The sequence below is a fragment of the Alnus glutinosa genome, chromosome 4 (genome assembly GCF_958979055.1).
Source record: "Alnus glutinosa chromosome 4, dhAlnGlut1.1, whole genome shotgun sequence".
NCBI classification, from domain to species: domain Eukaryota; kingdom Viridiplantae; phylum Streptophyta; class Magnoliopsida; order Fagales; family Betulaceae; genus Alnus; species Alnus glutinosa.
The window spans coordinates 9,628,074-9,690,840 of record NC_084889.1 but is presented as its reverse complement, the minus strand read 5'-3'; the positions used below and the strand labels follow the sequence as shown (position 1 = coordinate 9,690,840).

The 62,767-nt window shown below is 38.0% G+C and overlaps 4 protein-coding genes across 9 annotated transcripts; all 4 read left to right on the top strand.

Moving 5' to 3' along the window:
• Positions 1-2,124: 2,124 nt before the first annotated feature.
• On the top strand, positions 2,125-15,824 carry LOC133866422 (laccase-15-like). Of its 3 annotated transcripts, XM_062302942.1 has the most exons (7): positions 2,125-2,305; positions 2,550-2,701; positions 13,069-13,313; positions 13,807-13,932; positions 14,067-14,667; positions 14,924-15,282; positions 15,416-15,824. In XM_062302942.1, the coding sequence occupies exons 1-7, from the start codon at positions 2,192-2,194 to the stop codon at positions 15,577-15,579; spliced, it is 1,761 nt and encodes a 586-aa protein (XP_062158926.1). In that variant the 5' UTR covers positions 2,125-2,191; the 3' UTR covers positions 15,580-15,824. The 3 variants fall into 3 exon arrangements, with proteins under 3 accessions (XP_062158926.1, XP_062158925.1, XP_062158927.1); XM_062302941.1 differs by lacking the exons at positions 2,125-2,305; positions 2,550-2,701 and adding an exon at positions 3,273-4,304 and having other exon boundaries at positions 13,029-13,313; XM_062302943.1 differs by lacking the exons at positions 2,125-2,305; positions 2,550-2,701 and adding an exon at positions 12,010-12,166.
• Positions 15,825-22,014: 6,190 nt separating this feature from the next.
• LOC133867057 (NAC domain-containing protein 19-like) lies at positions 22,015-34,337 on the top strand. The gene is made up of 4 exons (XM_062303732.1): positions 22,015-22,621; positions 32,438-32,713; positions 33,556-33,904; positions 33,992-34,337. The coding sequence occupies exons 1-3, from the start codon at positions 22,145-22,147 to the stop codon at positions 33,670-33,672; spliced, it is 870 nt and encodes a 289-aa protein (XP_062159716.1). The 5' UTR covers positions 22,015-22,144; the 3' UTR covers positions 33,673-33,904; positions 33,992-34,337.
• Positions 34,338-37,625: 3,288 nt separating this feature from the next.
• Positions 37,626-44,635, top strand: LOC133865568 (probable E3 ubiquitin-protein ligase RHG1A). 4 transcript variants are annotated; one of them, XM_062301988.1, is made up of 6 exons: positions 37,626-37,780; positions 39,902-41,681; positions 43,418-43,471; positions 43,661-43,759; positions 43,847-43,987; positions 44,071-44,635. In XM_062301988.1, exons 2-6 carry the CDS (start codon positions 39,990-39,992, stop codon positions 44,200-44,202), a joined length of 2,118 nt encoding a protein of 705 aa, XP_062157972.1. In that variant the 5' UTR covers positions 37,626-37,780; positions 39,902-39,989; the 3' UTR covers positions 44,203-44,635. The 4 variants fall into 4 exon arrangements, with proteins under 4 accessions (XP_062157972.1, XP_062157973.1, XP_062157971.1 ...); XM_062301989.1 differs by lacking the exon at positions 37,626-37,780 and adding an exon at positions 37,895-38,266 and having other exon boundaries at positions 43,421-43,471; XM_062301987.1 differs by lacking the exon at positions 37,626-37,780 and adding an exon at positions 37,899-38,233.
• Positions 44,636-48,417: 3,782 nt separating this feature from the next.
• LOC133866109 (uncharacterized) lies at positions 48,418-61,106 on the top strand. Its single transcript, XM_062302663.1, has 14 exons — positions 48,418-48,876; positions 49,096-49,194; positions 49,296-49,361; positions 49,453-49,518; positions 52,338-52,630; positions 53,764-53,957; positions 55,665-55,739; positions 57,749-58,523; positions 58,821-58,925; positions 59,427-59,549; positions 59,642-59,812; positions 59,916-60,045; positions 60,147-60,356; positions 60,666-61,106. The coding sequence occupies exons 1-14, from the start codon at positions 48,433-48,435 to the stop codon at positions 60,813-60,815; spliced, it is 2,901 nt and encodes a 966-aa protein (XP_062158647.1). The 5' UTR covers positions 48,418-48,432; the 3' UTR covers positions 60,816-61,106.
• The last annotated feature ends 1,661 nt before the right edge of the window (positions 61,107-62,767 follow it).

Sequence of the window (62,767 nt, the reverse complement as noted above, 5' to 3'; positions counted from 1 at the left end):
TTTTTTTCCTTTTTTTTTTTCTTTTTTTTTTTTTTTTTTTCTAAAAAATAAAAACAAAAACCGATTTGCCAAACTGACTCAAAGCTTATAACTTATACCATTCACTACGCATATTCTACCCCCATCGTAACCCTGACCTTGAATGTTTGCGTTTGTACACTGATCATTTGTTGGCTGCTCAACCTTTCTCGGATGATAATTAGGTTACGATATATAGCTGTTAGTAGCTAGCTAGGATTTGTTGAAGAATCTCAGTTGCGCATCACAGCTAATTAGTTGAGAACTTTAGGTTGAAACCGTCAGAAACAAATATATATATATATTTCCCTGTGCATTATTGGCCTCGGCTTTTATCACTCTTCTCGATCTTCACAAAAACCAAGCTTGTCCAGGATCCAAAAAACAATTCATGGCCGGGTTCAATGTCTCTGGTTAATTAATTAATTCGATCAGAGCCATTATTAATTATGGTGAGGGCTCATGGCTGGGTGGATGAAATAAAATTAATATTAAATAACATAAAATAGTTATAAAATGGTATTTGTCACTGTGTCATATATATATATATATATATATATATATATATATATATATATATATATATATATATATATATATATATATATATATATATATATATATATTTAGTTATCTTAAAATCATTATATATATATTTGTTATTTTTTAACCTATCTTTTATTAATCATGTGAGTGAAATTATTATACAACTATTGAACATATATGCACCTAAGTATAAAACTACTGAAAAGTTTTTGCCTATTTAACAATTTTCGTCATCCTAAAACCATTAAAAATGTTCTAAATTTTTTATTGATGATGTAATATTATTATTTTTAGTGCAATATTTAACAAAAAAAAAAATTTTCTCACTAATATTGCTCATTATTGTTATTGGAATATTTGAGAAGATCTTTTAGTTTCCAACTTAACTAGTATTTCCAATTCTCAAGCTTATAATATAATTTTCATTAACTACATTATAATTTAATTTCAAAAATAATTTTACTCGTACCATACCAATTGTCACAATTTTAACACTCTTCAAATGTCACTTGTCTAGATTTTAGACACCCTAACTATAGCCTATATTTTTATTTTTTTTCTCAAGCTTTCTGTTATTATATACATTATAGAGAAAGCTCAATTCTTCCTCAATTTTAAATATATGTGACCAAATTAAAAGCCCAATTCATTTTTAAATATATCATTTGTCACAATTTTAGCTAACTCTTAAGGATTCAACTATATATATAATAACCCATTCTATTCATCACTCATAGTAACTACTACCTTCCATCATATTCCTTTCTCGATTTCGAGGTTGTAACGAGAATGAATGACACATATCTCTCTTTTTACTTTTAAAGCTAATGCACATGCATTGCACAACATATATATATATAAGAATTGCTTCCAATTAAACGATCTTTATTAACAAATCTTAAAAAGGATGGAGGTGCATGGCTGCATGTGGCACTGAAGTTCTCCAGTCAATTACAGCTATCTCCTCCGCCAGCGAGCCATTGATCACCAGACTAGTGAAAAGATTGTTCTTGAGCTCAACACATGCATTCTTTTTTCTTTGTTCCTTTGTTTTTTTTTTTACTTCTTTTCCTTGGGGTGGAATGAAAGAATACGTTGTTGACTTCATTGGAACCGATTTAGTTTTGCCGGCCGCTCAACCTTTATCAGTTGACGATTAGGTTAAGATCAAGCACAAAGGCTCTCGGTAGGATTAATTTGTTGAAGAATCTCAGTTGCGCATCACAGCCCGTGAGTAATGAGTTGAGAACTTTAGGTTGAAACCGGTCGTTCGTCAAAGAAGAAAAATCTTGTGGCCTCGATCGGCTTTAATTAATCACGTACACTCCGATCCTCACAAAATTCAAACTTTTCCAGGACGTCAAACAATTGATCATTTTTTCAATGCGGTGTTCAGACATACATTTATAATATAAAATAATGGTTAATACCCACACCTCAATAAATTTATAATATAAAATAATGTGGATGTTGACTTGGAAGAATTATGTGCATCACCTGTAACATCATTTGACAATTAACACCGACCGAAGTGATCTCAATTTATTTATAGAGGTCTCAAAAGTAAAGAAGAATCACGTTCGAAATATAGAGTAGTACTGCCTTTAAGGGTGAGGAGGGTCAAAAAATGATGAACTCCAAGAACATGCATATGATGTTAGCAGAGTTTCTGGGCATTATGCTTCTTCTTGGACAGTCTTTTTGCATGGTTCAAGGCGATGTCCATTTCTATGACTTTGTTGTAAGTCCTTAATCTCTACCACTTTCCTAGCCTGTAGAAGTGTGCAATCATCGTTGGTTATATGGGTTTTTTCTTTTGTTCATCGTGTTGTTTCAGATGCTCGATCTATAATGGGTGTTTAATGGAAACATTAGCTTCCTATTTAAGCTGTCTCGGAGCTTAATATATGTCTATGTATATATATTGTAAATATTATAATTATAATAAAACAGCATCATGATATGTTCTTTTTCTTGTTTTGTAGCTTAGGGAGAAAAACTTCACGAGGCTGTGTAACACGAAGAGCATGCTAGTTGTGAATGACAGTTTTCCAGGGCCAGTAATCCAGGTTCACAAAGGGGATACGGTGCATGTTAATGTCCACAACCAAGGATACTATGGGGTCACTATTCACTGGTAATATTGAAATATTAATTAAATTTTTTTTTTATTAGCTTAAATTTTTAGAATAAGTAGTGATTCAATATGAAATTAGAATAAGTACTAGTGATTCTGAATAAAAGTTTTATTGGGTTCACAACAAAACACCGGTCGTTAGTGTCATTTATTTTAATGTCCTTTTATAAAAATGATGGTAACATCTTTATTTGGCGTCCTTTTAGTTAAGCCTCGTAAATTTAGCGTCTTTTATACATATATATATATATATATATATATATATATATATAAACGACGCCAATTTATGTCATTTGTTTAAAAATATCATAAAGTTGGGAAAAATTACAACATTGTCACATAAACGGCATCAAAACTTGTCACTTTTTATGGAAAGGACGTGTTTTTTCATATTTTAGCATAATTTAATGCAAAGGACGATAACCAAATTTTTTTCCTTTTTTTTTTTAAATTTTTTTTTCAAAGGATCTTGTAATATTAATAAAAATCTGACAAAATAAGCTTAGAATTTACAAGTTTCGACAGACATGGTAAGACTCAAACCAAACTTGGTTTTGCTGATGAGAGACAGCAAACTTTTCTAGCGTGTGAGCAACTTGTTTCCCTCTCGTCTAACATCCCTAATGTCCTAGGACATAAAACCCATTAGAAGTCTTCTAGCTTCCACAATAAAATTACGTTTCCCGGCACCGTCATCATTTCCACCTAACGCAGCAATAATCTCCAGAGCATCTCCCTCTAATATCATAGATTGCATGCCCAAGAAGCGACCGAATTCAGCTGCTTGTTGTGCACCATATGCTTCTGCAATAACGGGATCCGATATGTAGCGCTGAACAGAGCATAAGGAAGCAAGAACCTTCCCCTCAGAATCTCGAGCTATTAACCCCACCCCTATTAATTTCTACGTGCGGTCCAGAGCAGAGCCCCATTTCAGCTTAATGGTTGTAGGAGGTGGTTGGGACCACTGAACTGGCGGAGGAGGTGGTATTTGTTGTTCACCCGGAGAAGCTTGAACGAGAATTTTTCAATACTCTTCAAGAGCTTCTACTGTGCTTTTCATCGAACAGTTGGGGGGTACAAACTCTCCTTCAAACACTTGTCGATTCCGCCTAAACCAGATCCGTTGAGCAACCATTGCTATCAGTTCAACATCTCCCTTCTCCATTCTAGAGCTCAGACTCCCAAATAAAGTCAGGAAATCGACTTCCATGACATTACTTTTGTGAATTCAAGTGGGGCACTCGGTCCAGACAGCTTTGGGCAGCAGCAGAATTCCAGATGGCATGGGTGGTGGATTCGACTTCCTTCCCACACACGGGACAAAGGGGATCATCCACAACGCGACGCCTGCGTAAATTTTCCTTGGTAGGAAATATTTTGTTGCATAGAAGCTTCCAAATGGGAGTGTTTGAAGATAGAGCTGAACAGCTACCTCGACTACAAGCTTGGCGGTCAACCTCAAGATGGTATGCACTGTGTACAATGAACTGCCCTGTTGTGGTGCCAGCTCAAATCAACCTATCATGCATCACCCGAGGACTGACGGAAATGTTGCAGATGTGGTCAACTAATTCTGCAGGAAAGACTTGCTCTATAAGAGGTATATTCCACCAATTGGTCTCAAAATTTATAATATCACAAAATCTTGCATCTTGATGTATGCCCTATATTGGAGATTGGATCATATGTGAATGTGTTGTTGGAATCCATTTATCTCCCCTTATTTTGACTTGTGAACCATCACCAATCCACCACATTAGACCATCCCGAAGTAAAGGTTTTGCATTCCATATGCTTCTCCATGCATAGGAAGGTCTAGAACCTAGAGAAGAGCCCAAGAACTCCCCCTCTAGATAATATTTCTCCTGAAACACCTTCGCTACCAGTGTCTCTGGAAATTTAGTTAATCTCCAACCTTGCTTAGCAAGAAGGGCAGTGTTGAAGCTAACCAAATCCTGGTACCCCAAGCCCCCGGCCAATTTATTCCTCCCTAAACCACTCCAAGCCATCCAAGGAATTTTGGCCTGATTTTCCTTATGCCCCCATTAAAACTTTCCTATCGTCGAATTAATCTCACAGCATAGAGTCTTCGGGAGTCAAAAGACACTCATAGTGTACTAGCTTGAATAACCGATTTTAGGAGAATTTCCTTCCCGGCATGAGATAAGAACTTCTCCTTCCATTCATTGATACGCTTCCATATTCTACCTTTGATACCATTGAATGTAGAGACTCTAGATCTTCCAATTAGAGCAGGGAGACCAAGGTACTTTTTCGTACTGAGATCTGGGCTAACACCTGTACCTTGTACTATATTGCCCCTATCTTCTGCTCGATTATTTCGGCTGAAAAATAGAGCAATTTTCTCCCAATTTAGCTGTTGCCCGATGCCTCCTCATATTTGCCAAGGAAAATATGGATATACTCCCATTCCCTAAGATTAATTAGCACGGTAGAAAAGGAGACTATCGTCCACAAATAGGAGGTGTGAATTCTAGTTCCTCCTCTAGAAAAAGGGATCCCCATGATAGCCCCTTCCCTCGAGGAACACTGCAACATAGAGCTCATTGCCTCCGCACATAGGATAAAGAAATAAGGTGAAAAAGGATCACCTTGACGGATATGCAGGAAGGAACAATGTTTCCATGAGGCTGCCCATTTATGAGAAGGGAATATGTAACTGTCCGGATGCAAGACATAAGAAGATTGACCCATCTGTTGGCAAAATCGAGCTTCCTCATCATGGCCTCTAAGAAATCCCATTCAAGCCTATCATAGGCCTTGCTCATATCGAGCTTCATAGCCATAAATCCCTCCCTCCCCTTCAACCATGTGTCCATGGTGTGTAGGGTTTCGAATGCCACTAGAATATTATCAGTTATAAGTCTCCTCGGGATGAAGGCACTTTGTTCTTGAGAAATGATGTGAGGCAGCACATGTTTAAGTAGGTTTGCGAGCACCTTGGAGATAATTTTGTAGAGCACGTTGCATAACTGATAGGCCGGTATTCAATCACTCAGGTAGGGGCAGCGACCTTAGGTATTTTACAAATGTTTGTGGAGTTTAATGCAGAATCAAAAGGCCCCCCAATAAGAACATGTAGTGCAACCCTGGTCACATCCGTGCCCACAATCCCCCAAGACTTTTGGTAAAAACCGGTTGAATACCCATCCGGTCCCGCGATTTGAGAGGATGCATTTGAAAGAGTGCAGCCCGGACCTCCCCCTCTGTAAAAGGCCGGAGCAGCCTATGGTTCATAGTTGTACTTGAGGTTCCAAGGAACCCAAACATTCGGCAATTTCTGTGGGTCTTTGATAAGTAAACAACAACTTAGAAAATGTTTGCTAACCTCTTTTTTTTTTTCCTCCAAACCCGTCCATCTGCATCAGTAATACTCCGGATAGTATTTGTCTTACATCTATGGTTTGCCCATGAGTGGAAGAACTATGTGTTTCAATCCTCGTGTAAATACCAATTTTTCTTAGCACGTTGCTTCCACCGCATGTCCTCCCTCGCTAAGATTTCATCAATCTCACCTTGTAGTGTTTTAATAGCTGCATCAAGACCGGGACTGGCCTTACTTTGAAGATCAAGGAACTGTTGTTTTTTCTTCTTTAGAATGTCCTCCGCCTGCCCAAACTTTTTTTTACTCCACCAAGAAAGTTTCTGTTGACAACTAGAAAAGCGCTATTTTACTGCCCTTATAGGTTCCGCCCCAATGCTTTTAGTTGCCCAAGCGTTTTGAACAATTCCTTGATATTCATCATCCTTTATCCATGCAGCTTCAAATTTAAAGCCCCGTCTATATGAATGACTCTCTTTCGATTGCTCAGTGAAATAGACAAGAATGGGGTTGTGATCCAATGAACAGACTGCTAAGATTGGTGCTGTCACGTATGGGAAAAGGATGCACCATTCACAGTTAGCCACTGCCCTATCCAATCTCTCCTGAGTAAAAGAATCATCAGTACAACGATATATTGCTCCATGTAAAACATGGTCCAATGTAACCCAAATCTGAAAAGTGACAATCCTCCAAAGCTCGCCGAAACCTTTCCATCTGAGAGTCACGTTGGTGGCAACCCCATGCTTCTCCATTTTCTCCACAATCACATTAAAATCCCCGACACAACGCCGAGGCAATGGTTGGAAAGTTTTTAGATGTTTTAGCAGAGCCCAAGATTCGTCCCTTCGAGCACTATTGGGCTGTCCATAGAAACCAGTGAATCGCCATTGAGCATTCCAATCACTATCCTTCACCACCGCATTAATATGAAGCCAGGAATAATTAAAGATATCTAGAGGTTGAGTATATGTCCATAACAATGCGAGACCTTTGCTCCTGCCCATCGGTTCAACAACAAAAAGACTTTCAAAGCCAAGACAGCTTCGCACATGCTCCATATATTTTGTAGAACACAGTGTCTCCATAAGAAACACTATGCTAGGCTTCTTTTCCTTCACCAATTGGTGGAGGTCCCGAACTGTCCGAGGGTTGCCAAGTCCTCAGCAGTTCCAACTTAAGAGATTCATTGTGGCCGGCAGGGCTATTCGACAGCCTCTGCCAATGCCAAAGAATCAGTAACCATTGCGTCCATCTTGCCTTTCTTCCTCCCCGTACCATGACTGTTCGGATTGAGAGAGTTGGAATGAGAGTAGTTACGCTTACCCTCTGAACCCGATGAAGGAACCATCACCGAAGCCCCTCTGGTCTTTCTTTTCTAGGTGCGGGTGGATCTGGGTGGTGCTTCATTCCGAACTTTAGCACCAGGGGTTGAAGTGTGCATGGTAGAGGAGCCATGCAGAATAGTAGATGATGCTGACACTTCCAATTTGGGCTTATCAACCTTGTTGAATCGGGAAGGGGTAGGAGCCTTTAAGATAAGCCCAGATGCACATGTGCCCATAGAGGGAGAGAGCATGTGGCCACTGCATGCAGAGACGTGGGTGATATTCACATTGCCCTTCCCAGTTGGGACTGATGTATTCTCCTTAAAAGTAGCGACTCAACCAAAATCCTCATGGACATAGCAATCCAATAAGGCCTCAGATTTGTCTAACTTATCCCCCATTAAACATCCCACCTTTTCCGCAATTTGAGAAAACCCAAGATTACCTGCCATGATAGCCCCACTTGGTTGGCTTGCCATATCTGAAGCAGAGGTTATACCATGTTGCTGAATTTGTGGAGCAGCTTTAGGGGCCCGATTGTAACTGCCATGTTTGTTGTTCCCACTGTCATCGGAGCCCGCACCAACCACTAAAGTGCCGGATTCCTCAGGTCTCGCGTCTGCAAACTTGGGGCCCACCATCGGACTTCTGTCCCTTGATAATGAAGATAATCAGCCCTCAACCAGGCACCCCACTATTTGACCGAAACCTCTCCATTCAACCGGAAACCACCACTGCCCTTGCGTATATTCTGCCAATTGAAGATCCTACCACAAGAATAGCAATATTGAGGGAGTTTTTCATATTTGATTGAGACCCAAATGGATTTGCCATTGATGAGAAGTACACGGCCTCGTTCCAAAGGTTTGGTGGGATCAAGATAGACTCTAACTCGTAAACACCTCCCCAATCGATTCTGACACTCATGACATCCACTTCGTCAACTTTCCCTAACGTGCCTCCAATATGTAGCCCTACCTCCTTATTCATACACGTAAGAGGCATGTCATGCACTTGCACCCAAAAAAGGGCCTTGGTAAAATCCATTTGTAGCGGAGGAGTGCTATCCTCCACCTCCTTAAGAGCCAAAACACACCGATCAAAGAGACCATCCTTAACTCGACGTTTATCGGACTCGTCAGCAAATTCCAATAGCCAGATGTTCTCATAGATTTTGAAAATTAAATAGACTTCTAATTTTAACAAGTGTGTGTGAACAGTGTGCAACAAAATATTAAATGCGGAATTAAAGGAGACAAATATGTTGTTGACGAAGTGGAAACTCAATTAAGAGAAAAATCACTCCGGGACAGCCAAACCCAAGATATCCACTATTCAGAAGACAAAGCTAGTTACAAAGTAGTAGCACTAACATACCCCTGATGCAGTGGTCATACCTTGCACTATAACATGTATCCTAACACTAACGCCTCCCAACCAGGTCTCCTACCTGAAGGGGTCTTCAATGGAATCTTTTACCTTAGGGCCAACCCTAAGATAGACTTCATAGCTGATCAAATCACACACTAGCAAAAGTTAGAGAGCTAGCAGATCTTCAATATCTCCCTAAACACCATCTCTAAGCTGTAAGGAATTCACTATTGAATTCTGTACAAAATGCATGCCTAGAGCCTCTTATTTATAGGCTTTAGAAGCCCTAATTCTAGTCAGAATCGGAGTCTCTGGCACGCGAGTCCAGGCGGCAGACTTGGGCATCTAGACGGGCAACTGTTTCCGTGTCTGAAAAGCAATTCTGAAAAATTCTTGAATTTTGGCGAGCCGTCCGGACGCAACTATCTTTCCGTCCGGAAGATGGGCTGTCCGGACATTTCTATTGGCCGTCTAGACCATCAATTTACAGCATTTTTTGTTAGTTTTCCAATGACACCGATTTCATCCCAATCCGATATTTGAGTAGAAAGTTATGATCAAAATACTGGAGGGTGTCTGGACGGTGTTGCCCTAGCGTCCGGACGGTTGCACTTCCGCTGCACGTAATTTCCATAATAAGGTCTGAGCGTCCGGACCCTGAAGGCTGATGTCCGGACGGTTGAACTGGTGCACGTAATTTTCATATATGATGCTTGATCGTCCGGACCATGAAGACTAACGTCCGGACAGTTGAACTTTGTATGCACGACTTGCCTTATGGAAGACATCATCCGGACAGGATCACACATCGTCTGGACGGTTTCAGCCGTCTTCCTATAACTGTGTCTTGAGGCAGAAAACCTAATGCTTGTCAAACACTGAATGGCGTCCGGACGGTATAGCCACGTCGTCTGAACGGATTCACTAGAACACTGGGATCTTCTTCGAACTCTGAAGAGCATCCGGACGATTTGCCATTACGTCCGGACAGATGCAAACTTGAATTGTTCGAAGCTTCTAGACACTGATGGGCGCCCGAACGGAAAGTTCTCGTCGTCCGGACGGATGTTGCTGACTGACGAGCGTTCGAACGGAATACCACGTCGTCCGGACGGATGCAAGGGAACTGAACTGACTGATTTGAATTCTACACAGTCTTCTTGAAGCTCATAACTGAAGTGTAGGCTCTGAATAAAACAGCATCCCTGTGAAAACAGCAACATTACATAGAAGTGATTTTGTCCAACAGAATGCAACCAACACAAAAAGTAACAGATTTCTTTGAAGTTCACTGACTCCAATGTCTTCCACAATCGGGACATCATGGCCTAGAATGCATCTTTCTGGACCCTTTGTTTAGACAGCAACCTTCTGATGAGACACCGCCCACTTTTCAACCGAAGATCAATAGTGTCATCCTCAGTGATAGTTATGCCAAGTTTTTCACCATCCGTTAATGTCATAGAGTCACCAGGATTCTCGATCAAGTCTTCCATTGAAAACTCCACCTCACACCAAAAAACCTTAAAGAAACAACTCAAGACTCCCAGCCGTAAAACAAAAGGAGACAAAAAAAAACTTCTCAACTCTAAGGTTTTCGTAGAGAGAAAAACCTAGAGAGAGGCAACTGGGTAGGCTTGTTCTTTGTTTATTAAACAATGAAACACAAAATTTTATTTTTTACATCCCGCCTAAACTTAAATGAAATGCCCCTTCACCATTTCCTAAATTACTCTGACATTTTCTCATTCCAGATTTCACATGTTATTTCCTCTGACATTTATGCTTCATTTGTTTCGACGTAAAATGGTTTCCTTTGTAAAATATTTTCAACGAAATCGTTTTTCAGAAAAAATAATTTCGCTCAAAATATTTTTCAGCGTTCGGCTCATACAAAAAAAAAAAATCATCAACAACATAAAATGGAATCCGGCAACCGCCACCAAAATCCGGCGACGCCTGGCCGCCGCCGTCGAAATCTGGCCTAGTTTGGCCAAAATCTGGCAACGTCGCCGGATTCTAGCAAAAAAATTTAGATTCGGCCAAACTGGTCGGAATCTGGCTGTACAGGTCGGAATCTGGTTCGCTAAAATCCGGCGACCATTGCTGGAATATCCTAGTGTCCCCGGATTCCGGCAATTGAATAACAAAGTTCGGGGATCTTCAGCAGTAGAGTTGGGCTACCAATAAACTCCAATGCCCAGCGGTGACGTATTCTCACAAACGTGCGTGCAAGAATGAAGAGTTTAAATTGAGAAAACGATTTGCAGTTTTGAAAACTGTAAATCGCTTTTCAAAAATTAAAGAGGCTTTTACGGTCAAACTAAAAATGATTTTCATTGACCATTATTTTCGTCCTCATCAAACACCGAAAAATGCTGAAAACATTTATAAGCGACTCATCTTCCCAAATATCACGCACCATTCCCCACATTCACACTTCCCCATTTCCCAAGCTTCTCATCTTCTCTACTTAGAAAAAAAAATATAAAAAAATAAAATAAAATAAAATTTACACAAATCCCCCCCCCCCCCAAAAAAAAAAAACTATCAATTGTACCAATGTCCTTTCTCAAACTACCAAAAAATATCAATGTCCCCCTAAGATCAATAAAAAGACAAAAATGACCCTAAATATTTTTGAATAAGACAAAAATGTCATTATCAATTTGAAAAAAAAAAAAATATGTGTGTGTGTATATATATATATATATTTTTTTAAAAAAAAAAAAGAAATTAAAGAAAAAACGAATTTTATTTTTTAAAAAAATTAAAATTAAAAAAACCTGAAAATTAAAAAAATTAAAAAAAAAACTGAAAATTAAAAAAACAAAAAAATAGTTTTTTAATTTTTTATTTTATAACTTTTTGTTATTTTATATATTTTTTAATAATTTTTTTAAAAAACAGTTTTTAATTTTTTATTTTATAACTTTTTGTTATTTTATATATTTTTTAATAATTTTTTTTAAAAAAAAAATTAATAATTTTATGAAGGGTATTTTGGTCATTAGAGGAAACATGGACATTTTTTGGTTGTTTAGAGGGGACATTGACACAAGGGAAATGATATTTGCACTTCTTGTGCACAACAACTACATTCACACAAGACACACTAGACTCCACCCCAATGTGTCTTGTGTGAGTGTAGTTGTTGTGAGGGTGATGTGTAAGTATCATTGGGGGATCCATTGACTATGAAGTAGCAGTTTGAGGGGATTATGTATACTTTTTCCAAGAATTAATAATAATAATTTTTACCTTCTCTCTCTTCACGCATCATTCTCCACATTCACCACGACCTATGGAATGGCGCTAGATAACGTCGTGAGTGTCGCCCTCCAACGCCCCCGTCCATTATCTTCTCCGGCCTCCCAACTTCCCGTTGCCGCCTTCCATGCTCCGATCTACCACGAACGAGTAAGCGCTTGTATCTGGATCACACTCATAGACATGTGGCATGTTGTTGTCTCTCATTTGTTGTTGAGAAAAAAGAAGGAAAATTCAGGTGGTTGTTGGTATTAGCGTTCGAGTGGGAAAGGTGGGATCCCGGTTCTAGGTTTTCTTCTCTTTTTTATTTTGTTATTTTTCTTTTCTTTTCTTTTCCTTTTGCTTGCTGCTGGTCTGGTACGGTTCTAGAAATTTGTAAGGCTCTCTGATCTATAGCGTTAACAAGTTTTTGGCTTTTACTTGATTATCCTATTTTCAGTTTATAAAAGTAAATAAATAAATTATCTCGTTTCCAGAGTTTAATCATGTTGTTTTAGGTGAATTTTTCTTTAGATCACAGTTTTTAGCACTTGTATTGGGGTTTTGTTTGTTGTTTGGTTGCTGAGAAAATACCAGCAACCATAAATCAGTAGACGTTGTTTAAATACTGATTCATGTCGTTTTTACAGTAGCACCGTCACCTGATTGACGTCGTTACTATAGCAAGACATAATCTCTTGTCCTTTAGAAGAAAAGGGATGTCAAAAAAAATTCCCTGCCCTAGGGTACGCGACCTACGACAAATGACGTGAATTATTTTTTTATTTTTTTGTAGTGGTTGTTTGTTAATGTCTTTAACTTGAGAATAGAAAATAAAGTTGTTAACAAATATTGCCAAATTGTTCTAGATTCTCTCTTTTGTTTTATGTTCTCAAAAATAAAATATTTATAGACAATCCAAAACACAAAAAACCTCAAAATTATTTTAATTTTTATGTCCCCTCAAAACACCTCCTAACACACACCTTGGTTTTTGGCTATGTCTAACATTTTGTCGTGGTTCACAAGAAAGACATTAATTCTATCTTCTGGGTATCACAATGCCACTATAGGCACGGTGTGAAGCAACCAAGAAATCCATGGTCAGATGGTCCGGAATACATCACACAGTGTCCCATTCAACCTGGATCAAACTTCACGTATGAGGTTATATTTTCTAATGAGGAAGGAACCCTTTGGTGGCATGCTCATAGCGATTGGACACGAGCCACTGTTCATGGTGCCATAGTTGTGTTGCCGCCTATTGGATCCACCTATCCATTTGCCAACCCGGACGAAGAAAATATCCTTGTGCTCGGTATGCAAATATGTATTTTTCTGTTCATGGGGTGAATTAAAGTTTGTGACTAAACTAAAAAAAAAAAGAGATAATTTTCTGACCAACCATTTTTTACGTGTCAGGAAGCCTGACACATCACTAAATTTTATTGACGTGTGTCCAACGTTAAGAATAAGGGTGTCAAAACTGGGATTTTTTGATGTGCCAATGTTTGACACGTCAGAAATTTGTGACGTGGTAAACACTAGCACATCAAAAATGATTTTTTGACATTTATTTTTACCACGTCAGAAATTTCTAGCGTGGCAAATTTTGCCACTGCAATCTTGCAGACAAAAAGTGATTTTAAATCAAATTGAAAAAAAAAAATATATGTATCGTTTTGAAGTGCATTTTTAAAAAATTGTGATTTGAAAATGTAGGAAAACCTACTCTTTCAAATCACAAGCAAAAAGCGTTTTTTAAAATGCATTTTTTTAAAAGCTTAACTGCGATTTTACCAAACATGCAGCGGCCTGGTACACTGGAGATTTGAAGGAGTTGGTGGATGAGGCCTTGATAACCGGTAATGACTTGCCCATGTCCGATGCTTATACAATAAATGGCGAGCCAGGAGATTTTTGTCCTTGCTCCAAGGGTATGGCTTTAATTAGCTTTTGATTTGGCAGCTTAAGCAGGACATCGTAGATCATTTTCATAGATTGTGTTGCCAACCAAAATTGTATTATTTTCATCTTTCAAATTAACTAATGGACGATCTTAATATTGCAGCAACGACGTACCATTGGATGGTTGATTACAGCAAAACCTATCTTCTCCGTTTAGTCAATGTTGTGATGAATGCAGAACTCTTCTTTGCAGTTGCTGGACACAGTCTCACAATTGTTGGGATGGATGGACATTATGTCAAACCGATTTCCACGGATTACATCATGATAAGCCCGGGACAAACAATGGATGTCTTACTCACAGCAAACCAGTCTCTTGGCCTTTATTATATTGCTGCTAGACATTACTCAAGCGAAGACCCTTCCGTTACCGCATTTGACTACGTCAATACAACTGCAGTTTTACAATATAGAGGCAATTATACTATCCCAACATCTCCTGACTTTCCCAGTACACTTCCTTCTTATTTGGACTTCATCGCTGCCCTGAACTTCACCAATCGTATAAGGAGCTTGGCGAACAAAGACTACCCAGTAAATGTGCCCCTGAACATAACTGAGAGAATGTATATTACAGTTTCCATGAATTCTCTATATTGTCCAACCTGTACAGGAGGGCTTGATGATGCAATAATAGCTACAAGCATGAATAACATAAGTTGGGTCAATCCAAGTACTACTGACGTGCTACACGCCTACTACAGGTTGTTCCCCATTTCTCAAATAGTGTTATTAGTAATGCTATATAGTATATTTTTATACGATTATCGTACATGTACAACTGGAATGACTTGGTAGTGAAAATCGGCATTTAGATCAACAATGGCTTACAAAAAAATAAAAATAAAATCTAGGGTTAATTTTAACTTTCACATTAACCCAAATACTAAATATAGCATTTTTCCCGTATAATTGTAAAGATGTATGTTGTTATCAAATAGAAACCTTTTGAGCATGCAGGAATATCAGTGGGGTTTACACCACAGACTTCCCGGACTATCCGCCTTCATACTATAACTTTACGGGTGATGAATTTTCGGAAAACATTGATTTAACAGTGCAAGGGAGCAAGGTGAAGGTGTTGAACTATGGCGAGGCAGTGGAGATAGTTTTTCAAGGGACTAACGTGCTAAAGGGCTCGATGAATCATCCGATGCATTTGCATGGATATAGCTTCTATGTAGTCGGAACAGGTTTTAATAACTTTGATAATGAGACAGATCCAAAAGGGTTTAATTTGGTTGATCCTCCAGAAGTGAATACCTTTGGAGTTCCTAAGAAGGGATGGCTTGCCATCAGATTTGTTGCAAATAATCCAGGTATTTCTATTGATGGTCATATACGTATGCAATATCAATTAGATCAAGCATTTAGAATTTGATGAAACTAAACATTAAAAATGTTGTCGGTATCAATCGTATAGGCGCTAACACATCAAATGATCTTCCGCAGGTGTGTGGTTTTGGCATTGTCATTTTGATCGACATCTGAGTTGGGGTATGAATACTGTATTTATAGTAAAGAATGGGGGCACTACTGAGACAAGCATCCGCCAGCCCCCTGTTTACATGCCTTCTTGTAAAAGTTCCGTTAAGATCTTGGATGCGAAACAATGATGGGTTGGATGAGGAAGTGATGCGGAAGGAAAGAATACTTGATTCGGTCAAGTAGTTTTATTAGTTAATTGGGTTATTAGTTTTAAGTTATGCTTTATTTAATTTTTAGGAGTGAAGGGAATTCAATAAATGGGTGTGTTCCCCCTATGTTTTAGTTGTGTGAGTCTATTTAAGCATGCTTTATACTTCTATAAAGACATATTTGATGGAATAAAATTAAGAGAAAGTGATTTTCTCTTTCCTTCTCCCCTCTTCTCTCTCCAACTTCTTATCTCTTCTATCTCTTTCCTGGCTTCTCTTTTTCTAGCTTGTTCCTTCTCTATTTTCTCTCCTCTCTTAGGCCTAATTTCACATTATATTGTTGTAATCAATGTTTGTCTCGCATCAAATTTGTATTAGAGCCTAACCTGATTGCTTCCCATAACAATCGTGCTACCTAACTGAGCCAACACCATGACCACCACCATTTTAACAAAACCACTATCTACCATACCAAGCCTCTTCCTTGCCGGCCAAATCAAACCTTAAATTCCTTAGAGTTCCAAACAACCAATTCCGATCCACCAAGAATACAACAACGAGAGCTTCAAATGAGGTTGCATGTGGACGTACGTACTCTTTGTAGGAGAGGATGAGTGTTGTCATGTTGCAAATCCATATGTAGAGTGAGTAATTACTTAGCCATATCACTGAGAGGAAGGAGCTTTTTATTTTTTACAAAAGGTGTAACACCTCGTTCTAAACTAGGGTTAAGAAAATCGTAATGAGGGTTTAGAGAGTAAATAGGAACAAGAAAAGATGGAGAGATTAGGTTGTTGTATATTAGATTTTATAGATTTAATGACGTATATGTTGTTAGGTCATTTAAAATTTTAAATGACGTAGCACTATGTACACTGCTAAATGCAATAAAACAAAATTTGAACCATAAAATGAATTTTCTCTTTATTTTTTTTTTTTTCACCTTATTTTTTCATTTGAAATTTAATTATTCACGCCAAGATCACATTTCACTATTTGTAGAAGTTCGAGATCAATTTGGCTACAATTTGAAATATAGGGACTAAGTAGCAATCGACCCAAAATATGAGGGGGGAACTATAATTTACTCTATAAATATATCTATGAGTTGATGAATGTTTTTGTTGGTGCGCCATTCCTAAATCAACATATCAAATAGTAGGACTGTGTACGTGATTAGCGGTTATTAACAGTTAATAACCGCTAACCGCATACCCTTAATATATATATCTAGTGAAACAACTTCATTTTGATGTTTAATACCAAAATGATGTCATTTTGGTATATGGTTTCATACCCAACCCATTTTTACTTTATACCATTTTTTGTGTTGACAAACAATGAATCTCATCGTAACTTTTAATAAGAGGTTAAGCATGCAATAATAATAGGTTAAATACTCAGCCAACCATACCCATGTAATACTCATGCATGATTCAACACATGTAATAACCCAACCTTTAATCAGGATTAAGTATGTCCCAATCGAGTTAGGAGTGTGTTAAGTTGGATTTCAAGTGTCAAATTTGGATTTTGGACTTTTGATTGGGAATTTTTTGACGAAGATAGCGTGAAGTCTTCCGCTGCATGTGTACTCTCTATTGAGGGTTCAACGTTCCCCTGTGTTTCCATCTCGTCCGGATGGAAATGGGGTGACGCGCCTTGGAATCAATTACCCTATATGTTTTTAAATCCGCATGATATGCTAAATCATGAAAACTATAGCTTAGTAATAATATAAAAGGTTAATATTATTACAAGAACAAAATCAGGCTTAGAGGTTACTTCTTTTGAATATGAAGTCTATAAAAGGTTAATATTATTACAAGAACAAAATCAGGCTTAGAGGTTACTTCTTTTGAATATGAAGTCTCACAAGAGTCACCTTCTCTCTCTCTCTCTCTCTCCAAAGTTTTGTTGTGAAAGAATGACGCAAATAGTGTTTTTGGTTGTAAGGGGGCTTTTATAGTCTCATGCATGCTCAAAAGAGTTGAAGTGGCTAAAAATTAGATGCTACCAGAATTCTTCGATCATTCGAGGTTGGACATCGAATGATGATCGATGAAAGTTTTCGTTGATCGCTCGAAAAAACCTCAACTTATTTTAAAACATTTGTTTTGTAAATATTTTTAATCGTTAACTTTGGTGTTGTGATAATTTTGTTACATATCTTTTCTTCGTGATTAAAACCAAGGGTCTCAATTATGTAAATTATCATTACCATATATATATATATATATATATATATATATATATATATATATATATATATATATATATATATATATATATATATATATATATATATATATATTAGGGGTATTAGATATGTCCCAAGGGATGCGCAAGCCTCACCGTAAGAGGGTTATGGGTACGGATAGGCCATATGGAAGATGATTAGGACTATGTAACACATGTAATATTATGTGTTATTATTATAATAGATCGGTATGATTTTCTACCTTATTTACTTGTTGGAAATCATGTTGGTGATAGTGTGTGCGATTCACATATGTTTTCTTAAACATTGATTTCACTGCATACTGACATGTTTCACGCATGACTACTCACTAAGTCCTAGACTTACATTTTAGTTTTTCACCTGTAAAAAAAAACCCTATTTTACAGTTGACTCTTGCATAAACTATGGTGAAACCGGACCCCTTCATGAGGTTGACAATGGATGATTTGGTTAAGTTGACCTTTGGGCCAAACCTTGAGTTAGTAGCCTATATAGAGGACCGTGGCAGGGAGGATGGCATAATGCCTTTGGCTGTTGTGTACTAGCTTTCCACCTTCCTTGAGGATTATCTTAAATATTTATGGCTTTATTATTTTGTAAACTTATCATGTATCCGTGACATTCTAGACTTGGATTGTATTATTTTTATGGCATAGCCAATTTATTCGGTCTATAGTTCTACTAATGGTAGACTTGATGATAATTTTTAGGGTTAAATATCTTATTGGTACATGTGATAAGAGTTAGAATCAAATGGCCGCCTCGGTTTTAAAAACTATCACAAGTGATATTTGTCGTTAATCGAAATACTCACTTGGTACTTTCGTACAGGTTACATTCATTTTTTTATTTTTATTTTACGGCAATCTACATCACCCCCTTAAAATGATGACGCATGTCCTGGTTGCCTCGTATTTTAGCCAAATCAAAATATTATCCTACGCGATCATATATATATCACAGGTTTTAATGCCATGGGAGGTTATCATAACACTTGGGTTATTTACAAGTTAAATAATTCTTCGGTCACCACAGGTAATCTCAGAGCAATTTTGGCTATGCAGACTCAATCACTTAGTTAGAAAAACCTTAGGCAACGATCAATACCAGAGCATAAGATATATAGGCAAGGATAGAGTATTATTTAGGATAAGATAAGGAAAAAATATAAAAAAAGCCCCCTCAACTAATAACCAATTTTAAAATAGCCTTATGAATTTTCAAGTGTGCTAAAGTAATCCATCAAACTATCACTGTGTTTCAAAAATGCTATTTTTATTTTATTTTATTTCTATAATACCCTTATTCTCTTAAAAAATAAAATAATAAATTAAAAAAATAAACTAATCTATTTTTTTAAACAAAAAAAAAAAAGATGATAAATGCAAAATCAGTCCACGTGCTTGGCTTAAATTTCAAATCACTCCTTACAGAATAAAAAATAATTCAAAATATCTGACAGATTATGTTAGTATCAACGTCAACACCAATAAAATTATGACATGTGTCATTCTTACTAAAAAAACTATAAATATATTAAAAAAAAACATATACATTTATAAAACTAAAAAAAGAAAGAAAAAAAGGATAAGGGTGGCTGCTTATTGGGCAGCCACCCCTAGAGGTGGCAGGGGGAGTTTAGGGAGCTCACCGTCACTTCCAGCCACCTCTGGGGTGGTTCTCAGGCCACCCCTTGATTTGGCTGGGGGTGGCGCGCAGCCACCCCATGAGCTGAGGTTGGCCCAAAAGCCACTTCAACCTAGATCAAGGGGTGGGTGGCCCGAAGACCACCCCCTGCCACCTCAAGCCACCCCCAAAGGGATGGCTGCCAAGTAGCCACCCCTATCATTTTTTTCTTTTTTCTTTTTATTATTTTTTTAAATATATTTTTTTATTTTTATTATTTTTTATAAATGTATAGTTTTAATATTTATATTTTTTTTATTAAGAGTGACATGTGTCGTCATTTTATTAGCACTGACGTGTCATTTAACGAAATCTATCAATTGTTTTAACGAAATTTAATTATATGGGCTAAATTGTTATTTTGCCATACCTGATGGACCTCTAAATTCACTTTAATACGACATGGAGAGATTTTGCATTTATCCATAATTTTAATATTTTAATATTTTTTTATTAAAAGTGAAGCTTGTCATAATTTTCTGATGCTGACGTGGACACTAAAAGAATCTATCAAGTGTTTTGACAGAATTTGATTACAGGGATTGAATTGTTATTTTGGCATACCCTAAGAAATTCTGAATTATTTTTTATACCGCAGGGATTGATTTGTAATTTAGACTAACTATAAGGACTATATATTTTTTCATTTATGCGAATATATATATATATATATACCGCAAGGATTTATTTGTAATTTAGGTTAATTATAGGGACTATTTTTTCATTTATGCGAATATATATATATATATATACCCCTTTGGTTTTTTTTTTCAAAAAAAAAAAAAGTTTTTTTATTAATTTTTTATTTTTGTTTTTAAGAAAATAAGGGTATTATTGGAATATAATAAAAATAATATTTTTGGAACATGGTGAAAGTTTGATGGGTCACTTTAGTACACTTGAAATTAACTAAAGTAATTAACTAGCTTAGAGTGTTACTCGTAGTGCTTAATTAACTTATAATTAACTAGAATTATTGCATACTAACACATATCAGAGAAAAATATAGCGAAAACCGAAAAATATTTTATCTAAGCTGAAAGACTTGGAGCCTATTTGGCAAAGCTTTTTCCACTATTCATATTTGCCTTTTTTGCCCATCAACCTACAGTAAACAAGGACACTAAAGTCAAAAAAGACACTGCAAAGTCTGTAACTCTCTTATTTTAATATTTTTTTAAACCCATCCATCTGAAACGCATTCGTTGAGATGGAAGACGAAGTGCCTTTCCCTCCTAGGAGTTTCTTTCATTGTTGTCGTCGACGACCGAAGACGAGGAGTCGCAGTCGCTGTGGCATTCATCGGGTAAGGCCGGGTGCACGGGCGGTACTAGTGCCCACCACAGGGGGGGCCACTACCTCCACCCCCGGCCTGGGGGGCCCACCATCGCCACTCATGGCCCAACGAAGGACTCCACCGTGCTACTCATACTACTTGTCGTTGGCCTCGCCGCATGTCGCTGAACCGAAACTCTCCCCTCGTCTCAGACCCAAAACTCGGCCATTTGAGCAGCGGTCACCGGAAAATTGATCTTCGCCGTGGCCCCCGCAGCCACAACGTTGCAGCGTCGTAGGGTAGTTTTGCGTTCTCCGCCGAGTCTAACGTCCCGAGCCAGACCCTGGTTTTCTTCCACCGATCTACGATCTCGGCTGCGTATTGGCCACACGCCTCTGGTTTCTTCTACAATAAACGTAGGTTTGAAATGGACGATGTTAAAAAATTATAAAAATAAGAGGGATTGCAGGGCCTTTTTGACTTTAACGTCCTTGATTACTGTAGCTTGATGGGCAAAAAAGGCAAATACAAATAGTGGCAAAAGCTTTGCCAAACAAGCTCATGATTTCTTGCCACGTAGGTTAATTGGTGAAAAGTTGTGTTTTTAGTTGGCAAGGAATTATATCTCTACGTTTACAATTTTTATACAATTATTGTACAACTCTAACAACTTTTTTTAAAAAAATAAAAATAAAAAATCAACCACTGAATATGTAGGACCCACATGTTAGAAAACAGATCCAATGGTTAGTTTGAAAAAAAAAAATATTAAAGTTGTACAAAAATTACGTCAAGAGTTGTACAACAATCATTTTTCGAATTACTATATTAAAAATGTAGATAAGAATTGTATGTATTTTAGATACATGTTAATTCATTAGAGTGGATTGAATAAATTTATTTTTTAAGAAAAAACTGTTGTGCTAATATCGTTATCATCCTCACATCAATATTATCAAATCTAACGGCTAAAATTGTGGTACTATGATTTTACAATGTGGCGGGGATACAAATAGTTTCTCCCAGTCAACCTTTTACCATCACACAGCCAATGAAAACTTGACTTATTCCTCTTTCTCTTCCTCTTAGACGTCAGTCAACCTTTTACATGTTGCCACGTAGCCTCGATATCGTGCGCGTCCATCATAGCGCACACATTAACGGCGTGGAAATAAGGAGGACGTGCACTTTAGTACCAAGCTAATATCACACAAACACACTCTCTCGTTGAGGTAGCTTCAGGGGCACGCTTCCTTGTGCCCTCTACAAAAACCTCATCACCCCGCTCTTTCTGATTCTGCTCCCCAATCGAACCCTATGAACCTCCCTCCCATCCTTTCATGGGAGACCCTCAGGACCCCAGAGCGACGTCGTTTTCCCTCCCACCTGGTTGGCAATTCTACCCCTCCCACCAACAGCTTCTCTGCCACTACCTGACCAACAAGAACAGTAACGCTAACAGTAAACCACACACCGATGACAGTGTCAACGGCTACGACTTGATCAGAGAACTGGAGCTCTATAACTACGACCCGTTCGAGTTACCGGACACGGCGTGCTTTTCGTATGGTTCCGGAGGAAGGAAGAGGCACTGGTACTGTTACACGGTTAGGGTTGCGAAGGAGAGGAAGGGGGGGAAGAGGAGGACGATGAGTGGGTACTGGAGAAGAGGAACGGTGAGGGACGTGGTGGGTTCCGGAGGAAAGGCGGTGGTGGGGACCAGGACGAGCTTCGGATTTTATCTGGGGAATTCGCCAAAGAGCGCGGTGAGGACCGACTGGGTCATGTATGAGTATGCCCTGCTTGATCATCTTAAGGTACCTGACCAACATTCTCGTGTCTCTGTGTCTGTTGCCTGTTGCAATTCTATGTGAATTAGCGTATAATGTTGATTGTTTTTGTATTTGGGTATGAAATGAGCTATTGAACTTTTAGGCTTATGTTGGGAATAGTATCGTTGAATTGGTTAATTGATGGGTACTTTAGTCAAAGAATGCTGGAATGGTTAATTGATGGGTACTTAAGTCAAAGAATGCAGGAATGGTTAAATTTCCATTTCCATTTGTAGTCTAATTCTGCAAAGGGTCATGGGTGTTGAACAGAAATGTTCTTTAATTTAGATGATGTATATGCTCCAATTGACCAAATGGTATTTTTTATTTGAAGTGTGCGTCTAAATCCTTCAACGTTGCAGAGTCAAATGCAAGAAAATTCATTTGTCGTAAATAATGCTCGATTGAGTGTTTGTTGTGATATGTAGTCATGAGGTGTGAAATATCAGGGGTTTATTCTGTAAGCTTTGGTTATAGAAAAGTGCCTGGCGAAAACCCAAGAGGTTATTCTCATGTTGTGAAGTGCTTTTTATAAGCAAATGTACTTATTGGAAGTGCCTGGCTTAGACAAGTGCCACTTTTCCCTCGTTAACCAAAGACAGCTATACTTGTGAGTAAGATCAAGATATATACCATTGTTGCTTTCTTTACAGGCCAAATTTGCTTCCTAATTGTTTATGAAAAACATAGCTTCGGTTAGATGCTCTCAAAATCATGAAACGGTTTATGATGGATAATTTAGACACTTGGATATCAATGAGGGAGAACTGGTTAATGACTTATTTAGGCATTTATTTTTTTTTTAGTCAAAAAAGTTGTAGAAAATCAAAAGAAAGGGGAGAATATGTTTCATGGAAAAGGAAGTTTGTTTCAGAAAAACAGGAAATGGCAGAAGAAAATCAAAAGAAGAAAGAGACGTTGAAGGTAAGAAGAAAGAGATGTTTTAGGTGGAGTGTGCTTATGGAGAAGAGAGACGTTGCAGAGACAAGAGATGGCCTTGGGAAGACAAATGGCAGGTGGCGTGATGGCGTTTACAGGAAAGAGGGAAAGTCAATATGGGGAAGCATGGAATGAGTTGTAAATGTGGGGAGACGAGAGAGAAGCAAGAAGATTCAAGAACACGCAGGATTAGGGCTACGTGTCAGTTGGTTAACGGCTGAGATCATGTGGTAGCTTGGGATTATCAATTAGCACATGAGTGCTTATGTGGAAGGAAGTTAAGTGGGTTGGGCTTAGTTGGACTCATATTAAGTTGGGATTTGGGGTAATCGAATGGGTTAGATTAGTTAGAGTAGTTCTGGCTGAATTTGGGTATAAATTGTTTTGTCTTTCAGTTGGATTGTAATCTGAATCTTTGAGTCATTTGCAGTTTGCTATGGCGGTTGGGCCATCCTCAACATAGCCCGATCAATCACAGTTTTATTCATCAATTCAACCTGTTCGTTTCCATTCTTTCAACATTCCATCCAAATACATTTACATAGAGAAAATCAACTCCTAGATATAGAAAGAAAAATAGAGAAATGTTACAAAAGTGGTATTAGAGCAACAATCCTAGAGTAGCAAGGGCAGACGAAACCAGATTCAATTAACTTGCAGAAAATGTTTTTGCATTGAGGAAGCAACAAGAGTAGTAGCGAAAAAACAACATAGCAACATGATTGAAGATTTGATGCTATCATGGAGCAGTTAAATGGGTTAGCAGCAAGTGGGTAACAATTAATCAAAAACTCAATCAACCGATTTGCAGTTTCTGAGTCATTGGAGGGGGGGGGGGGGGGGGGGGATGTTATCCAAAATGTTGAAAAAGAGATATCCTTTGGTGCACAAAGGACAGAATTCACGGGGGAAAGAAATGCAAGAAAAGAACATAATGGAGAAGAACATGACAACATATACACAAGGGCAGTACATATTGAATTTCCTAAGTTTGATGGGTATGATCCCTCGGGTTGGTTGTATAAATTCAATTAGAGGGTGGCCGAAAAGGGTTAATCCTTCTCCCCAAGGGGCATGAAGGGCGGGGTTGGAGTCGTGTTGCAGGGGAGTTGACCAAGATGGTGGATTTTCTTGAACCCACAAGAGGTACTGCGGTTACAGTCGAATCTACTCCGGTAGAGAAGAAGCTTGGGTCGAGGACATGGTCAGCGGTGGGTGGGGGGTGTGCTGTCGTACGTGTAAGTGGTTCAGAATTTGGGGAAGAGCGCTGGTCTGGTGTCTTTTTCGGCTAAGTTTGCTGGCCCTGGTCTGATGGGTATTGAACAAGCGTTTGATGGGAACCTATGGGGCAATTTTTTTGATCCTCTTCTAGGGTGCGCTCGAGGCTCAGCGGAAGGTGCCATTGGGGTTGTAGTCTTTGGGGAAGAATGTTGTTTTGGCGTGTCCGACTCCCTCAAAGCTGAGAATGTTGGAGTGTCTGCTGCTCTTTCTAGAAAGAGGAAGAAGCAGCTTCCTTTTTGGGTTCGAAAAGTCGACTTACAGAGTTGTGTTCTCATGTGGAGCGAGCTGCTCGTTTTTTCTTGGGCAGGCTGGAGGACCTAGGTTGCCTCCCTGTAGTGGGCCTTCTCACAAGAGGTTAGGTTGGGCTTGCATGCAGCCTAAGAAGGGGAAAGGTAGGGTTATTCTTTTTAAGTCCAAATCAGTCTCAGGCTTGAAGTCTTGCTTGAAGATGGGCTTTGCGGATTCGAAGCCCTAGCCCAATTTTGGCTGCACCGAATCTAAGAGGGTAGGCCGGTTCTGGGTCTCCCTGTGGGTGGTGGAGGCACGGTTTCCTCAGGTTAGACTGTTGACTCTTCTCTGATGGTCCTGTCCTCGCCATCTTTGGGTCAAGTTGGTTCTGACAATGGTTATGTTTCGGTTTCGACGGTGGTTTTTACTACCTGGGTTCTGGCAGTGGGACTTGACAGGTATGACCTCACTGTCTAACGTCAGTCGTTGCCTGCAAATGTGGTGTTGTTTGGCATCTTGAGTCTTCTCTGGCGTGTTCAGACCTTGTTGTTTGTAGGCTCGTGCCGGTTTCAGCAGTGATAGCAGCCTGCATTGTCTGTTTCTAAAGCTCTTTTGTGCGACCAGCAGCTTGGGTCCTCTTCGGTGAAGTTTGATGGCGGGGATCAGCCTCCTTTGCCGTTTGTGACAGAGGTCGATACCGGGTTGCCGAATCTGGGTTCTGTTTGGAAGCCTGGCCAGTTTGCCTCGCTGGGGCTAGCTCCATCTCTGGCCCTCGTTGGGAGTGGTCCAATGTTCTTGGGTGTTTCTTGTGACTGCTATTCAGGTGCGGATGCATTAGGTGAAAGGCTGCGTTGTTCTTTCCCTGTGATGTCGGAGTATGGGGTGCTTGTTTATCCATCGGAATCCAAGTCAGTGTTTAGGTACTCCCTAAAGCCCTAAGGAGCAGAATGGATGAGCATTTGCTTGCCGAAGCTTTGGCGGCAATCAGTGCTCCCTTGTCTCCTTTTCCGTTGTTTGGGGCCATTGCCAAGCCCATGTCAGCACTTGCGCTTGCGCCTTTTCAAGATGAGGTCAGTCAGCCTCTTGTTCAATTTGGCTTCCTTCTCCCTAGTGGTGCGGTCCTTCCTCTATCAGAAGTGGGTGGGTCTCCTCTCTCTGAGGTCCAGTCTATGTTTGGGTGCCCTCCTCTGTTGTCTTCCTCAGAGGTGGGTGAATCTTCGAGAGGAGGTGATTTCAAAGTGGTTCTCTCGGGACCGCGATTGATGTTAGTTTATGTTTGCAAACTCTAGGGGTCTCCCACGAGGGGAATGTGAATGGCTTTTTGGACTTAATGGCTCAAGTTGATGAGCAACAGTGCCAAGAGGCTTTAGTCTCCATTTCTAAGTTCAAAGGGAGTCGTGAGGTGAAAAACTAGAGTGTGCTCGATTAATTATGATGCCATGGGTTTTGGTTCTAATCGGGGCAAGGTAAGAGGACCTTTGCTGTGATGTAATGGTCTCTGAGTTTTGTTTTTGTAGGTTGATTATGTTAGGGTGTTTGGGTTTCCTCCTGTTTTTGGGTTTTGCAGGAGTTTTTCATTTCATCTGTCTTTTTTTTGCTTTGGTGTCCTTTTTGTATACTTCCTGTATGCTTAGGGGAGCATTTACGCTTTTTATAAACTTCTTTGCTTACCTATCAAAAAAATAAAGTCAATCAGTTCTTTACTTTTCATAGAACCCCACTCTAACGTAGGGTTTTGCTTCTCTCTTTTCATATGAAAGGCAAAGCATTAATATGGGCTTTGTTTGGCAAATGCTTGTACAGAAGAGAGTAGTGGGTTGTTAATTTTGGAATTAGTAAAAAGTGATGATGTGATATAAACTAAAAAGAATTTGTATAGAAAAGTGAAAAAATTTTGTATTATAGTGAATTTTTTTATTTGAATAGTAACAAAAAATTATTGATGTAATACAAAAAGTGGAAAAAGTGGAAATATTTTGATGTTAATTGTTATTGGAAAATATGAAAAAGTGAGAAAAAGTACCTGAATAGTACTTAAGCACTACTCTGTCCATGGCATGCCTTTGCCAAACAAGGCCCATGGTTTCAAGACTTGGAGGACTCTGGTTCTTTGACAAGTTGGGAGGCTTTTACTAAAGCCCTATTGGTCAAGATTTGGGCCTTGTTCTTATGATGACCCAATGGAGGTTTTGACTAGACTAAGACAACAATCTAGGTGGAAGAATATAAATGTAAATTTGAAGCACTATCAAATAGGTTGAGAGGTCTTTCAGAAGCCTATAAACTTAGTTGTTTCTTGAGTGTCCTAAAGGAAGAAATTAAGCTACCTGTGAGGATGTTTAATTCTATTTCCTTGTTGGTAGCCTATGGGCTAGGAAAAATACAAGAGGAGCATGTTTTGAATGGTAGGACAAACTAGAGATCACCTAATGTGACTATGCCTAACATGGAAACTTTTAACGGTGTTGCACCTAATGTGAACCAGTCATCTAGTGGGCCTTTGAAAGCCACGGTTCCTGTGCAGAAAATTAGTCCAGCCCAAATGGAAGAAAGAAGAAAGAAATGATTGTGCTATTATTGTGATTTCAAGTGGAATCTAGAGCAGTATTGTAGGTCTCCTAAGTTGTTTTTGATAAAAAGTGTGGAGTTGGAGTTCCTTGGAGAAGAAGATTATGGATAGCAGTGTGAAACTGAAAATCAAGTGGGTGATTTAATGGAATTTAGTTACAGTGAGGCAAACCTAAAAATTTTCTTGCATGCCATTACTGGCAGTGGGCATCCTAAAACTATGAGGATAGTTGGAAAGGTGGGAAATCCAAGGTTAGTGATCCTAATACCCACAATTTTTTGGACCCATCCATTGCGAGGAGGGCACAATTATTGTTGTACAAAGAGAAGAAAGTAAGGTTGAAGGTAGCTAATAGGGAACAAGTGAAGGGAAGTGTTATGGGGTTAAGGTAGAAGTGCATGAATTTTCCTTTGTGACAGAAGTTTACGTCATTGTATTGGCTGGTTGTGACATCGTTTTAGGCATACAATGGTTAGTCACTCTTAGTTTTATCCTATGGAACTATAAGGATTTGACCATGGAATTTACCCTTGTTAAGAAAACCATTATCCTACAAGGATTATCTTCATTAAAACTGTTAGAAGAGACATAATTTCTTTTATCTAACAGTGAGGAGAAAAAAGGGTTAGTGTTGCAATTATTGAAGACTATAGAAGGATCTTTGCTGAATATGGAAGCACAGGAAATAAAGGAGTTATTGGGAGAGTTTGAAGACATTTTTGAGGAGCCAAAGGGGCTGCCTCCTAGCAGGTCGCATGACAATAATATTGTACTCAAATCTGAAGCTAAACCAGTGTGTAAGACCATACAGATATCCCTATTTTCTAAAAGAAATTGAAAAACTTGTCTGGGAGTTGCTTGAGACCAAGGTCATTGCACCAAGTCAAAGCCCCTTCTCATTTCCTGTATTGCCCGTTCACAAAGCTGATGGATCTTGGGGAATGTGTGTGGATTACCGTGCTTTGAATAATTAGACTATTAGGACAAGTATCCTATTCCAATCATAGATGAGTTGGTGGATGAGCTACATGGTCTAAGATTTACTCTAAGTTAGATTTGAGATTGGGATACCATCAAATTAGAGTAAAACCTGAAGATGTTCCTAAAACTGGATATTATGAGTTCTTAGTCATGCCCTTTGGGTTGACTAATGCACCATCAACTTTCCAGAGTTTGATGAATGACATCTTTAGACCCTTTTTAAGGAAGTTTATTTTGGTGTTTTTGATGCAGAATTTAAAAGAGCATTTGATGCACTTAAAGGTGACATTGGAAGTTCTGAGACAACACCAGTTATATGCAAAAAGGCGTAAATGAAGATTTGGCTGTTTTGAAATTCACTACTTAGGTCATCTCATTTCAGCTGAAGGGGTTGAGGCTGATGATATGAAGCTCAAGGCTATGGTAGAATGGCCTTTTCCTAAGAATTTGAAGGCTCTAAGGGGTTTCCTAGGGCTTACAGGTTATTATAGGAAGTTTGTAAAAGGATATGGCACTATTGCAACAGCCTTAACAAATATGTTGAAGAAGAATGCCTTTAGTTTGGAATGAAGAGTCTAAAAGAACTTTTAAGAGTAAAGAGGGCAGTTTCAAACCCTCCTGCTTTAGCCTTGCCAGACTTCTCACAACCTTTCTTAATAGAATGTGATGCATTAGGCAAATGAATTGGAGCAATACTAATGCCAAACCACAAGCCTATAGCATTCTATAGTCAAGCTTTGAAAGGGAGAATTCTTTTTTTATGTTTACCTATGAGAAGGAGCTTATAGTACTAGTGTCAGCAGTGACGAAATGGAGGCCTTATTTGTCAGGGCATCCTTTTAAGGATAAGAATGATCACCAGAGTTTAAAGTTCCTTTTGGAACAGAAGATTGGGATACCAATGCAGCAGAGATGGGCCTCAAAGTTGATGGGCTATGATTTTGTAGAATAATACAAAAAGGGCAAGACAACAAGGTTGCTGATGCTCTTTCAAGAGGGATGAAAACAGTGAGTAGGATATCACACTTTCAGTGATTTCCTACCAAACTTTGGAGTGGTTGGATGAACTGAAGCACAGTTATATTACTAAGCCTTTGTTACAAGAGTTAGTGCAGCAGATCAAGTAAGGAAAGTTGAAGAACCCTAAATTTACCTTACGGGATGGCATCCCATTGTACAAACAGAAAATGTACATAGGAATGACCCTTAAGGAAAAATTGTTGCACTATGTGCATGCCAGCCCTTTAGCAGGCCATGCAAGTTATAATAAAACCTTGCATAGTGCTAGAAGGGATTTTTACTGGCTTGAAATGAAATCAGATATAAAAAAGTTCATAAGAAAATGTGACATTTTTCAAAGGGTAAAAGCTGAGAATATTTCTTCTGCAGGTTTGTTACAACCTTTACCTATTCCAGATAGGGCATGGGTCAACATTTCAATGGATTTCATAGAAGGCCTACCAGTTTCACATGGACAGAGAGTTATTTGGGTAGTGGTGGATAGATTAACAAAGTGTGCACTCTTTATGTCTCTAGCACATCCATATACAGTAGCAACATTAGCTCAAATAGTTATCAAAAATATATTCAAACTCCATGGCATGCCTAGCTCTATAACAGACAGAGACAGCTTTCACAAGCAAATTTTGGAAAGAAATATTCAAAGTGCAGGGTGTGCTCTTGGCAATTAGCACAACATATTATCCACAAATAGACGATCAATTAGAAGCATTTAATAAATGTGTCAAGAATTATCTCAGGTGCATGGTGTGTGATAAACCCAAAGAATGGGTCCATTGGCTACTATTAGTAGAATATTGCTACAACACTTAATTTCATCACTCAACCAAAATAACACCATTTGAAGCCATGTATGGCTACTTAACTCAATGTCTTACCTACATGCTGGGTACTACTCAAATTGCTGCAGTAGAAGAGCAACTGAAGTCCAGAGACAAGTTGGTGCGACTTTGGAAAGAAAACCTGCATAAAAGTCAAAATTGCATGAAGAAATACGCCGATCTACGGAGGACTGAACGAAATTTAGAAGTAGTTGGGTATACTTATGATTGCAATCGTACTGGCAGATGTCTGTAGCTACAAGAAGGAATTTGAAATTATCATCTCGGTTTTATGGTCCATTTCGCTTCATAGAGAAGATTGGTGTAGTGGCATTGTAACATTCCGGTCCCATATTGGGAAGATAAATAACCTACATAGTATGAGTGGTTTATAAAAGATACTCATGAGTGTTAAGCTCAACGTCGCTTACTTACTAAGTGAAACTGGGCTTTATAAGTAATTTTAAGGAAGCTCCAAGTTTACTAGTACTTTTGGGGTGATAGTGCAAAAGTGGCTAACACTTTTCCATGGGTCGTTTCAAATGGTATCAGAGTCATCTAGTAACGCTGGCCATGTGATAATGGAGTACTGAATGACGTGACCCCGACAAGGACGTCAGGGGTTTAAGGAGGGAGTTTTAACACCCTGGCTCCATATCGGGAAGATAAGTGGCCCACGTGCTTATTTAGTAGGTAAAACTGAGCTTTATAAATGATTGTAGGGTAACTCCAAATTAACTACTTCTTTTGGGGTGATAACGTAGATGTTGCTATCGCTTTTTCCTGGGTTGTTATAGGCGTACAAGCTGGATCTACTAGATGGAGTTAAGATCCATCCCGTTTTCCATGTCTCCCCGTTGAAACCAAAATTGGGGAAGAACTCAACAGTTATTACACAACTTCCTTTGATTGATTCTGAAGGGGTCTTGAGACCCGAACCCAAGGAGATTTTGGGTCGCCAGACAAGAAAGAAGAATAATAGAGCCCTTATAGAGCTTATGGTTTGTTGGCATGGCCAACAGGCTGAGGATGCATTGTAGGAAGAATACCATTGCCTATCCACATCTTGTGGGAAAGGTGTTGTAAAGGAGTGGAGTATTGTTACAGCTTGTTCAGAAAATGAAGCTTGTTTCAAAAAAACAGGAAATGGCAGAAGAAAATCAAAAGAAGAAAGAGACATTGAAGGTGGAGTGTGCGTATGGAGAAGAGAGACATTGGAGAGACAAGAGATGGCCTAGTTGGATGCAAATTCAAGTGGGCTCTGGGGTAACCGAATGGGTTAGATTAGTTAGAGTAGTTTTGGGCTGAATTTGTGTATAAATAGTTTGTCTTTCATTTGGGTTGTATTCTGAATCATTCTGTAGTTTTGTATGGAGGTTGGGCCATCCTCGAAATAGCCCGTTCAAATTGGTTCAATCACAGTTCTATCATCAATTCACCCATTTCATTCATCACTTCAACCCATTGATTTCCATTCTTTCAACATTCCATCCAAATATGTTTTCATACGGAAAATCAATTCCAAGAAATAGATAGAAAAATAGAGAAGTGTTAAAATCCATGATCAATGGATTGAGTCATTTCATCTTGTTTGGTTCCCATAGCTCTCTCTCTCCCCCCTACACCCCCCACAAAAAGAAAAAATCTCCCGAACAGTGCTCTTCTCTCAGCATTTTTCTCCCAAACAGTGCTATACTCATGAAGCATTTTATCTTATGCGGATTAACTGAATTGTGCATTATGCCAATCAATGAGGCATTGTTTCTTTTTATGTTTACTATGTAGTGTTTCAATTATTATTGATTCTCATCTATATATTAGCTTAGGAGCAGTTGAGATAATGATTATTTTATTTTTTTTAGATTGGGTTATACAAAAAATCAAGGTGGGCAGAGTGGAATGTGAGTGTTATTGGTTTTCTAATGTTTCTGTTGTGAGGCCTTATACATTTATCATCTGCAGGCTTTTGTCCTATGTCGAGTATTTGCCAAATCTCATGCTGGAAATAGCATATCGGATAATGGCTTAAGTTGTTGTGCTGAAGAAAGTGTACCGGCAGTGCGTCACATTGGTATTCAGCATGATGGATACCTTTCACCTGATACTGTTGAAGCTAAAATGTATGATGACAAATCTGTTGACACGAACAGTGAGATACCAAAATATCCAAGGCAATTGATTAGTGAGCGAGACAATCAGGTTATGACTGGGCCTAATGGCTTGCAGCCCAGGGAGCCGGTAACATTTCTAAACATCTTCTCTCTAGTGGTTACCTGAAGTTGGATCCTTGACTTATCAAAAAAACATCTTCTCTCTAGTGATCATGCTATGTATATAATATTTGGTTCTAGAACAAATCTTCACTGTGTCATTTTATTTTACAGATGTATTTTCATGTCCATGAGGTAATTTATATTGAGGATTCTATGATCATCTGCATCACATGTACCATACACTCCGATATTGTATTATTTTTTGTCAGCTATGTTTATTACACAATGTCAACAAATTCTTCTAGAAAACATTTCCCACAAAATTTTCCTTCAACAAATTACAAGCTGCCACATCAGCAATAATATGTGATTTCGTTCAGACCTAAAACTGACATGCAGTTTAAATTACTTAGAGTGTTGCCTTAAGAAGAGGCGAGTCTGAACGTTGTATTTCATAATATTTTTATTAGCTATATTTCGTATAATTTGTTTGAAATGACACTTGTTAACATATGTGAAGTATAGCGTTTCTTACCACCACACATGCTGCTGATATGTGTGGAATTTGAAGTTCCGTGCTATTGGAAACCTTTAATATATTTTCCTTATTTCACCTTTGTTTCTTCATGCTCCTTTTACCCTTAAAACTTTCTAGTGAATTTACTGTCGGGAGTGTGCTGTGTGCTAAACAAATACTTCAGTGGTTATCTCAGATTTCTACCAAGTAATACAGGAATAACATAGCTGGTATATATAAGATTTATTCTTTATTTTTTTGGGAATGTTTAGTACACTTGCTTTCACAAATACAAGTGTGTTTCCTTTCAGATTAGTTATCTTCCTTTTTGTCTTGTGGCCGTTGTGCAGGTGAGCTCATCTGCACTTCCTGGAAGTGGTGCAATGATTTTTGAAGCTCTGACTGGCGAACAATTACTCTCCATTTTAGAGGAAGATTTCATTGAGTTGGACGATCTTATGCGCTAACTATTCCATAGAGACATTGAATCGGTTGACTTCAATGATATGTGAATACTAATCCTAGTGGTCAGGCTATTGCTGGACAATTGTTCTGGGAGCAGGTTTATATACCTAAACACAGACGAGAAGGGTCTTAAATATTGCAAAACCTTTGAGCAACATTTAATTAGAAAACAATATAAGATGTCAGCTTTGAAGTTGAGAGAGATGTAACGACAGAATCACTTCGCCTTTTAAGGTAATTACTATGTTATTGTCTTGTAATTGTTTTCCCAATCCCATTTGAGAAACATTCAGCAATCGTTCCTTTGGTCTGGGCATGCAGATTCATTATTGTGCCTGGTAGAAGGCAATTTTCTCCAGCGGAGTGCCGAGAAAAGATTATTATGTTTGACAATGATAATTCCGGAGTGAGTTATTCAAGTATTAGTTGCATCGCCTAGCTTGATAATGCTGCAGTTGTTCCCTTGATGGTGGAGGTCGTTTTCATTCATTTGCTTATGTGGCAAAGTAAAAAATTTCCACCACCTGTTCAGAGCCTTCCCTTAGCAAGGACTCTTTTCCTTCAGCTTTTCTTTTCTATGTTTTTGAGCTTTTATTGTCGAAGGGATGGAGCTTATTTAAATCATGGATTTTGGATATATTTTGATATAGATGAGTGTATTTAATTACTTGAATTGTGCGTTTTAGTGCTAACTTTCTTGTTTCTTGCATAGCTTTGCGGAACTGCTCATGGTATTAAATGGGCAACATACTGTCATTCTTGATTGTGTAGTTGAAATTGTAAGCTTGGGATGACACAAGCGAGTATGATCTGATTCGTTACTTCTGAGTTTTTGACAAGAATTATGGCAAAATGTTTCATAAATGTGATGGTAGGGGAGCATTGCCTTTTAGAATAAATCCATTTTTTACACCTATCTTATCACACTGGGTGACGTTTCATAAGTGGAATGACCACTTAAAAAAACATAACTGTTTATCTTCGTTCAGTTCAGTTCATGCCACCTCAACGGTTTGAAATGAGTGTGATAAAATAGGCGTAAAGACTCGTAAGGTAATTGGTATTTTCTTTCTAGATTATATTTTTTTGCAGTTCCTTTGGGTGAAGTATAAATGCCTCATTTTATGTTTATAATATGTAAATACTGGAAAACCTATTTCGGCGGAAGGGGCAATGAACATTTGGCCTCTCTTGTGGTTAAAGTGGTAGGGAAATTTGTTGCGGTCACTTTCAGGAATTACTGGAAGTCCTCTTGGAACCGTGAGAAAATTCTTCATTTGATCTTATTTTGATATGTTATGAAATTTCAACATTTTAGGTGTGCATTGTTTTTCCGAAAAGTTTAGGGAAACCTCCAAATGATCTCTCTCTCTCTCTCTCTCTCTCTCTCTCTCTCTCTCTCTCTCTCTTATGTATATATATATTTTCTCTGTTGCGTTTTGCAGATTGGTGTAGAGATGTCACCTTTGTGGCACGACCTTGTGATTAGTCATGCCTGTGATATCCAATTAAAGCCCTTGGGGGTGGTGGTTTGGTAAGTGGAGTAATTGCTATTTAGAAGCAATGAATATGGATTTAGTGTTATGCTGGATGATGAGCTTTAAAGCTGTCAGATAGTACTTTAAATTATTTTGAAATGCAATTACCCATTACAATCTCTCTACTATTGCCTGTCCTCACATTCAATTTTCCCATGTGGGACTGGGTTTACTTTTCCTTCCTTCCCCCTTTCTCTTATGCGTGAAGGAGTTTCTAATGTCCCTGCTTCTTCCTTGCCCCAATATTTATATTCTTATAATAGTGGGACATGACGATGATTTAGACATACAAGTCATCTATCGTCATTTCTGTGCTAGACTTTTCCTTATTAATGTAGATTAACTGAATAATATTCAAGAAAGTCGATCTCAGTTTTATATATTCATGGGCAAAAATGTTTCTTCTATAATAAATATTAAGACTGAAAGAGTTGACACAATAACTGACAAACATTGTGACAATTGATTACAACGCATTTAAAAACAATCAATTGAGTAAGCACCAGTTTCAAAAACAATTCATTCAGGAAGGACCAATTTCAAATAAATGTGCTTTTTTAATTTTCATCGGTGAAAATATATATATATATAGGGAGAAAATTACTATTGGCCTATTTGACTTAAGGATACTAAACTTCAAAACGTCTTAAACTAGGGTATCCAATTTTCAAAACGTCTCAATGACTGGTACTCAATGACTGGTATTCCGTTAAGATTTGCTGTTAAATTTTGCCAAAATTTTTAAAATACCCCTATCTATTTTTAGGGAAAAAAAAAAAAAAATTGTTAGGATTTAGGTGTTGGTAAGAATTTAAAGGAATTTACAAAAATACCCGTTCCTGAATTTTTCAAAAAAATTATAAATTTTTTTTAAAAAAATAAACACATGGGGTATTTTATAAATTTTGGTAGGATTTAACTGTAAAATCTAATGGAGTACGTGTTATTGAGGCATTTTGAGAGTTTGATACCTTAATTTGAGACGTCTTAAAGTCAAATAGACTGATAATTCAATATCCTTAAGCGAAGTCTCTCAAAAATATATATATTCCTTGAATATTGTCCCCTACTATATTTCATTCCCGTAGGAGTTTCAAAATGGGATCACCCCACCTACAAAGTACAAACGCAAAGAAAAGGGTATCGTATTTTGTGAATATATTTCATTCTCACATGAATTTCCTCCATAAAAAAAAAAAACCAAATTCTGCTCTAATAAAGTAAAATTAAACATCTTTTAACTTGAAGAAAATTTATCATTTTTGTCAATATTGTTGGGAGGAGCCCACTCCTAGGCCCTAGCTAGAGAGCCTTTGCTTTGAACTCGAAAACCTTTTAAATACTTTTTTGACTGGTGGTGTAAAACAATATATTGTCATACTGATACCCACCGGTGGTGGTGGTGGCGGCGGCTACGTGGCAATCTTGACCCCTTCAAAAGTCTCTTGTGACAAACGTATAATCCATTTTAACATTAAACCTTTCGTTATCCCTAGCTCCCTCTTTCATGTGCACGATCATTATCATACACCGCACTCCATGACTCCATAGGCTTAGGCTCAGGCTCACACACATGCTGATACAAGTGGCTCGTTTCAATCCCTGCAAATTTTGCCTAATTTTTCTTCCTTTGTCAAAAGCATGGAAAACTTCTAATATTCTCTCTTGGTGGGGGAATCACCACCCTTATCTTATAGTATATTTATTAGTTTTAAATCGCCCTCACGCAATGGGTTATATATATCTAATGACCAAAGGATGGGGAGTTTTTGTTTCCGCGGCGAAAATTTATAACATAAAATACAAAGCAACCACCATCAAAAGGTGAGAGAAAAAAAGAAAAATAAAAAAAAAAGAAAGGGACAAATATGAAGAAAATATAAAGAATAAGAGGCCCACGATTGAGATATGAACGGTATGGGACGGAAAGGAAAGAGATACTCATTTTAGCTCTCTATGTATTCACACCTCTTTCAAGCAAAGTTGTAATAAGATGTCAGCCGGTCTGTACCAAGACACAAAGACCGCAGGCAACCATTACCCAATTCTTGACAAATCACTCCCTGAAAATGTACCCCGACACAGTATATTTGTTGCTTCTAATTTGGTCATTGACTCAGAAAACTCATTACCCCTATGATGGGACCATGTCCTTTAATGGATGGCCAACCAAAAATCTAACAAGCACCCAGATTGTTATTAGCCATATTGAAGAAAATTTAGAGGGCATTAAAAGGAGGGGCCCCAAAAGAAAAGATTACTATTTTTTTATTTATTTATTTTTTCTTTCTCTTTTGGTCACAAGGAGACTCGTCAAAAAAGGAGGGGAGGCAAAGGGAGAGGGTGATGGGGACTGGGGAGGGAGGGAGGAAGGAAGGGGAGGGAAGAAGACAGGTGCTTTTAACGTAATAACAAGTTTAACAAGAAGAACAGCAACAGTAGCAACAAACAACAATAATAAACATAAACACAGGAGAGAGAGGTTGTCTTTAATTTGGTTTAGTTTTTTACAAGAGAGAATCAGGAAAACATCACGAGGAAAGAGGGGGGACCTTAAAGGCAAGCCCATTTGGTAAGAGCAGCCAAATACAAGTGCAACTTTTTTGCCTCTACTCTACCAGTTGTTGCTTGCTTTTTATTTTTTGTGTTTTTGTTTTTATTTTTATTTTTATTTTGGGTATTGTAAAATTGTATTCAATTCTTTGTTGGGAAACTGCTCTATTATGTATGACTAATCCCCTGGTATTACTCTCTGTCTCTTTCTCTCTCTTTTGGGGTTATTTGGTAAATTAAAGATGGTTGTCCTCTTTAATCTCTCTTTCCCTTTCTCTCTCCATTCTCAAATCCTCCACCCAAGGCTCTCTCTCTTCCTCCCATTGCTCCTTGGGTTTGGTTTTCTCGCCGCTTTCTTTTTCTCCAGCTAAAAAAGGGTAAGGAGAAATAGAGAGGCAGCCGAACGAAGATACAGCTGTCTTTCATCGTTTTCTCTTGGCTGGTTCTTTGTTTTCTGGCCCAGATTTTTCAGGTAGATCGGGGTTCTTCTATTTTCTTCTGCTGGGTGAGTCTTTTTTTTTTTTTTTTTCCCTTTGTTACCTGCACCTTTTTTTTTTGGATTAATTGGTTGGTGATAAGATCGGATTTGAATTAGTATGTTTGATCTCTGGGTTCTATATTTTCTTTTTAGATTCTTGGGGTTTTATTTGTAAAGAAAAATTTCGCGAGAAATCGTGGGTAAGTTTGTTTGAAGCTTTTAATGCTATTTTAAACCCAATACCTGGATGGGTTCTGTGTGTCATGTCTGTTTTCTGATGTTGGGTTTTCATCTGCTCTTTGATTTGTAAAATCATTCTGATCAAGCTTGTTTCGAGTCATATTTGGCTCGTAGCTTCTTCAATCCTGAAATGACCTTTTTTTTTTTTAATATATAACAATTCTCCCGCTTATGTGTTACTTTTCTATAAAGGATTGAGTCCTTGTGTGTACGTGTGTGATTACACCAAAATAAAGAGACAAGAAAGAAATACAGAAATACAGACAGTAACTGAAATTTGTTTGGAATGCCTTTGTGGGTCTGTTTTGCCGTGGCCTGTTTGAAAGCTCGCAACTTTGACTTGGTGGTTTTGTAGCATTAGATCTTTGCCCTGGTGCGGCCCTGGGTTATATGTGATTGTGATGAATTGCTTTGGTGAGATGTCTAGTATGGGTGCTTCATGATTCTTTACTTTGTAGGTAGAGGTTTGGGTGGTGGGGATTGTGATTTTCAGGAATGTGTGTAGATATATCTTTTGTAGCTGAGGCTAATGATGCCTATTTGACCTAATTTCTTGTCCCACATTCAGTTTAATTCTTGGAAAAAGTTGATTCTTTAATTCAACTACTGCTAGCACATCAAGATAGCATGTGGTTTGATTCTCTATTGCCTTTTGCTTCTGCAAACTGTTGGTTTGATTCTTAACATTCACGTTGTTGCCCTTTCCTTGTTTTTGTTGTCATTTTATTTGCAGTATTCAATTTTTCGGGTAGCAATGATGTTATGAGTTTGTAGTATTTGTGAACAATATGTTGACCTATGGATTAGCGACTGATGTTTGGATGATTCTACGCCCTTTATGGGTCAAGTAGTATGAGGTGTTAATTCTCAAATTACTTTGTGTCTGGGATAGTTTGGCTGCTTCTTTTTTTTTTTTTTTTTTTTTTTGCTTTTGGTCCTGAGTGTGGCATCATCGATGGAGTTTCTTCATATCTGAGAAGACCAGAGGAGGGGATTTTCATGAGCCAATGGTCACTTGACCCATATCCTGCTTCAACCTGCCAAAATATAACTAAATTAAAGCAAGAGTACATAAAAATATCATGAATCGAAGCTTAATCTGCAACTTTCCTTTAGGTCAAGTTAGCTACACATTCCAATGCAAATACATATTGTAAATTTAAACCCCATCCTCCACCACCAGCTCCACCATAACCATTACCACCACAACCACCAAAAACAAAGTAAAAATAAAAAAAAATAAGAATAAGAAAATGAAGCATCACTGCAAGGCATAAAAATTACTGTTTTATCGGCAACTTCATTTACGCACCCTAGCCTTCAATACCAACAGAAATGCGTACACATAGTGTTATATTGGTAAATTAGCTTATAGCTATCTGACTTCCAAATCCGATGATTTTTGTTGTCTTGTTGTATCAGGTGTATCGACAGTGTAGTTGACTTTTTCTGTTGGAATTTCTTTGAGATCGTTACCTATATCTTTATAACAAAGTTGTTATTAGCCCTAATGCAAGGGCAGAGGGGTAGAATTGGTTCCTTGCCTGAAACCTTGGAAATTGACCATGGATCTACATCAAGTAATGTTCCTATAAGTCAGCAGCTTTGCTGGAATAATATGGGAAACCAAATACCAGACTATATACTGTCACCCAGTGATATGAACACATATTTGAACTCTGTGAACCACGAACGACAGATGTCAAGTGGTTGGAGCTTGGGTGAGCCTAGTTCTAGCAACAGCCAGAATGAGATTAGGTGTGATGAGCAGAAAGCAGAACTTGGATGGTCGTCTTCAGAAAGTGCTTGTCCCAGGGCTGGTCCAAGGTTGGAAGAACGGAGCTATGAACCACCTAATACATTTTCAGTTGACAATGTCAATACGAACCCTCTGTTTCTGCAAAGTTCCAACTCTGATGTGCTTACCCAGAATCTCAACATAAACACAGCTTTTGTGGGTAATGGTGGTGATAATAGTCAAGTCATGTTATGTCCTAATATGCACAAGTCTAGTGGATCAGAAAATCAGTGGATCCCACCTGCTGGTGCCTCCATTCATCATGCACTTCCTTCCAGAAGTGCTGGATTTTTGGTGGAAGACAATGATGGCAGATCAGGTTGTTCACTGGAAGGTCGCCGCGTGTCCTGTAAAAGAAAAGCTATTGAAGCAAATGTTGGACAGTCTTCTGTATCTGGAAGTTCTAGCTACTTTCAGCGTACAGATAGTGCATGGTCTACCGTTCCTGCTCCATTTAATCTGACCAGCAGTTTAGGGGTTTCTGTTCCACCAGAACAGGTGAACCCAAGACTCATGCTAGGTGCAACAGAAGTCACTTCTGATAACATTCCCGATTTAAGTGGGGCAGGAATCTCCCATAGAAATTCCCGTTTGAGGATAAATCCACCAAATCAACAAGATTCTATTTCCCCTACTTTATTCTCAACAGAGAATGCTGCTGTTAGGCATTCTAGTGTTTCTTCCCAGCTGTCACAGAGACATCTTCCAGTTGATTATTCTTTGGACTTGAGGTCAGCACCTACTGCAGATAATATGATTCCTCAAAGTCAACCAGTTTTGATTCATGTTCCTGCATTGCCACAAAATGTGCAAGCTCTTAGGTGGAATGGAGGATCTAGCTCAGGAACTGGCAGTTCAACAAATTCTATTGTTTCTGGAGACACAAATGCTGTACCGCGTGTGGAAACAGGCTCGAGAAGCATTGCAAGAAACCTTTTGGAGCATCCTATGTTTGTGTCTGCTACTGATGTGAGAAATTTGGTTCAAAATCCAGCAAATAGAAGTTCAACTGGTGTAAATTTAAGTATTCCTGGAAATGTTGCTTCTACTTCTCGGACCAGCCCCAGTTCAGGTGTCCATCCATCATCAGCTCCTACTTTAGTTCCTCGACAGAATCCTCCACAATATCCGCGAAGATTATCTGAATATGTTCGCAGGTCATTGTTTTCTTCTGCTGGCTCTGAGTCTGGAGGCCAGAGCAGTAATTATTCTCCACTGCGTTCAGGCCCTGTTTCCTCACAAGAAATGGGGTTTTCATCTGTACCTGGTAACCAGGTTCATCTTCAATCACACCCAAGGTCAGCATTGTGGATGGAGAGACAAGGTAATGGTGGACTTGGAATCCCCTATTTGATGCGAACGTCTGCTGCGGCCAGTGAAGGAAGTAGCAGGCTTGTATCTGAGGTGTGTTCTAGAACTCTCTACTTTTGCTATGACTTTTTCATGGTGTCAAAGTTCAGCCATTTGCATATCTTTTTTCCCTGTCATCTTTATATCTTTAAACATGAAATTCAATGTGGATGATCGTAATTTTTCTGATGTTCATACAAGATGATTACCTGACATGATTCTAGCCCAATTATCAACATTATAACCAGGGCCACTATTTATATACTTAAATCCTGCAAGTTTGATTTAAATTGTTCTTTGATGTGAAGATCTTCCTGCTCAACTTGTATTTTTGCAACTTTCACTTATTTCAGTTATTTAATTTTAAAGGTACACTGTCTATGTCACATATTATGAAATTGTCTCTTGTGGCTGTTGTAATGGCCATCAGATATGTGGAGTTGTGTTTCATCAATTACTGGTGAATAGGTCTTGCTTGTTTTTATTAAGTGTATTATTGTTTAAATTGTTTGTGAATCTATGCTTTTAGGTTATGCATCAACTCAACCACATGAATAGCTTCTGCTATGTTTGGGTTTTTCTGTTTTGAGACAAAAAGACACATTTCTCAAGAACATTAACAAACAACTAAAAACACAACACTTTTCAAGACACAAAACACTTTTTAGATAGCTTTTAATAGCTTCTTGTTGGAATATTTTGACAAAACAGGTGCTTAACTTTTGCTAGTGGAAGGGCCAACTCATTATTTGAAAGAAATTAAAAAAAATAAATAAACAAATAAAAATAGTGGGTGTGTGGCCACCTTTATCGGAGTCAAGGGGTGGCCATGCGACTGCCTCTTTCTTGGCCAGAGTTGTGGTGGCCGCGTGGCCACCTCTGTCCTGGTTGGAAGTGGTTGTGTGGCCACCACAATAGTCTAAGTGGCCACCTCGGCCAGGACAAGTGTGGCCATCCATGTCCTGCTCAGGGTGGCTGTGTGGCCTTCCTTCTCCTCCACTGAGGGTGGCCACAAGGCCACTTTTTTTTTAATATATTTTTTTATTATTATATGGGAAACTATACTTACCCCACCACTTTATTTGTAATGTCCTCTCAAAACTTTTAAATGTTGCAATGTTCCTCCAAACTACTTAGCCTCAACCGTTAGGATTTTCTATTAACTTGGAAGCCTAACGCGATACGTGATGTAAAATGTCCATTATTCCACTATGAGATGTGAAAATATAATTATGCCCTTAGATTAAAGCTTGTTAACACTTTTAGCCCACCAGTAAACACTTCTCACATTTATGTTACATCAAAACACTTTTAGCCCACCAGTAAACACTTCTCACATTTATGTTACATCAAAACACTTTTTCAAATAAAAAACAATAACCCCAAATACACTAAACAAACATACCCCTCATCTCCAGCAAAAATTGCTGCTCTAAACCTAGATTTTGTTGATTTCCAAAAATGCAATGTTGCCTAAGTCCTTATGCAGTCAAGCAACGGGAGTTTTGATAATTTTCATCCTAGAAATGCTGGGAACTTTTCTTTTGAGAAACTCTGCTGCTATATTATATGGCATACCTTTCTTGTAGTGGTAACAACTATGCTTTCCAAATATTCTCATGTGCAGTTACTTCGGTCAAGGTTGTTGGTTTGAATGGCTTGGTACATGGTGGGAAAAAAAAATATATTGGAATATGTCACATTTTGTTTTATATTTGGAAATTTTAACACATTTTAAGTCGGTCAGATTGTGTTTCTGTTACTTTAGTACTTTTTTTTTCTTTTTGCAGCAGATTCGAAATGTCTTGGGTCTCATGCGTAGGGGCGAGAGCTTACGATTTGAGGTAAAGATTTTTACCTTTAGAGTGTCTTCGCCTAGAACACCACTAACTTATCAAGAAATTTTAAAAAGGCCTTGGAGAAAGACATTTCAGTGGCATGCAGAAATATTCTGTTGTCTTGTTTATGATCCTTGACCAAGCCATTTTTTAGTGGCAAATGGCTACTTTTCTGACGTGCTTCCACCTTGTCAGGATGTCATGATCCTTGACCAGTCAGTCTTTTTTGGGGTGGCTGATGTTCATGATCGGCACAGGGATATGCGACTAGATGTTGATCACATGTCTTATGAGGTAAAACATACAAAAAATTGATCTACATATTCTGTTAACCTGTTTAAATCAATCTTTGTTCTTATATAATGTTTATTGGAATTATAGGAGTTGTTGGCTCTGGAAGAGCGCATTGGAAATGTGAGCACAGGATTGAGTGAGGAAACAATTTTAAATCGTCTGAGACGGCGGGAGTGTACTATTGCAGTAGGTTCTCCGCACGAGGCCGAACCATGCTGTATCTGTCAGGTAAATGACCCACCTGACTCTCTGTGAGTGTGTGATAACTGGTTTTCTTCTCTTTGCCTGAAATATTGTTTTGTCATTTGCAGGAGGAATACAATGATGGGGATGATCTTGGGACACTGGAATGTGGCCATGAGTTTCACGCTGGCTGTGTAAAACAATGGCTGATGCACAAGAATTTATGCCCCATTTGTAAAACAACAGCACTGGCGAAATGAGAGGCTGCCGTTAATTTTCTGGCTGTTTATTCTTCTTCTATTGGAAAGAGGGCTAGCCATGAAATTGCGTTGCCTATTATTCCTGTGTCACCTTTCCTACCTGTTCTTCCCATGTGAAGCTGGTTCACTCACCCAAGATCCAGAGGAATACTTTTAATTGATGATTCTATTCAAGCCAGCTATTTCCTTGTGGGGGCGGCAGAATTTGCAATTGGAGAAAACATAACTCGTTTCAAACTTTCCATTTGGCAACAAATGAGAAGTTTTCAACGTTTATTAAAAATTCAGCCTATTGGCATTACAAATTTCAGATGATCATATTAGATTTTGATGTCTTGTTCAATTAGGAACGGTGGCCATCTATTCTCTGAGTTGTCTGATTTGGAAGAGTCTCCATTTTTTCAGAGCATGATTGATGAACAATTTCTTCTCAGCTCTCTCTCTGCTGGCATTAGTTTTTCCGTAAGCTTCAAAACTTGGGTTCTCATGTCTACTATTCCCCCGAAATTGCATGGGCAATATTTTTACCTATAAGCCTCTTTCCTTATACAATTTTTACTCAAATGGAACTGTCTTAAAAGTTTCAAGAAAGTTGGGTTCCGGTGGTATCTCATGCTCTGTTTTATTTTTGGCGTATGTAATGTTCATTTCAAAGTTTAAAAACTTTCGATCTAGTGTATTGAATTTTATTTTTTTATTTTTTTTAAAAAAAAAAAAAAATCAATCTCACCCCTCTGAATTCTGATATGTTATTGTAATTTAAGGATAATTTTGTAATTTTATAAAGTTTACATGAGTATAACGGTTATTTTATTTTTTGATCGTCTAATTTAACTCTAAACCCTAACGGGGTTGGTAAGATTGTAAAAGAATTGAAAGTTTGATTCATTAAATTAAGAGCTTTTAAAATTTTTGGTAAGATTGTAAAAGAATTGAAAGTTTGATTCATTAAATTAAGAGTTTTTAAAATTTAAAAAAGACATTGTGAAAGTGTTAGAAGATTAGGAGATTAGGAGAAGTTTTTTTTTTTTTTTTTTTTTTTAATCTTGTGCTTGTTTACAAGACAACACCACCTCTAAAAGAAAAAAAATATATATTTGAAATATTATATTTATTCCCTAAGTAAACTCGATGTTTCAATTTATTCTTTTGGTTTCTAAATTCGACTGCTATATTCTTAATTATTAACGAGTTTCAATTAACTCGTTATGTGTGTTTTCAGTCCAATTTAGTGTCATCTGTCACTTTAGCATTTTTGTCGCATCACTTTTAAAATATTTTTTATTTTTATTAAAAATTTAAAATCTAAAAAAATAAAAAAAATAAAAAAAAAATAAAAAAAAAAGAATGAAGAGGGGTTAACTTATATGATTCCTCTGTCTAGAAGTGGCTTCCCATGCATGTCTCATTTTCTTACGATTCTCTCTCTCTTCTCCTTTTCTCCATAAACTCCTCTCCTAAACAGTGTCGTCGTTTGTTGGGAGAGGAAGGTTCCAAGCCTCCCTCCTCCCCGTTTTTGCTTCCTCTCTTAACCCTTTTAGGGCTAAAGGAGTTTTTGTTTCTCTTTGGGTTATTCCAGTGGAGGCTAAAGTCTCACGGCCACTAGGATTGTAAAGTTTTGAATCCCCCTAGACTTTTGTTTCAATAGTGGTTTTAGTCCTCCTAATTTTTTTGGACTATGGAGGTTGGTTTTTTTGTTTTTCTTTGATTTTGGCAGGAAAACACTACAGAAAGGTTCTGGAGGAGGAGAGTCCGCTGCTTGTGTCGCTAGCAGAAGGGCTTGGCAGTGCTTCATTTTTTTTCAATCTTTGAGGCCAGATTTGCGCTATTCTGCCACCCTCTAGTCGACACGCGCCCCCCTAGCTTTGCTCGCCGCTGTCCTCTGGTTCAGCCGCCACTTGCTATGGCCGAAAAGCTCATCGATGATCGGCACGTGGTCTTCACTTGCCAGGGTGTTCTTCACACCTTTGGCCACGCGTGATGGCCACGCTCCGTCTCTTTTGCTGTGTTTGGTAGCGCCCGAGGGTTTTTGGTGTTTGGCTGCTGCAGGGGATCTTGTGATGGCGTGCGTGTGCCACACGTGCCATCTCCAGTGGTGTTTTCTTCCTATGGCAACTTATGTTTTGGGTGTTTTTCTTGTATTTGACAATTTTGCTATGTGTTAGATTTAGCCTGGTCATTGCTTTTTAGCACAGATTGTTTGTGACCGACTCCATAGTGCAAGTGGAGGTTCATATGTTAACGTAGAGACACATTTCTATTGGCTAGGTTTATTTATAGTAACTATTTGTATGATCTGAGTTATGTGGTAACTATAATGGAGTACTTGTATTATTCTGAGTCTCTGTAATGGCTTGAGTTTAGTTTGACTCAGTTTGGCTGTAACAATGTTATCCTTTGGGTGTATTAATGAAATGAAGACATTTTTCGCTCCCAAAAAAAAAAAAAAACTGGCTTCGCCAACTATTCCTTTTTTAATAAAAATATTTTATTTTGTTTTTAATAAATAAAAATTATTTTTAAAAGTGATGTGATAAAAATGTTGATGTGCCTTGAAGGGCGTTGCTAAATTAGGGAAAAAAAAAAAACAAAAAAAGCAAAAACAAAAGCACATGGAAGGTGTTAATTGAAACTCCAGGGGCATGTGTTGAGTGTTGTATTATATTGTATTGTATTTGAAAATATTGTTTGGATAGGTTTTTAAGGTTAAAAGTGTACTCGGGTTTTATCTGACATGCTTTTCAACCTGTATTTAACCTAACTAAAAAAAAATTAACCCAACTCAAAAATAATAAAAATAAAAAGAAAAAAATTTAAAAAATAAAAACCCAGAGGTGGTCGAGTCACCCTTGAAATTAATGGGGGTTGGCCAGTCCACCCCCGACCAAATTTTGAGGGTGGCTCGACCACCCCCATCTGATTTGAACCACCCTCAAAAGAGTGAATGGAAGTGGCTCGGCCACCGCCAATAGATTTGGGGCTGATTTTCTGTTTTTTCTTCTTTATTTCTTTCTTTTATTTTTATTCTTATTATTATTTTTTATTTTTGGTGTTTGTTCTTATTTTTGGGTTATAGCCTCCATAGATCTTATTGTTGTATTTTGTGTTGGAGACTTATTATTGGAGTTTTGGTTTCGTTTGTAGCAGTTCCTCTCCCCTCAACACTCGAGAGGGGTTGTTTCCTTTACCTAATAAGGGTTTGGGTAGGGTTAAAGAGTCTCACGAGGGTCATGCTTTTACTCGTTTTCCTTTATTTAGAAGATCAAGTAAGGTTAAATGGTCTCGTAAAGGTCATGCCTTTATCTTTTTCTAATTTGGTGCTTTTACCACCTTGGGCGGCATATTCCTTGGCTTTTGCTCAAGGTATAGTCTAGAGGACCAGAACATTTTTTTTTGTTTTCATCTCTATGAGATTAAAGAAAACGTCTATTTATTGTTTGCTGTTTATTAATTTGGGCTATCAAAAATAACATAAAAAAATCCAGCTTGCATACAAAATTTGGCTCCATAACAAGCAGCCATAGCTTCCATCACCTTAGGCTAGAAAACAGAGTAATTCTACGTATATAATAAGTATCCATCAAAAAATGAGATGATTATTAAAATTTTCATTAAACATGTAATTAATCAATTTTAAAAAAAATTATTTTTTTTATAAACATTTAATATACTATTAGAATTACATTGAAAAACAGCACGCTGAAAAATACATTTCGGGGCTCAAAAAATTTCCTTCATGGTCCTCGACAACAACGTTAAAAAAAAAAAAGAAAAAAAGAAAAAAGTTTTAATTCCTGTTCCCAATATAAAATCGTATTTTATTCCAAAGAATTATAAAAAAAAAACCGATGATGAACGTAAGCATATGAACCGTGATAGCTAACCGTGATAACACGCCACCATCAAAATGGACCTCGGGATTTGCACTTTTTGTCTAATAATAAATAATTTCTACTTGCAAGGCATGGGTGATGTTTGGTTGGATAAAGGCGGTGGAGGATATGACATGTTTGACTTCTGTTACCTTTGACTCCTTGAGAATTGAGATGACCAATAAAAGAGTGGGAGAAAAGAAAAAATGCAAATTGTCCTAATAATAATAATAGTAGGTGATCATTAAGGCGGGAGAGTTAATTAAACTTAAAACTTTTTAATAATAATGTGACGACGGTGTTCCGACTACCAAGATTGAAACGTTAAGCACTCTTCACACTTTCGCGCAGAAAGAAGATGCGAGCAAGAAATTTAGCACCTGATTGTTCTTCGTCCTTTTCAGCGGCGGATCTGCACGGAAACGCCCCGGAGTCCCATGACATGTCTACCTTTCTAAACCAATTCTTGCACCAAAAGCACATGCTTTGCCATTCTCTACAACAACCGGAGCCAGAGCCACAACCACCTCCACTATTTTCAGCATGCGGACTCTTCTCCGCGGAGAATCGTCACCGGTCGGGCCGATCCGAGTGGGAGTGCCAAGTCAGAGGCGGAAACTCGGGTGCCGCTGTTGAATCGTCGTGCGGCGTCAATGTCTCCGATCCCGGCTATTCTTTTAAGGACGAGGTGAAAGCCAGCACTGAGAACGCGTTTTGTTCGGCCGCTGTTGTGGATTCTGATGCAAACGAGAGGAGAGTTCCGTCTGAGAATTATCTCGGCGAGTTGAGTTGTGATAGCGAGGTATTTGAATTTTCCGGTTTCTGTTTGGCTGGTGAGAAATTGATTTCTTACATCATTTACTTTCTCTGGCTCAATATAGTGTAAAAAAAATTATGTCGCTTTAGATGAGGGGCGTCTAAAAAACTTATTAATATTTGAAAATTTTGTTTTTTCTTAAATTGCGGGAAAATTTTGAGTTATTGGATTCTTGTTATTCACTAAAAAATTATGGTACATCAGGAAGGTGCCGAGGGGTTAGAGGTTTTAGTGAAATCAGTTCCGCCTCCTTCTTCATCAAAGAGGAGCAGAGCTGCGGAGGTCCATAATTTGTCGGAGAAGGTTGGCTCTCAATGCTACAATCTTTCGTGTATACGTGTGTGTGGTTTTACATATGGAGTTATGATTTCTGGGTTGTGTTAATTTGGTTGATTGGTGGGCAGAGGAGGAGGAGTAGGATTAACGAGAAAATGAAAGCACTACAGAACCTAATTCCAAATTCTAATAAGGTACACTATTTATTTCTCTACCGTTTTAATGAGCTTGATTTTTGAAATGATTGCTTCGGTGCTTTTTTCCTATCCTTTTTCTTTTTGATAGACGGATAAGGCTTCTATGCTTGATGAAGCGATCGAATATTTGAAGCAGCTTCAGCTTCAGGTGCAGGTGAGTTTTCTCTTTCAGGCGATGCTGTTTTGGGTCTATCCGTCTATGTCATTGATAATTTTGACCTTTTTTTTGGAAAAAAAAAAAATTCGTTATATCATTTGGGGTTACTTTAAACAGCCTCTTTACTTTGACATGAGTTTTAATTTGCATCTACAACCTATAGAGATCCAGGTAAAGAAGAAAAAATTTCTCAAGAGAAAGGCATGAAATGTTATGGTGTATCCGTGTATGGTATGGTGAAAGGGAAAGCAAAAATCCAGTCAGAAAAGAAGAGTCAAGTAGGATTAAAGTTTAGTAAATAACTAACTACATTTTCTTTTTAATAACTACGATAATATCTTGCAATCGGACCAATAAAAATCATAACTTGAACTTGGTATCACTAATATTTCATAGCAAGTGGAAAGGATTCCCTTGTCCATTATCGTCATGACTTATAAGTAATAACTAAGTTATGGCCGCCAATTACAAAACCATTGAAGCTTGTACATTTGTTATTGTTTTCTTTCTAACTTTAAATTCTTTAATTTGCAACCAATTTCTTTTTGGGGAAAATTACTTGGACTTGTATCAAATCGATCCCTAGGGTACAAAAATTATCTTATTGCACCTCCCCTATGAGGGGAGCCACCCCTTTGTGAGGGAATGCCTCCCCTCACAGATGGAGGTCGCCCCCTTTTTAATTTACTTTTTTGTTTTAATAATCTTTTATTTGGGGGGTAAAATTGTAATTTTACAAGGATTCCGTCAGAAAAATAAACGGAATTTGTACAAAATTAGACAGAAGGTCAATTTAATACAAAAAGCTTATTACAAGGAGTTATAAGATAGTTGTTGTACCCCGGAGATTGATTTGATACAAGCCTAAACCCAGTTCTCAGTTTAGTAATTTTCCTTTCTTTTTATTTTGTTACTAAATCTTTTATACTTTTGAAGTTTAAACAAGTTTAAAGACTGAAATCTTTTAGTAATATTCCTCCCCCCACCCTTTTTTTATTTGTTCCTATGTTATTTTTCTCTCATTAAATTGTTAGTCAATCATTATTTTCATGTTTTTCTGATAGTGGATTTTCTTGGATGATTGTAATCGATTTTGCTATCATGGAAAAGAATGGAGTATGGAACATGCCTAAATCTAATTGTATAATTATGTCTTCTAACAAAGCCCAGAGTCCCAGACCCTTATGGTGTTTAATTGTCTTCTGAGAATGTCTGCACCATGGATTTGGCTCTAAAAAAAAAACTATTGGAGATCTTTTATAGTTTTTTCAACAGTTCAGAATTAATTTCACTCTCTCTTTCTCATGAAAAACTTGAAATTAAATTTGGACCACTGATGTCCTGTAGTTTTTGTTACAGCACCTATGCCAAATCTCTGCACCACTGCATTGTATTCATAATCAATTGGTTAAATCATAGGTCTATTCACAACCCACTTACTTCCTGCATGGTTATGATTACACATGATTTTAAACTCAATAATTTTCTACTGTGTTGATTTTTGGTGAAATGGTAAAAATAAGCTACAAAATAGGAAAGAGTCTTTCTCAATTTCCAAATACCCCAGTTAATGCTGAATATTGAGTAGAGACGCCACTAGGTTACAATGTTTTATTGTATTACAAATTATAAATATCGGTTTTCGTTTTACATTGCAAAACTAATAGTAAAAATCTTTGTAAGTACTTTCTGTTTTTTGCTTGTACATAACTTGTTCGTGCGTGAATATGTATCATGTTTGAATTCTTATCATGCGCATCTCTCTTTTCCCCTTCAATTGCTTTAACAGGCAATTAATATTACTCAAATGGTCAGTCAAGTGAGAGAGGTTCAAAAGAAAAGTATAAAGGTTCTTTTAAGATGGAATACTCGCTAAGGTTATTTCATGTATTGGTTACTTTATCTACAAGTTTAACATGAATAAAAATTAAATCTTGTGACCTCCTCGCTTCAATGCTTGCTTCCAATATATATCATTAGTATGTGCCTTAATCCAAGCAAATCATGTCATCTTTCTAGTACCTCAGGTGATTGCTTCTATTGGCATGTACTTAATGTAGGGAAGAGGTCCTCGCCCTTTTTTTTTTTCCTTGGATTCGTAGGAAGTGAGAAGTAAGAAGTAGAAGAGAAGTAAATGATCATTTCGCATCTTGTTCATGCATAATGTGTACTCACTGAGTTTATGTCAGCGCCTGGATGCGTGTTCTCTCTTTGACCTTCCTTCTCCTTACTATACTATAAACAAAACAAAAGTACTATTTAGAGTCCGTTTGAGATTGTGGTGGAAAATAGAGTTTTTGCATATAGAAAATGCCTCAAAACTTTTTAAAAAAAATCTCATTTTTCAAGCTTCCTCAAAAATGCAGTTTTGCTTGGCACAACTTTTTATGTACTAAAAGCACTTTTTAAGTTCCTTAACACAATCCCAAACATACACTTTTTAGTATTGATGCATGAACGAACTATATCGTACTTTTGTGTTCTGATGATCATTTATGAAGCAAGAAGAGAGGAAGAAAAAAAATACATACGAAGATTATCTGGTCAATTTATTCAGCTTTGACTGGCCACCGCTTATAGTCCAAATGATTTATGTGATCCTCGTATGTGTATATTACCTCATGATTTGGCCCTCTGGAACCATTGGCCCAACGAGGTTGCATTTGGGTTGTCGACCTTGAGAGTTGAGATTGATGTTATAGCTCCACTCTGTAAACTTTTCTTTCTTCACTTCATCTCAAAATACAGAGAGTGGAAAGTATTATAATTTTTTACAACAATGTCAACATACTTGGTCATTTTGATTGGTATTGCAGATGCTATCAGTGAGAAATGGATTGAGTTTGCACCCGATGTTCTTACTGGGAGCACAGCAGCCTATGCAGTTGCCTCAGCCAGGAGTAAGCTTTGTTGAGGGAAATGGATTTCTGAATTCGGGGAATGAGGAAAACTCCAGGGAATCTGTTTTGAATCTTGCCAACCGATGCACACTCTCCAATCAGCCATTTGTCATCCCTTCAGCGACGAACATCACCATTCCAGAAACCTCGCTTGGTTTTGAAGAATCAGCTCAGGCACATTATGAACCATTAAATCTTTCATCTTCCAAGTTAATTCTATTAGGTATAGGCAACTAAATTGTCAGAATTTCGGGATTAATTTTTTTTTTTTTTTTCCGGAAATATGAAGGAAATTGCTAGTGATGGTGCGCTACAGCTACAGTCTGATAGCAGTCAGATTGGAAAGATCTCTTCATCAGCCGTGTCTTAGCCAAAAGCTGCTCTCAAAGAGATAAGATGTAAGAAGTTGCTGCCTAGTCTGAAACAATTCCTTTTGGAAAAATTTGTTTTTTTTGTTATCATATTTGTGTCACTAAAGTTCTTATATAAACCTCTAGATGGATATGATGTATATAACAGGGGTGAACAAGAAAGATATAGCCATTTGGGTTTTGTGGATTATAAACCTTTAGCCCACCATGCAGCGTTTCTATTGTGCTAAAAAAATGTTACTTAAATTGTTAAATTAGACTGTGGCTTTAATTACTCACAAAAATATTTTTTAAATGTTATTTATACATGTTTGTTAGAATGCAACCCCAGCTTTAGTGAATCTCCACTTAGCTGTATCTTTGCCACCAATTTGAATCAAACTCAGCTTGCTTTGAATCTCTACCATATGATCAGAATGAGCTGGAAGTCAACACCAATCCCCCTCAATGACAGAAGAAAGTTTGGCGTTAGGTTTACTTCTAGACTCCAAAACCACATGATGCCCATAAGTTTCATAAAGCCTGCTACTCGGATGCTAACAATCAAACCAAAGATGAATATCCTGCCCATCACCAACATCAAAACACAAAAACTCCTTGCAGCATCTCTCAATTTTAGGAGTTTTCTCCAACCCCGAGTGCTGTTATTATTCTAAAAAAATATTACTAAAATGTTTCTTGGGGGTCCAGAGGGTTGGGTGCCAAATGATTTTTCTTTAAAGAACAATGGAAAGGTTGAAGCAAAATGAAAATTATGAGATAAGTTGAAGAGAGACATAGTTAGATATAGGACAATTGAATGAAAGCCAAACAATTACTACATTAATTACTTGAAAGGATATTATATTGAAAAATGCTAGGGGTATTACAAACTCTTACCAAAAGAGTCTACAAACTGACCTAGCATACATGTGGCATTTTATTAACTAAAAACATTAGACATTAGGATTCCACTTTCACACTAAATCCAGGTGGAAGGTTGGATTCCACAAGCTGACTTGCCCGTCCATGGCTTCCATTCCCGTAGGTCATGCACGGCCGACCATGGACGGCCGGCGATGGGAGGTTGGGACAGATAAACGGCCAACGATGAGAGGTTGGGACAGATGGATGACCGACAAGAAGGGAGAGATCCCGGGAGAGGACGGCGTGCGGGCAGCCTGTGGTCAGGGTCGGGAGTTTTTGAGATCCTGTCGGAAACCCACACACACCGGCGTGGGGTTGGTTGGTCCGGCCGGAAACCCAGATCCGGCCGAGAACTCACCTTTAAATTTGGATATCAAAACGTCACTGATTCGGCCGTCCATCTCTCCTAATCTCTTAGTCCTGATCTCAAAATGTCACAGATCCGACCGGTTTGGTTGGTCTGGTCGGCCACTGGAGCTTCGGAACATGCCTTGGAAGTGGACGGCCGGCGACTAGAGGGAGAATGGCGACTTGATGGGAGAAGGGCATTTTTGTATTTTAACATTTATTCTAGGTAGGACGCCACGTCAGTTTATAAGCCTCTCTTTGTAAAAGTTTGTAAGTACCCCTAGCATTTTTCTATTATATTACATGCTTTATCGTCAAATATAGATCATGGAAAAAGGTTAGGAAAACCAAATGGAAAAAAAAAAATCAAGAAAAAACAAGCTAAAAAATGCAGCTTGCTAAATTATCAAAAAACTATAAGGAATCGTACATAATAGAGCTACCTAAACCCTTTTAAAAAAGATCAACAAACTCAAACCAAGATATAACGGGTTTGTTTGTCGAGCAACATTACAGAACAGTACTGTTCATGTACTTTTTTTTTAATTATTATTATTTTTATATTTTTCACTACTAATCAACATAAAAACATTCCCACTTTTTTCACTTTTTATATCACATCAATAATTTTTTATTATTATTCAAACAAAAAAATTCACTACAATACAAAATTTTCACTTTTTTATACAAATTCTTTTTATTTTATATCACATCATCACTTTTTACTAATTTCAAAACTAACGACCCCACTACTCTGTTCTGTACATGTTTTTACCAAACAAGCCCAACAACTCCTGGGTTGGTCATTGTCCACTGTAGAATGTGTGTTGAGGACTGTTTTTCTTGGGCCAGACGAAGCGAGCCCATATTCCATCTCACTGAGAAAGGGCCCAGTTCAAGAGGCATTATGGCCTCGATTTAAAGGGTCCCATCACGCCACTAGCAACAAATATGGCTAATTTTTTTTTTTTTTAATTACAAATATGGCTAATAGGTCCATGACAACAAGAAGTATGCCATTGCGGGAGGCCAGGACTGCGATCATGTAACACAAATCATATTTCATTGGACAATTGATCAGAGCAATGAAATAAGGGTTGTAAAGGTAGGACAAGAGGTGTACCGTGTACAGAGTGTACACCTCAGCATTTCTCAACTCAAAATACTACTTAAAAGGAGAGCGATTCTCACACAGCTCCTCTCACATCATATAGATCTCATACATGTGAGTTCCACACATAAGATTCACACAATATGAGAAGGAATTGTGTGAAAGTCGTAATGGAATCATTATTCTACCTTAAAATTATATCACACAAACCTAAAGTGATTTAGTTCTCTACTAAAACTTCACCAAAAAATGTCTACATTGAATTGCTGCACGTGAAATTAATTGCTTGCTGTTGGAACGATGGGTGTGTGCAAGTAGCCAAAAAAGAATAATACAAAAATAGTCATTCGTCTCTCTTCCTCTATTGCAACGACGTTCGCAACAAAAAACCAAAAAAAAAAAAAAAAAGGAATACAAACAAACAAACAAACGTAATTTATGTCAAAAAGATGCCTAGCTAGCAGTCACGGATTGATGTTTTACACTGATTGGATCTTCGAATTTCAGTATTAGATCGAGCATATCAAGAGATCGAGGAAGGTTATCTGCGCGCCTTGGACAAGCTGAAGTTGTCGGAAACAGGTAAGTTTCCGTCGGGCGAAGTACGTAAATGTATACAGATCGAGATGTTCGTCTAGCAGTCACGTGGGTCACTGGGTAGGAGTAGCAGGTTGCAGGGTATGCTCAAAAAGTCAAAGAATCGGCCTTTATTTCCTCATCGACTCATTCATTGTTCCTCAGTTGCTACCAAACCTAACCCTTCACATTTAATGAGGCGCCAAGAATCATGAAAAAAATGCTAAAAAATATGACTTTCGAGTTTAATTAACACTAAACTATAACACACGTTCAACTCTGGTGGAGAGTGTCCGTCTGTCCAGGTTGCCATCGTCTAACTCTGAGCTTAACCAATCATCCTAGCAAAAACCCAAAAAAAGAAAAAGAAAAAAAAGAAGAGGGAACAGAGCTTCACGAATCATGACCAACATGATATATATAATTATATATATATATATATATATATCATCACCCTCTTGACAAAATTATCAAAATCAGCATCAGATGGAGAAGCAAACTCAGACCCCAAAAAACAATATATAATAATAGTAGCGATAATAAGATTTTTAAAAAAGAAAAAGAAAGTAAGAAAGTAAGAAAGAAGGGAGGAAAAAGCTAGCAAGGATCGATGAATCCATACAATAGTGACAATTTTGACGAAGTTCATTCACATTTAAAGCATATTCCCGATTTAGAATTTCCTTTTCTTTCTTTCTTTCTGTCCTTTGTGGCTGATTAAAACAGAGCTATCACATTTTCCTCGTGGCTCGTGAACAGGGCTATCATATATGATTCTGCAGTGTGTGTATCTCCCTTTCTGTTGCTTTTGGGTAGGTTTAGATATTAATGGGTGTGTGTTAATCCCCCTGACATGCATACGAGGGGATGAGGGATAATATTTGTGTGCATAGTTCATATATACTAAGAAATTGTCTTTAAGTTATATGTATTTATAAGATAGAAGTTTACCCTACTTGCTTTGATGTGATTTCGAAAAAGAAATTGCACTTGCACAAGAAAGAATTTTTAGTAATCATGTAATTATGTGCTTTAAAATTTTGATCAAATGTGTCGCAATAAGTAAAATTTTCAATTTATGTTATCCCTTATCATGTATTGATTTCTGCATTTATTTTAGTTGTTATGGTTAATTACCTTATAATGCATGCCTTTACATCTTTATAAGCAAACAAGACAACCCATTATATCTTGCAAAGGAAGCTGTGCCCCAAGATGTAGAACAAGTTGGAATTTAAGACTTTCCTAATATCATTTGAGACATGGTGGGTGCATAGCAAGTTTTTTATTCATAACTTTTAATGGAAGTTTTGGTCTTATTTCAAAAATAAATAAATAAATAAAAAGCAAGCAAGCAAGCAAGCATATAAACAAACCATGAAAGTTCACCGACATAGTCAAGCACAATCTTCCAACACAAAATAAAAAAATTATTGATGCCCAATAGACTAATTAATTTATGACACAAGTCTCAAATAATGCTGCCATCACCAACCCCCCCCCCCCCCCCCCCCCCCCCCCTTTTTAATTGCTTCATAATTTCATTAAAATGTTGACATGAATGAGTTACGAGAGAATAGAAGAAGCAAAACTGAGTAAACAACCACATAAATGGACAACCCTAATCTGGCCAACACAAAACCTAATGACCCACAATTCAAACTCATCATAATGACAAGTGATTAATACGTACAACTTAGTCTACACATAGATCCGATCATCCGACCATCGGATAGACTAGATTCGAGGTTCAACAACAATTTCCAAAAATTAAAAAAGACAAAAAAAAAAATAAAAATGAAATAAATCAAATTAGTGGGGGCACTAGGGCCTAGGGGGGGGCTCACTTTCACCATTCTAGACGTCCCATCATGCCAGCTCTTCTCTCCGAGTGTCTAAACCCCACTCACTCTGTGCGCGGTCCACTCTCCGACCACCTCATTTATCATCCCTCTGCCATAAACTCGCGCTGTCCCTCTTCTTCTTCTGCAATTCTATGGGCGTGTTGATATAAGGGGACCAAATTTGGCCACCGCATGAGAGGAGGAGCAAGTGGGGGAAGAAGAAGAGAAGTGGGAAGTGGAGAAAAATGTCTGACTATACGTTTCTGAACGATCAGCTCTCAAAGCGCACCTCAATCTTCGGTCTACGCTTATGGGTAGTGCTTGGTATATGCGTTGGAGCAGCCATAGTTCTCGTACTTTTCCTCATATCTCTCTGGTTCACCTCAAGGCGAAACAGCTCGTCATCTTCTTCTTCTACTTCTTCAAAGCTCAATAACAAGTCCTCTCAGAACCCCACCATCCCAAACGTCTCCAAAGAAATCCAAGAAATCCGAATCGATCGTTCTCGGAACCCGACCCACCCCAACCCGGACTCGAACCCAAATGCCTACCACCAGGCCTCCAACCCGGACCCATTACCGGAATCGGAGCAGTTATGCTGCAGAGCTCAGCCCTTGCTTCTTCAGCCAGGGGAAGAGGGCCCGGTTAGTGGGCGGAACAGAATTCACATAGAAATCGGGAAAGACCACCGAATTTCGTACCCGGAGAGGGTTGGCGGGTCGTCACATGGCAGCGGAGAGCCACGGTCTGGCGACCAGGCGATGATTGCGGCGCCGGAGGTCTCTCATTTGGGCTGGGGTCACTGGTACACGCTCAGAGAGCTCGAGCAGGCCACCAATGGGTTTGTTGATGAAAATGTGATTGGTGAGGGTGGGTATGGGATTGTCTACCGGGGCGTTTTGGAGGATAATACCATGGTTGCTGTCAAGAATTTGCTCAATAACAGGTAATATCATTGCATGTTTGTATAACACACTCGAAATCTTAATCTATTTACTTTGGGTTTAACTGTTTTGGTGTAATTTAAGATCATGGTGATGTTATTAATTCTGAACCCAGTTGAGAATTTGATGCGTTAGTTAGATTTTTTTTGCTATTTTATCCTCTCATTTTTTATTTTTATTTTTTTTGTTATGAATCTGAGAGTTGGTTGGTGGACCATATGTTAACCAAGTGTTGCATGAACTTCCTATTGGGAAGTTATGGCAGAAAAAGCTTAATTGTGGTAATTGGTTTGCTTTAGAGGACAAGCTGAGAAGGAGTTTAAGGTTGAAGTTGAAGCAATCGGACGTGTTCGGCATAAGAATTTAGTGAGATTGCTGGGTTATTGTGTCGAAGGAGCGCACAGGTATTTTAATCTTCTTTGGTTACAACTTTTCTTTCTGATCTTCAACATTTCTGCGGAATCTTGCATGTTAGACTATTCGGAGTTCATAAACGAAATGAATGGATAGGAAAGGATGAATTAGGATTTAATGGAATGGAATAAAAAAGATTGGGGTATTCTCCTTCTAGTGTGCTTGGGAATTAATATAAAAGAATGGAATTTTTTTTATTTGATAATTACACCATTTTCTTTTATATGTGTCTTCTAAGGGAGTGCTAAAAATGGAAGTTAACATCATTTTCTTTAAAAACATCTCCCAAACATGGGAATGGTGTAACTCCAAAGATTCCCTTTCCATTCCATTACCCCAATTCCTTCCATTTAATGGGCTTTGATGTTCTACAGTCTTTTCATTTTTATTTTTATTTTTTAACTTAAATATAAATGTTTTATTTATTCTGAAGAAAAGGAAAAAAAATGGTTGTCTTACATGGGAGCACTGATGTACTTGAATTGTTATAGGATGCTTGTTTATGAGTATGTTGACAATGGAAACCTGGAACAGTGGATTCATGGAGATGTTGGCCCTTGCAGCCCTCTTACTTGGGAGATTCGTATGAATGTAATACTTGGAACTGCAAAAGGGTATGTGTTAGTTGAATAAGTTTATTAATTGGTGGTTCTATTCATTGGGTTGTTTGTTGCGTGCCATAGCTGAACCTTAATTACAAACACAGGTTGACATACCTGCATGAGGGTCTTGAGCCCAAGGTTGTGCACCGTGATATCAAGTCCAGCAATATCTTGCTTGATAAGCAGTGGAATCCAAAGGTGTCTGACTTTGGCCTAGCAAAGCTCTTGGGCTCAGAGAGGAGTTACGTGACAACTCGTGTGATGGGAACATTTGGGTCAGTCCAACCTCTCTTAATTGAAAATTATCATAGTCACTTCTGACATTCAGTCTTTCAGCCAAGCAAATTGGAATGACATTTTCCTGGTTCTTTTGTGTAGGTATGTGGCTCCAGAATATGCCAGTACCGGCATGTTGAACGAAAGAAGTGATGTATATAGTTTTGGGATTCTTCTTATGGAGATAATTTCTGGGAGAAACCCTGTAGACTATAGCCGCCCTGCTGGAGAGGTATGTAGTCATCAATCAAAGTTACTTCATAACATTGTCTTATGACCAGCTCAAGATAAGCCTTTTTCTTTATGATATCAACTCCGAAGTCAAACTTTCAGGTGAACTTAGTTGAGTGGCTTAAAACCATGGTTACAAATCGGAATGCCGAGGGAGTTTTGGATCCTAAGTTACCTGAGAAACCTTCATCAAGGGCGCTGAAGCGTGCTCTGTTGGTAGCTTTGCGCTGTGTGGACCCAAATGCTCAGAAGAGGCCAAAGATGGGGCACGTGATACATATGCTTGAAGCTGATGAGTTCCCTTTCCGTGATGTGAGTTTGCATTCACTTCTACTACCCTTAATATATCTCATTGGTTGTATCTTTATCTCCATTCGTTGATGGTTATAAAGTTAGAACTTGTTTGAGAATTACATTTCTCATGTTTTCTTGTTTTCTACATGAACTTGTAATTAGCAACAACCATGCTTTTAATGAAAGTGCACAGCAAAATTACAAATTTTAAATCCAATCTATTTGTCACATAAAAAGCACATCAAGAGATCTTAAACAGTGTGTTATGCAATGCTTCCCTGACTGGACTTAACTCCTAACCAAGGATTATCTTTGCAATTGATTTAGGAACGTAGAGCTGGACGTTCACAGCGTGATGGTATGAGGGACAGGTTGATGGATAAGCGCATAAATGAATCCGGTGACAGTAGTGGATATGAAAGCAGTGCTCTAACTAACAGGTGTTTGGAAAGAAAGCCGGAACCTGAAGAGCAGTAGCTTCTCCAAACTAATGCACAAGGTAATACACATGCCTTGTCTTTTGCCTCTTCATTTCCATCCAGTACTGGATTGTACAACGTCATTTATCTTGCCTGTAAATGTTTTTTTGATAAGTATTTACCTTGCCTGTAAATGTGATTCTGTGTAATATGAATTTGCACTGTTTGTAGATTCTTTACTACTTTGTGCCATTCGTCTGAAACACAATTTTTCCCAATACTGTCTGAATGTTGTAGGGGAAATGCTCTGACATGAACTTTTTATTTGATAGGATTTCTTTATATTTTTCATCCAATTTCCAGGAATTGGTACAAGTGGGAAGAAAGTGAAAACCCAATCAATATTTTGTTCTGTACATGTGAATTTGTGTCCATATACACGTGGGTTTCTTTGTCTGGAAATCTGACTAGTAAGATTTTATCACCTACAAAGAACTACACTATTGTTATCAATGGATTTGGCTGTCAAGGGCGGAAGAGGGGAGAGCAGGTTAACTCCCCCCAGTTATATCATAATCCATAAAATAAAAGGCAACATGATTGAGTATTAAATATATATATATATCGGCAGAAATACCCTTGACTAAGGATGGCTAATACAAAACATTTTTCGTGCGAGGTTTGGTGGGTATATTGTGATCATGGTGGCCATGGGCCCTCCAATTCACAAGCACCACTGTAGGCATTCTACCAATAGTTTTTAAAGGTGTGGGTGGGGGCGTGGTTGTGACAGACTGACGGCAGAATCATGGGACACTTTTGTTTTTTATGCTGTTTTTGGTCTTAATACAACAAATGTCCTGTGGGAACTCAAATCTTTCTGCTTTCTGCTTTTTGCTTTTGACTTCTTCTTCTCTATTAACATCCACGCGAAGCATTTTGCGTTTCCATTTTTCATGGTTTTGAATTATGAGTTTGTGTCATTTTTTGACTGGATCCTTTATTATTGACATGTCTCCCTTTTTCCCTGCCCTTCGACACATTTAAGAGTCGCACATTGATTGTCCCTTAGGCTATAAACCTAGGAAAAGCACTCACATTGGACTAGTCGAAATGCTTTTTTTTTTTGAGTACATTGTGAAGAAAACAAATACTTAAGGAATAAAGAAAGTGGATGGGGAGTCTTTTCTAAAACATGGAGGAAAAGATGTGGATAGAGGGGAAAGAATGGGAATGTAGTCAAAATGAATTTTGGTTGCGGCCTAATTTGTCACATGATAAGTACAGAAGTTTGTACTTAGGTTTATATGACTAGCTTTCTAACTAGCTGTTGGTGAGATGATGGAAAGAAAAAGTGTCAACGACATGTGTGTAGAAAAAAGCTTTTCGAGTTGAGATCATATGCGCAATTTTGATACTAGTAACAAAAGTTATGATTCATTTATTGTCACATGCACAATTTTATTCAAATGAAAATTATTCCATGTGTCAAAAAATATGTAGCGCCGAAATTCAAGTTTCTTAATCATTGAGTATATTGTTCGAACGAAAATTTGGCAATGAAAATTGGCACCGAAATTTAAGTGACTCAGGAATATGAAATTTACAATAAATAAATAAAAAATCGTTCAAACGAACAAGCGGTTCGATGGAACAAAATCGAAATTTTTCGCTCTTTGGATTCAGTATGTTATAAATTAACAAATTTATTGGTTTCTTAGTTCGTACACCTATAAGAGGGTTTGAGAGTGAGAGAAATGGCCAAGAGGCCAACAATATGCCAAATGAGTGGGCCAACAAACAAGATGAGCCTGGGCCAATTTTGTTTTTTTTTTTTTTTTGTGTGTGTGTGTGTGTGTGTGTGTGTTCTCTTCTTCTTCTTCTTCTTTATATAGGAGATAAACCATATGGCGTTTAGAGGTCAAATCTATTGAACTACCTAAACGACGTGTTGTTTACAATAGAGAAGGGTTAAAGTGCCTGACGAGTGGCAGCGCGTGAGACTCCTAA

Bases quoted from the DNA above. Each gene is read 5' to 3' on its own strand.
- LOC133866422 (XM_062302941.1), top strand. From the start codon at position 3,983: ATGGCATGGGTGGTGGATTCGACTTCCTTCCCACACACGGGACAAAGG. The intron at 14,668-14,923 runs GTTGTTCCCCAT...TTGAGCATGCAG, and splicing joins GTGCTACACGCCTACTACAG to GAATATCAGTGGGGTTTACA. The intron at 15,283-15,415 runs GTATTTCTATTG...GATCTTCCGCAG, and splicing joins ATTTGTTGCAAATAATCCAG to GTGTGTGGTTTTGGCATTGT.
- LOC133867057 (XM_062303732.1), top strand. From the start codon at position 22,145: ATGGGAGACCCTCAGGACCCCAGAGCGACGTCGTTTTCCCTCCCACCT. The intron at 22,622-32,437 runs GTACCTGACCAA...TATCATCTGCAG, and splicing joins CCCTGCTTGATCATCTTAAG to GCTTTTGTCCTATGTCGAGT. The intron at 32,714-33,555 runs GTAACATTTCTA...GCCGTTGTGCAG, and splicing joins GCTTGCAGCCCAGGGAGCCG to GTGAGCTCATCTGCACTTCC.
- LOC133865568 (XM_062301988.1), top strand. From the start codon at position 39,990: ATGCAAGGGCAGAGGGGTAGAATTGGTTCCTTGCCTGAAACCTTGGAA. The intron at 43,472-43,660 runs GTAAAGATTTTT...CCACCTTGTCAG, and splicing joins GCGAGAGCTTACGATTTGAG to GATGTCATGATCCTTGACCA. The intron at 43,988-44,070 runs GTAAATGACCCA...TGTCATTTGCAG, and splicing joins AACCATGCTGTATCTGTCAG to GAGGAATACAATGATGGGGA.
- LOC133866109 (XM_062302663.1), top strand. From the start codon at position 48,433: ATGCGAGCAAGAAATTTAGCACCTGATTGTTCTTCGTCCTTTTCAGCG. The intron at 55,740-57,748 runs GTAAGTTTCCGT...TGTTGATATAAG, and splicing joins GCTGAAGTTGTCGGAAACAG to GGGACCAAATTTGGCCACCG. The intron at 59,550-59,641 runs GTATGTGTTAGT...TTACAAACACAG, and splicing joins ATACTTGGAACTGCAAAAGG to GTTGACATACCTGCATGAGG.